We start from the raw sequence: 72,089 nt of genomic DNA, 5'->3' as shown, positions 1-72,089 counted from the left end.
TTATTCTATCTTCTGCAGAGTTTTGCTGATATAACAACCACGATAAAGCATAAGATACACATAGCATGCAGTGGTTCGGGTACTGTCTCTAAAATTGATGGCCAGGTGCTTGGTGTTGGATTTTTCACCACATATGGACCAGTCAACTTCCTACTCATTTTAACAGAATGGGTTATTTGCTGAAACCATAACTTTCTAGCTGCCCATGGGTCTGTCATTTGTAACACTGAAGAATCAAATCCACATGCTTTCCATTTTGCTTCTGTAATGCATGTTAATGGTCAGTAATTTCTTCAGATGTCCAGTCAAAATCAAAAAACTCTTTCTGCCCTTCTGAACTGATTTTCTGAGTTGTTACTAAACTATTTGCATCAATGTCTTCCATTGGGTTTTTAGTTTCAGAAGTCACTTTACTCATATTCACTTCATGCTCTATATTTATCACAGGCTTCTGTGTTATGTTTACTTCCTTCTGCAATGGAAAGGACATTACTTCAGGAGTCTGGGTTACTTTTACAACATTCATAGGTGATATTGCTATTCTTTCATTTACAACAGTTGTGACAGATTCAGATGTACTAGAAGCAGAAGTTATCATTGGCAGTGTAGTAACATTCATCTCCTTTAATGGCTAATCTAAAGTAGTAACCTGATTTGTTGCATTATCAAAAGAATCGAACAATCATCTCTAACTTTGAACCACCTAAAGGCATTAAACAAAAGATACTTTCTCTGGTCCCGAGGAAAATAATCCACTTCAGGTCTTGGTAACACCACATCCTCACCTCGACTATTTTTCCACTTAGGAGGACTCGTATTCCGTGTATTAAATTTTCCACATTTACTGGGAAGATGAACTGTTTTACATCATTTAACTTTAATTACAGCTCCGGTTTCCTCCCACAGTAAAAAAAAACAAAAACAAAAAACACGTTGGTAGGTGGATTGGTGACTCAAGTGTCCGTAGGTATGAGTGAATGTGTATCTGTGTGTCTGTGTTGCCCTGTGAAGGACTGGCGCCCCCTCCAGGGTGTATTCCTGCCTTGATGATAGGCTCTGGACCCACTGCGACCCTGAACTGGATAAGCGGTTACAGATAATGAATGAATGAATGAAAACTTTAATTACAATCTTCAAAGGTGATGATGTTGTTGAAATTAACAACTAGTGTAGTTAGATGTTATCCATTTACCCCCTCAGTAACTTTCAACACTGGAAAATTTAAATTCTCTAAAGTTTCATTCGCTTTAGTCCTCGTACCGTTTACATCTAACCTTTTTTCGAACTGGCCTTTCTTGATCCAAGTCTCTGAACTGTTTTGAAATGGCATTACTGCGTTCTGGAATAGGACCTGCTGTTTCTGGGACATATTGAAATTCGATGTCTCCAAACTTTGTCTTGTTTACAAATTGCTGTGTCATTTCTGGCATCATCAGAAATATACACAGAGTCATAAGCATCAACCACACCTTGTCTCCAGCCTGCACTGTATTCTTCCTTTGTTCATTCAGCCTCTCCTGCTCCTCCTCTTTTCTTTGCTTTTCGGAAACCTATGTGGATATTCTTTTATGTAAATTAGCTAACTGTGAAACATATGCCCGCATGTCATCCTCTAAAAGGACTAAGCTTGGACCCTTGTACGCAAACACAGTGTTGGCATTCGTCTGCCTGTCATCAACTCATGAGGAGTCAAGTGTACATCACATAGCTCACTTGAGCGACACACCATTAATGCTAATGGAAATCCAATTTAAAACCGTGTGCTGACAGATTTTAACAATCCGATTTTTCAAGACACCATTCATTTTTTCACAAATCCCTTGACTTTGCGGATGGTACACAGCACCCAGACACTGTTTAATTCCTAATTTTTGAAAAATTAATTTCACTGTTTTATCCACAAACTCTTTCCCATTATCTGAGGATATTCGATCTGGAAGTCCCCACCTGCTTATGACTTCTCTACACAAAAACTTGGCAACAGATTCAGCATCTTACACTTAGTTTAAGGCATGACCTTCACAAGGCCTTCAATTTGTGGTTTGATCCCTTTGATTGCTTCTTCATTCAAAGGATCCTTAAAGTATTTCACTGTACAGTGAAATGGATACTCTGGAAACTTTGCATCAGGCATGTTTGCTTCAATAAACCTCTCCCACAGCTTTGCTGGTTCCAAAGATTCTTTGCCAATATTTCCAATCCAAAATACAGAAGAAGCTTCAGTCTCTGTTTTTTTCATCATTGATCAATCATATCACTTGGCAGCCGTCTGGTGTACATTTTATTGTACAATTCAGTCTGCAAAAAGCATCTCTTCCCAAAAGTACAATAGGTGTATGTTCTGATGCCAGTATGGGTATTGTAGTCTTCAGATGTTTATAGCAGAGCTCAATTGGTTCCGTGAGAGGAATCAGCTGTTTTACTCCCTCAAACCCGATTGTCCAAATCATCTGACCAGACCTGGGGAGATGTATAGCATCTTCAGGGCAAATACAGGTGAAAGCAGCTCCACTATCTGCCATCGTTGTCAATGGTCAATCATTTATTTTCACCTCTATTGTTGGATCTCTCTCCGGCCCTATTGCTAAAATTACCATCGATGTAAAGATCAGACAATGAAAGCATGCCCTTTCTGGCCCAAATAGCAAAGGTTTTATCCAATATTGATGGGAGAAACCTATGATTGTTTATAATTGGGGCTGCCTGTGACAGACCTCTCAGGGAATAGGACCTCCTAAATTGATTCCAGATTTTAATTGAGCATATGACAACAGGGTTTGAGCTAAAAGCAGTGATAGGTTGTGTAAATGGCAATTCAGAACACAATAATGCAGCTAGAGAAGTAGAATCAACAGACGATTTCTCTAAGGTCATCCACACAGGGGCAGTACCTTCATTCATCAACCAATAAAACAATGCCCTTATATTTGCTGCCCAATAGTAAAACAAAAAGTTCGGGAGTGCTAGACCCCCTGAACTCTGACCTCTTTGGAGTATTTTCCTTTTTATTCGGGGTGTTTTATTGTTCCAGATAAAGGTCAATATTAAGTTATTTAATTTGAGAAAACGATTTAGTTAAGAAAATCGGAACAGACTGAAATATATACAAAAATTTTGGTAGAACAGTCATCTAAAGTGTATTAATTCGGCCAATCAAGGAAATAGGTAAGGGGGCCCATCGCACCATATCTTGTTTAAGCTGAGATAATAAAGATTGATAATTAGCGATGTATAGATCATTGTAATCATGTGTGATCCAAATTCCAAGGTATCTAAACTTTTTAAGGCAAAGTTTAAATGGAAAGGAGGCCAAAGACATACTTTTCCCAGCGTCTATAGGCATTAGCTCACTTTTCTGGAAGTTTATTTTATAACCAGAGATCTTACCAAACTCTGTTAGTAGGATCATTAATTTTGGTATACTTGAGTGGGGATCAGAAATATATAATAACATATCATCAGCATAAATCGAGACTTTCTGCTCCAACCCCTCCAACCCAGCACAAACGATTCCCTTAATGTCTACATTTTGCCTTTTAGATATAGTAAGTGGTTCCATTGCGAAAATGAGTGGGGATAAAGGGCACCCCTGTCTTGTACCGCGATGAAGTTCAAAATATAGGACAGATTATTATTAGATCGCACTGCAGCCATTGGGATCTTATATAAAATCTTTACCCATGATATGAATTTAGGGCCCAACCCAAACCGTCCCAGTGCGTCAAAGAGATAGTTCCATTCCACCCGGTTGAAGGCCTTCTCCGCATCAAGTAATAGCACTATATCAGACATACCAGGCGTCTAATGTTAAAAAAAAGAGAAACGATTTTTGCTAAAGCCTGTTTGATCCTGAGATATAATAGTGGGAAGGACCCATTCTAAACGGTGAGCTAGTACTTTGGCGAGAATTTTGCATCTGAATTTAATAAAGAAATGGGGCGATATGAACTACAATCCATAGGATTTTTATCCTTCTTTAGAATAAAAAAATAACTGCCTGACACATGGTTAAAGGTAGGGACTGTTCTGAGAATGATTCTTCAAAGACTGATAATAATAACGGAGAAAGTAGTTCTGAGAATTTTTTTAAAAACTCTGTAGGGTAATCATAAGGCCCCAGAGATTTACCACTCTGCATAGATTGTGTTGCTAATGTTATTTCTTCTACTGAAAAGTCTTCCTCCAATTCACCAGCTGTCTCTAAATCTTAAGAAGGGATATGATTGATTGATTGATTGAAAGGAATAATCTAATTTCTGATGTAATGAAATTAGTAAAAATTTCATCTGATAAGAGTAATGGGTTAAGCCTCCAAGGACGGTAATTGAGCTGTGTGTTAGGAATACACATTTGCATAAACAAGGGGCCATGGTCTGAGATAACTATGGCTTGGTAATCACATTTAGTGTTGAAGGGCAGAAGGCCCTTATCCACAAAAAAATAATCAATACGAGAGTATGTTCCATGGATTGGAGAAAAGAAGGAATATCCTCTGGCAGTGGGATTACGAAACCGCCATTTATCTGCTACTCCGTAGAGTTCCAGAAATGACTGGAGAGTGTGAGCTGATTTAGATAAGGAGCCCTGCTTTAATGAACTGCGGTCCAAGACAGGAGATAGTACATAGTTAATGTCACCCCTGAGAATAAGATGGTGAGTTGACATGTTTGGTAAGGAAGAGAGAATATCTGAGAAAAACGTAGGATTGTCCCCATTTGGCGCATATATATTGGCCAATATTGCTGGAGATGTATATAGTTGCCCCACTACAATTATATATCGCCCTATTGAATCAGCCTCTACACTTGAGACTGTGAATGGTATATCTTTACTAATCAGTATAGCTGCCCCCCTAGCTTTTGAGTGGAAATTAGAATGGAACATGTACCCAGCCCAACCCCTTCTTAGCCGAAAATTATCTGTTGTACGTAAATGGGTCTCCTGTAAAAATACAATGTCTGCATTGAGCTGTTTTAAATGTGCCATTTAACAGGGTGGTTAAGTGATTTAACATTCCAACTTACAAAATTAACCAAAAAGCTGCCTGACCTACTAGAAATATTGATCTGAGCCATTTAGGTACAATAGAATGAGAAATTGCAGCACAGAAAATTTATAGCATGGCAACAACTGAGGAAATACAGAATTAACAAAAAAGAAATACAAATAAAATCTAACAGCTGGCAAGAGGAAATAAATAAAACAAGAAATTTAATGGGTTTATAAAAACCAGTAACCGTAATAAGATGCCTGGTATACCCCAACCCCTCACCCCCTGCAGAACACAGGTGAACACAGAATCCCCTCTAAAAACAACTACACATTTAGTGTTGTCAGGGAACTTAAAGAGCCAGTTGCTAGAACCCCAGCCGAGCAATAAAAAAGTGTGCGCAGTATAAAAAAAAAGTGTGTGCAGTATTAAAAGTGTGCGCAGTATAACAGACAGAATTAGTCTGGACAAAAAGCACTGTGTCAGAGAAATATAATCACCTATACAAAAAAGAAAAAGAAAAGAAAAAAAAAAAATTATATATATATATATATATATAAATTAAATATAGAAAGGGCAGTGGTACTGTCCATACGGCTATTATATAAGACTATAGTATTCTCAGTAACTGAACAGGCACTACAGCCAGGATTAGGATATATGCCCAAACTAAGTGCAGCTCAAGAGCCCACTGAATTCAGACTCCTATCCCTCAATCTCTACTGACAAAATTATATATTCCTTTACATAACTCATCGCTTCATTCGCATCCGTGAATACCTTTTCTTTTCCCTTATGCGTGATACGAAGTCGACCTAGGAACAGAATGCTGTACCAGACACCTTGGCAATTGCGAAGCAGTCTCCTGACCTCCGTGAACGCAGCCCTGGCCTTGGCCACAGTGGCGGTATAGTTCGGGAAGATTGCAATTGGGTTACCATTAAGCCAAAGTGGAGTGCGGGTGCGTGCACGACTTAGCACCTCAACACAATCATGATAATAGTGCAGTCTGGCTATAATGGCTCGCGGCTTCCCATCTGATCTTTTTGGAGCCAGACTTCTGTGTGACCAATCCACAAGCACATCTCTATCCAACTGCAGAACATCCCGCAGCAACTTTGAGATGGATGCTGTAGAGCACGAGCCGTCCGTCTCGACCACCCCAAGAATTCTGATATTACATCGCCTCATTCTCCTCTCCATATCTACACATTTCTCCCATAGCTCTCAAACCCCCCACCGCTGTTTGCAAGGCAGTAACCTCATCTGACCATGTTGACAATCCACCTTCCACATCTTTCAGCTTTACCTTCACCTGGTGTATAAAAGGCCCTTGAAATTAGAAAAGCCCTCTCTGCATTGGTCAGCATAAATGACAACGGCAGCCTATTGGGAGCCTCGGCTGCAAGTAGCAGCGCCATTTTGCAACAGTATGCAGTGAACAAAGGGACTGTGTAGACGTTTGATTTGGTTCCTAAAAGTTTGAACTTTTAAAAGAGTTGCTCTTGCTGGTTCAGTGTGGGTTTATTTTCTTCATTTGAGTCTGTGACACAAAGTAAGCTATTATGTTCATTCTTTGAGAATAGCTTAATTCTAATTGTAGGCTAGGTCTGTAGAAATGTAGTTTCAGTATCGATTTGTATTTCCTTTAATATTCATAGGTTTGGTAATATTTTCTGGTATATTTTACAATATTGAGCTGTTCCACGTTAGTATTGATGGTGTAACTTGGTGGAAATGCACTAAATCTGTGTTCTTAATCGATTTCTTTGGTGTATAATTAGTTACTGCTCAGAGACTGCTGCTATTCTTTTTCTGTCCACATGGGATATAATCCCATTGTTTAAGCTGTGTAACCGTTAATGTGATGATATAGCTAGTGCTCTGTTATGATATTAATGAGTGTTGCGTGTATTAGCCTTCTTTATCTCACCATTTATGTGTCTATGTATGTGTATATATACTTCTACTACTAGTTAATACTGTACCTGTCTGTTGTTCATTTCAGACTCAATTACTTTTCATCATTCTTCTGTACCTTTATCCACCAAGTTTACTGCTTAATATTCTCTGATTCAACTACAATGTCAAATCAGTCCACTTAATACAACAACATCCAGAATATCATCTTATGTCTCCGTGTCTTTGATGTCTTGACCGACACACAGGAGTGTTTGCTGCTAAAATCTTAGTCTCAGCGCATTCAATAATAAAGCTTCATTACATTTGGTCCTTCGAGCCGGATAGCAGCTCTTATTCCTGGTTTGATGGAGTACGACATGGAGAATACTGAGGGAGCCAGACCAAAGCGTCAGACTCGACCACCAGTGAGGATGAGAGATTATGAAACTGATTATCAGGGCTATGTAGCCAGGGATGCACACCCAAGGTACTTACCCACACTTGGTCATGAGGAAGCGTTTCCTGACCTGAGGAAGGAACCAGTTCACATGACTTCCCAATCGTCCCTCACTCTTTCTGAAGGCTATGTCGGGGATGCTGCTCTTTATGAGACACACCAACTAGCCTCGCCACTGTCTAGGATGAGAGAAGGTATTCGTACCATTCCGGATTACACCCCTTCTCCTCAGAGGAGCCAGTACACCTCATCCCACTTTCAGGAGGAACTAAAGGTGATCCGGTTAGAGACTTCCAAGCTGCTCTCTTCTCAACAAGCCTTCGAAGCTCAACTAAATGAGATGAAGGAGGTCCGTACTGAGCTCAAGGAACTGATTGCAGTAGCTCACTCATTACGTTCGAACAGCAAAGCCCCTTATACTCCAGTGCCAGAAAGAACTGATTATGTACTACCACCTGAGCACAACACGGACCACAAAGCCTGCCTCTACTCCAAGGCCCAGAGTATGGGCAAGACCCAGTTAGATGATGATGAGGAGGAGTGACCGGAACCTCCGCCCTGGCCAGGACCAGAGGAAGAGATGGAGGCACATATGGGAAGCATGACGCTGGAAGATCATAAAGCCGATACATCCAACCAAGAATCTCCCCATGGATTGAATTTCCTCTCCTCCCAACCACCTGCTCCACTGCACTGGCAAAAGCCGCTGTATGCATCCATTCCAGCCAAACAGTCCCAGCCCCAGGTGTTTAGCACATCTGCCCCTTGTAGATGGCTGGATCATGCCATGCCATATCCTAATACATGTCCTCTGCCCACTGTCTACCAGTCATTAGCTCCATCCAGTGCCTCACGGCATCCACTGCCACCGACAGCAGCCGTAAAGTTAGAGCCATGCACCCCACCTTCACTACATGCTAGGGCCAGACCACCTGTGTCAGAACAAGTATACAGAGGTCCTAAACCTAACATCCCGAAATTCATCCACCCAGATCCTAGTGAGTTTGCTAGGCTCAGGATAGCTCTCGGGAATATGTTGCCTCCTGACAGCACAGAACTCTTCAAGTACCAAATCTTGGTGGATCACTTGAAATTAGAGGAAGCAAGGTTGATGGCTGATGCCTACCTGAATTCAACTACCCCTTATACTGACACAATGGAAGCTCTCTATGAGAAGTTTGGACAGCCCCATCAGCTCGCTTTGAAGAAGATAACTAGTGTTCTGGAGTCCCCCGATGTTAGGCGCGGGGACTCTGTGGTATTTCAGAGGTTCGCACTACAGGTACAGTCACTGGTGGGATTGTTAAAGACATTAGGCCCACCATGAGAGATTGAGTTAAAATGTGGGTCACATGTGGCTCGTCTCCTGAACAAACTCCCCCAAGAACAGAGATCTGAGTTCCGACGTCAGATGTTCAGCCAATCTGGGACCGCTTACACCTTACATGACCTCTCAAACTGGTTGCGCTATGAGTCATGGTGCCAGAGTTTTGATGACCAGGGCCCGTTTAGAGCAGCAAAAGAGAAACAGAGCATGAGGCCTGGAAACCAGCAAGGGAAACATACCGTAACCATCCTGCATGGAGTAGGGTCGCCTTCAGAGCCTGGTAAGCTGCTCTGTAAAGAGAGCGGATTGAAGAACAGAGCAAAAGGTAAAGCCTATTGCCCGTTCTGCGACAGCACTGATCATTACCTTAGTCTTTGTAGTGCAGTAGCCAAGCTCTCAAGAGAACAGCTCAAGGACTGGATACAGGTCAATAAACGCTGTTGGCGTTGTGCTAGAACACATCAGGCAGCCCAGTGTAATTTAAAGAAGCCCTGTAACCTGTGTCAGAGGAGGCACCTTACCGTTCTACATGATGTGAACACTAGAACACAGAAGGATGATGGGACTCTGCATGCTAAGGGTGAAAGCTGCCTCACTAATTCATCTTCCGAGACCCTCTACCTAGACAAACCGGTGGTTGGAAGCCGGGTCATGCTAAAAGTTGTCCCAGTGCTGGTCCATCATGGAAATCGGACCTTAGATACCTTTGCTATCCTGGATGATGGATCTGAAAAGACAATGTTATTACCTGCAGCTGCCAAAGTCTTAGGCTTATGCGGTATTCCAGAAGCACTCCCGCTACGCACTGTACGGCAAGATATCCAGGTGCTCCAGGGTTCCACTGTGTCATTCCGTGTCTCTCCATTATGCAACCCACGGAGAAGTCATCTGATAGAGAATGTGTTCACAGCTGACAGGATCAACCTAGCACCTCACTCCTACCCATTAGACCTACTACAGAAGAAATATAGGCATTTGAAGGGTCTTCCTATCCATCCTTTGAAGGATGCTAAGCCCATGCTGCTCATTGGATCAGACCAGCCCCATCTCATTACTCCGATTGAGCCAGTTAGACTTGGTCCACCAGATGGACCTGCTGCAGTGCATACTAGACTTGGGTGGACTCTGCAGGGTCCATTTAAGTTCATGGGGCGGCCAGTTGCTTCACAGCAGTGTCTACTGAATTCAGTGGTTCCCCCAATGGATGAGATATTCAGACATGTTCAGAGGCTATGGCAAGTTGACCTGGTTCCTTGTCGGACAGAAAAGGAGGCGACCCGTTCAAAGCAGGATAGGGAGGCCCTAACACTGCTTGAAACTAAGACTATTCGTACAGAGGTGGAAGGAATCTTAAGATATGCCACACCATTATTGCGGCAGAAAACTTAGCCACTGCTGCAAGCTCCAAAGGAGTCTGTAATGCCTAACTTGCGCAGCACAGAGAAGCGTCTGCTGAAAGACCCAGTGCGGGCTGAAGCATACATAAAGGAAATGGAGAAGCTCATCCAGTCTGGCGCTGTCCGGGAGATCACTTCAGAGTCCAGCCCTAAAGGTGACTGTTGGTATATTCCCCATTATTTAGTCAGTCAGAATGGGAAGAACCGCTTGGTTTTCAACTGTTCCCATCAATATCTGGGTAAGAACCTAAATCAGTATCTGCTGCCAGGACCTGCCCTTGGGGTGTCATTGTTGGGAGTACTGGTGAGGTTTCGAGAACACCCCATAGCAATAAGCGGGGATATAAAGGGGATGTTTCATCAAGTACGACTTCTCTCTGATGATCGCTCCCTGCTGAGGTTCCTGTGGCGGGATTTAAAGGTGGAAGAGCCCCCGAAAACCTTTGAATGGCAGGTGTTACCCTTCGGTATCACCTGTAGCCCTTGTTGCGCTACATTTGCTCTGCAGCACCATGTTACTGCCCACAGTGTGCCAGAGGACGATGTCAGGTTCTCAGTGGAAAAATGTTTCTATGTTGATAACTGCCTGCAGAGTCTGCGCACACAAGAAGAAGCCAAACTGTTGGTGGATAAGCTTAGAGAGCTTCTAGCCACAGCTGGATTCGAGCTACGTCAGTGGGCTTGTAACATCCCCAGCGTTCTGCAACATTTACCTCAAGAAGCGCAGTCAGAAAGCCTGGAACTATGGCTCACCCAAGATAAAGCTGACTCCCTTGAGTCTATGTTAGGGCTCAGCTGGCACTGGCAGGCCGACACCTTAGGCTACAAGCATAGACCTGTCATCTATGACGACCCAACCTTGAGGAATATCTACAAGGTTCTAGCCACACAATATGATCCACTGGGGTTCCTCCTACCTTATACCTCTCGGGCTAAGGTAATCATCAGGCAGTTATGGGACAAACAGCGGGGTTGGGATGACCCTAACCTTCCCCAGGATCTGCTGCAGTCATGGCATGACTGGGAGTCAGAACTTCAAACCCTACCACTCATTAGTCTCCCTAGAGCATATGCCCCAATACAAGCACAGAATGTGGACTCTACCCGTGAGGTCCACATCTTCTCTGATGCTTCAGAACATGTGTATGGAGCTGTGGCATATATGAGGACAGTCGATAAAGGAAATGAAGTCTACCTGTCTTTTATTATGTCACGGTCTAGAGTAGCCCCCAAACGGGTGCAGTCCATTCCTCGGTTGGAGCTTTGTGGCAGATGACACAGCAGAGCTGAGGAAGGCAGTTTTTTGCGGCTCTACTGTCGTGTCTGATTCTGCCAGTTTTGATGTCAAGAAACACAGTAAATGGCAGGAGCTCTTAGAATCCGTTGTTAAAGACAAAGCAATTAAGTCTGACTCCACTCCCTCAGCTGAGGATTATCGGTGGGCTGAAATTCTCATTCTGAAACAATCCCAACAGGAGTCATTTCCCGATGACTATGAGAGACTAGCTACAGGGAAACAAGTGTCGTCAGGAAGCCGACTTCTCGCTTTAGCGCCTGAGATTGATCCATCCACTGGACTTATCAGAGTTGGCGGTAGGCTGCGATGAGCTGAAACCCTAGATGAGTGCACAGTACATCCTGTTGTTTTAGACCCCACTCATCTTACTACTCACCTGCTCATAAAAGACTACGACCATCGACTACTCCATCCAGGACCTGAGCGAGTCTTTGCAGAGATACGCCGAGCTTTCTGGATCCTTCGTGGACGCGAAGCTGTCCACCGTCACCAACATACCTGCCCAGAGTGTCAGCGCTGGAGGGCACAGCCGGCCATCCCTAGAATGGCTGACCTACCTGCTGCACGCCTCTGCCTTCACAAACACCCTTTTCATTCCACAGGTATGGACTGTTTCGGACCACTATTGGTTAAAGTCAGAAGACGTCCGGAAAAGCGATGGGGCGTCATTTTTAAGTGTTTAACAACAAGAGCAGTGCACTTGGATCTTCTTAGTAATATGGATGCGGATTCCTTCTTAATGGCTCTGAGGCGGTTCATATCTCGAAGGGGTAAACCAGTTGAGTTGTGGTCAGATCAAGGGACCAATTTCAAAGGAGGAGACAGAGAGCCAAGGGAGGCCTTTGCATATTTAGCCCCTAATCTGAAGAAGCAACTAGCCTGCCAGCAGATAAGTTTTCACTTTAACCCCCCAGCTGCCCCACATTTTGGTGGAGTGTGGGAAAGGGAGATACGCTCAGTCAAGTCTGCACTCTACACTACAGTGGGTGCCCAGACAGTACCTGAGGAAGTCCTATTAACGGTTCTTCTGGAGGTAGAGGCGATCCTGAATTCTAAGCCATTAGGCTATGTTTCAGCTGATATTGCGGATGCTGACCCAGTGACACCCAATAGCTTGCTCATGGGGCGGCCAGATGGATCCTTGCCACAGGTAGTATATCCTGAGTCTGAGTTGCTAAGTCGTAAACGCTGGAGACATTCACAAGTTCTGGCTGACCGATTCTGGGCCCGGTTTATTCGTGATTACCTTCCCAGCTTACAGGTCAGACAGAAGTGGCACTCTTCCCCCACTAAAATATCAGAGGATGCAGTTGTCATGATAGTGGACCCACAGCACCCTCGGGCAATGTGGCCCATTGGACGTGTCACCAGGGTTCATCGCAGTGCAGATGACCAAATCAGGTCAGCAGATGTGAACATCAAAGGGCAAATGTATACGCGACCAGTGGCGCGAATGGTTGTTTTGCCTGCACTTGCAGCAGGAGAAGACTCTATGTGCAATAGTTCAGATGACTCTTAAGCTAGTGATGTGATTGGAGCCTTTTATTGGGAGCAAATGTGTTACACATTTGGGGGCGGCTGTATAAAAGGCCCTTGAAATTAGAAAAGCCCTCTCTGCATTGGTCAGCATAAATGACAACGGCAGCCTATCGGGAGCCTCGGCTGCAAGTAGCAGCGCCATTTTGCAACAGTATGCAGTGAACAAAGGGACTGTGTAGACGTTTGATTTGGTTCCTAAAAGTTTGAACTTTTAAAAGAGTTGCTCTTGCTGGTTCAGTGTGGGTTTATTTTCTTCATTTGAGTCTGTGACACAAAGTAAGCTATTATGTTCATTCTTTGAGAATAGCTTAATTCTAATTGTAGGCTAGGTCTGTAGAAATGTAGTTTCAGTATCGATTTGTATTTCCTTTAATATTCATAGGTTTGGTCATATTTTCTGATATATTTTACAATATTGAGCTGTTCCACGTTAGTATTGATGGTGTAACTTGGTGGAAATGCACTAAATCTGTGTTCTTAATCGATTTCTTTGGTGTATAATTAGTTACTGCTCAGAGACTGTTGCTATTCTTTTTCTGTCCACATGGGATATAATCCCATTGTTTAAGCTGTGTAACCGTTAATGTGATGATATAGCTTGTGCTCTGTTATGATATGAATGAGTGTTGCGTGTATTAGCCTTCTTTATCCCACCATTTATGTGTCTATGTATGTGTATATATACTTCTACTACTAGTTAATATTGTACCTGTCTGTTGTTCATTTCAGACTCAATTACTTTTCATCATTCTTCTGTATCTTTATCTACCAAGTTTACTGCTTAATATTCTCTGATTCAACTACAATGTCAAATCAGTCCACTTAATACAACAACATCCAGAATATCATCTTATGTCTCCGTGTCTTTGATGTCTTGTCCGACACACAGGAGTGTTTGCTGCTAAAATCTTAGTCTCAGCGCATTCAATAATAAAGCTTCATTACAGCTGGTCAACCTCAGAGTGGATTGCCACCATATTTCCAACAATCTCAGATTTTACTCCGTGTAGCTCAACTTTAAGGGAACCAAAAATCTCACTAAGTGCATTTTTCAGTTCTGATTTAATCACCGCCGAGATATCCGCTTTTACTGAGAGGAGAATCTCGGATTTGAGAGCTACCGCGTCCACTACAGGGATTCGGCCGAAGGCAAAGTAAATCCCGCCGAGGGACTTACTTGAGGTCGAGGCGGCGTTAGGCCTAGTACTGAGCGGGCCAGTATACTTATATTTAGGAAGTTTGTAGCCATAAGTCCACACAAACTTTGTCGCCTTACTTAGAGAGCACTTTTAGGAAACTTTAACAACATACCGTAATCCTAAGCGTCCAAAAAATGCTAAATAAAACAAAAGCTCGGCAGGAGCTCAAGTTCAACACGTCCTACTACATAGCGAGCTCTTGTGCGCCCCCGCCCTTTCTTCTGTCCTTGTTTGTATACTGATACAAGTACCTCCATCTTTTTAATTAGATCTGGGTTAAGTGTCCCCTCTACCGGCCATGGTTGGTCTATGTCAGGCCATCGCTTATAAAATTTTATTAAAGGATTATTTTTCTGAACTATATCAACAGGAGTAACCTCTTTTGAAACATTAGTGCCCATTTTTGGCATAATAATGTCTTAATATGTTCCCAGCTTACACTTAAAATATTTCTCTCCCTTTTTCCTCTGTTTATAGGCCACTATATTACCACAATCAACAGAAATTAAACCCAAATTGAATGTGCCTACTTCAGAGAAATCAAACCTTAGAATGCAATACAAATTCACACCACTAAATCTCCCCTTTACTAAGTAATATAATTACTAAGTACACCATAAACTTAGATTAAAAAAGCATTTTCTAACTACCTTGCAAATAAAGAATATACAAATTTATATAAGGCTCAACAAGCACTTCTACTTATGATAATTACCACTAAATATTTGCAGCCCCATTACACCTGCAGCAAATCTTAGATAAAAAAAAAAACCTTTCCCCACACAATAATTTGTCTTCATAAACCTAATTTATAACTCTTAATGGAATTATAATCAAATAAGCATGTTATCTTAAGAAAAGGAACAACCTGTTGCCGAGCTTTCTTTGAAAAAGACGTACTGTATTGTCATGTACAATGTCATGTACTGTAGCACAAATAATGGACTAAATGCAAAGAGATAAAACAAATCTATGAATTTCTAACTATTACTTTTTAATAATAAGACCTATTAATTATTAAACCTAAATGTATTAATGCAGATGTTTGTGAAAGATAGTTTGTGGATAAAAATATAACAGGCCTTTTCTAAAGTCTGCTCTGGGAAACTTCAAACTTCAACCCCTCTTTTTCTTTTATGGCCAACTGCCCACTGTTTGTGGTCCTCCACCGTCTCCGCTTGTCTCACACAGGATAAGGGAAAGAGACAAATAGAAATTTAATACATTGAGCTTAGTTTTTGGTAATTAAACATTCAATATGTTTATTTGTATTTTATTTACCAACACTTTAGTTCATTCATAACAATTTTATCCTTCATTAAATATTGTATGATTATTTTGCATGTCAATCAACTCCAACAAGTGTCTTCATTGGCTTGAGGTCTGAGTAACTCCCCCTTTTGTAAACAGCCCAGAGAAAGAGTCTAAAAGTGATTGATGGCAAACAAAAAAAGTCAATCCTCAATAAAGCATGCTTTAACATCTGGTTTTGCTTTCCCAGTTAAACATAAATATGTCAAATACCATTCTATGGTCACTAGATTTAGTAGTTGCAAATTGTAATTTTAACATATAAAACCATTCCAGTGGTATGTTTGAAACCCCAGAAATCACCACTGCCAAACACTCAGAGTTTTCCAATATTCACACATTGGTAGTACTTTTACAATTATCAGTTGGCGGCTAATTAATTGTTTATATAAAATAAAAGTACTTCACAGAGATCTAAACACCAGAGATTATAAGATTCAAACCCCTTTTTCTGAGCAATAAATGTTAATTTACTAAACTCAAATGAAAATCAATAAAGCTCAACATTCAACCAAACAACACCATTCCAACACAAATATTAATTCGATCCCCTCCAAATTCCACCTTGTGGCAGTTCTCTCCATATAAGGCCATTAGGTAGTTCCACTGGCCAAACACAATTACCCCAAACAATGTTCCTCAATTTTATCAAACTATTGCATTCAAAGAGAACCCAAACAAATTACTGCTCCACCAACTCACTCCCACCCACTATGTTAAATTTATCCTATATTTGCCTTTTATTTTAGATTATTGTATTTTTATATCTCTGCTGTGCTCACATACAACTCCACACAAGGACCACACCAGTTCAAACGCACACAATCTCAGGAGCCCAAACCTCTGCACAGCACTATACATCATATAATTTATACATTCATTCATTCATTATCTGTAACCGCTTATCCAATTCAGGGTCGCGGTGGGTCCAGAGCCTACCTGGAATCATTTGGGCGCAAGGCAGGAATACACCCTGGAGGGGGCGCCAGTCCTTCACAGGGCAACACAGACACACCTACATTCACGGACACTTTTGAGTCACCAATCCACCTGCAATGTGTGTTTTTTGGACTGTGGGAGGAAAGCGGAGCACCCGGAGGAAACCCACGCGGACACGGGGAGAACACACCAACTCCTCACAGACAGTCACCCGGAGCGGGAAACGAACCCACAACCTCCAGGCCCCTGGAACTGTGTGACTGCGACACTACCTGCTGCGCCACCATGCCGCCCATATTTATACATCTATATTTTTAATTTGCCCAAATAACTATTATTTTCTATTTGAACCAAATCAATGTGGCTCCTTTTCTTTTCCAATACTAATTTAATCTTTAATTCCCATGATTACACCTTACAGTTTCCCCAATGTACACTCTTAATTACAGACAGACACTTTTGTCCGTTGTGATTCACCTTTAACGCTAATTATTACACGCAGCTTTATAACTTCTCTCTCCCTTTTCTATTCTTAGCATCTAAAAACATACTTCTGGAGCTCATTTTCTATTGTTTTCTTAATTTACGGTCTCCCAGAAGGTTCATTTAATTTACTTTTTTAATTTAATAAAACGTCTTCTGTTCAAGGCTCATTTTGGAATTATAATTAAACAAAGCTCTCTTATTTAGGGGTTCAGGAAATCATTTACAATAACTGTCCTGGAACGAAGCTTTTACCATTACAAATTTCTTTCCCTATTAATTTCTAAATATCTCATTCTTCATCACATTTCCCCACTTTCTTCACTCTGACACTCTCTGGACAGAAGTGTCCTTTACACCCCTTTTTCTAAACACATACACAGAAAATGTATGGCTCTTTACAGAGCAAGTGAGAGACCAGCTCTGCACACACATTCATGATTTACCAAAAGAAGAGAGGAGGTGGCCATTCCCCACATGCACTTCAGCACTCACAACCATAACTCTTTCCCCTAACCATACACACACAAACACACACACACATAGTTACAGACTGAGAGACAGAGATAGAGGATGAGGAAGGGAGGGTGAGAGACACGCTCACACAAACACACACACATACAGAAGGACACTCCCCTTTTATTTTTTCTTCACTCACCTAGACACATAGACACATCACTTCCAACATTTAACACAATTCCAACGTTTATCCAACATTTTCCACAAAATCACACTTTAACAGCATGCTTTTAATTCCACTGCCGCTCCTTATTTCCTTATTTTTTATTTTTAAATTATGCTATGTTATGAGGTGTAATTATTCAAAGAGAGGCAGCATCATTACAGTGTTCGACAACAGTGTTTCGAGTAGGAAATTAAATCTCAGATCACACCTCCATTTTCTCGTCAAACCTAGTGAATTTTTGAGGATTTACGGCCAGTCTAACCCACCTCTACAGAGAGGGCTTTTAACCAAATAGCGGCTTCTTAATCTCTTGTAACTCACTATTATCTCTTTTCCTTTTTTCTCTTCTATTACTTCTCTTATATTACCTGATTTCTCTTCTATTTCACTGTTAACCTTATATAAATTTTAACCAAATGCCACTGGGCCGCAGGGCTTCTTACTATTTTTAATATATTCCAATTCCACAATAACTCAAAGCTTACTTTCACACAGTGGCCAAATACATCTTAACACATTATGTTACTAATTAAGCAATTCTACACTTATACTTCAACTTTTCCTTTCCTTTTCATTTTTTCCTTCTGTTACATCTGCTTCTTTTCCTTTTACACTTTTACCTCATTATTACCTTTTTCCTTAATTTCTATTTTTCTGTTCTATTTTTCTGTACGTTTACCCAAGTTTAGAACGAAGAAACTCCCCTAGCACCATCAACACAATAGTGTATACACGAATGAGTCTAATACGGTGCAACCGTTCAACTAAACAAATAGCTCAAACAAACAAATTTTGCACTCAAATTTGTGAAAAATCTCACCTTTTATTTGCCGGCTTTAAGCGGGAGTTCGTATGCAGGAGCCGTCTGAAGCTGAAAGGCCACAACTCAATATCCCACCCTCATCGCCATCTTTTTGTTGTTTATTTGCTGTATTGTGAAGACAGATGATGGAAAAGAATCTCCGCAGACATAGTTAAAGGTGTAAATTCATCTTTATTTACAGAAACAGTGTCTTACGGGTTCTTAAGGATCCCGTGAAAGAGGTGTCCGATTCAGTCTCTCTCTCTTCTCCCGGCTTGCACTCCCATCTATATGATCCTTAAACTTTCCAAATATGGTAATATGGAATTTGGTCTACATTTGTATATTCAAGGAACTGAGGGAGAGGAAAAAATGTATATCCTTCTTTGGATCATGTACACAGAACATATGTCTAAACATACAGAATAGTGAATATTTTTAATGCTGCACTTAAGGCCTTATGTTTAAAATATACGTCAGGCGCCAGACACCCTGGAGGTCCCTGGAGCTGTGTGACTGCGACACTGTCATGTTTTTACTATAGTTCATATTAACAATGTAAATTTAACATTGCCCATGTCTGAAACAATGCCCTATTCACTATATATTGCACTATTTTTGATCCTGCCATCTTGTAGTTCTTTCTGAAAACATGCAAAGATTTAAGTGCAATCTAACAAACCCACAATTAATCAGAAAAAAATATACAAATTGTGTAACCTGGCAGATAGTGGATGTAAGTATCTTATACGTCATATTCATTTTGTTCAAATGTAATCTTTTAATACCTTTCACAATGGATGTTTTTGCAAATCATATATATATATATATATATATATATATATATATATATATATATATATATATAATTACAGACTGTAGTCCATCTGTTTCTCTGCATACTCTCCCATCCCAATTTCACCCTGTTCTTAAATGGTCAGGACCCCCACAGAGCAGGTATGATGTGGTGGTGGATCATTCTCTGCGCTGCGTGACACTGACGTGGTGGTGGTGGTGGTGTGTTAGTGTGTGTTGGGCAGGTACAAGTGGCTCAGACACAGAAGTGGTGCTGGAGTTTTTAAACCCTGTGTTCACTCACTGTCCACTCTGTGAGACACCCCTACCTCGTTGGTCCACTTGTAGATGTAAAGTCAGAGACAGTAGCTCATCAGTTGCTGCACATTGTGTGTCGGTGGTCCTCTAGTCCTTCATCAGTGACACGGGAAACTGTCGGCTAGATGTTCTTGGTCAGAGGGCTATTCTCAGTCCAGACACTGATGGGTTTAAAAACTCCAGCAGCACTGCTGTGACTGATCTACTCGTACCAAAATGACACACACCACCACATCAGTGTCACTCCAATGCTGAGAATGATACACTTCTATCTACATTCTATCCAGAGTGATTGAGGCCTGCAGTGAATTGAGTTGGTCTGATCTTCTCTGTCAGTGATTGGACGATTGCAGTTGAAATGGATTGGCTTTCATGGCCGGCTGGTGGAGCTTATCTTATTTCAAAACGCCAAAAGTCAAAAGTCATCAAAAGTCGTTTTTTTAATTAGTTTTGAACCTTGGTATTTTAACGGTGTAAAAATGTATACTTTTACGGCGTAATTAACAGCGCCACGCCGGGAGAAAGGCTGTATTTTTTAGCGTTTTATAAAGTAAACACGTCTTTTTGATCCATATGGGTGGGTCTCCTTTCAGCCTTCGTTAAGGCGCCTGTTCAAATATAAAACTGCTCCAATCATGAGCTTCATTGGCCTCCGCTTCACCGTCAGAGTCTGGTTTGTAAAGTTAGTGTTTACCAGCTCTGGGCCTGAGGTCAGTACCGAGAACACAATACATAACAATGACGGCTAATTACAGCCATGAAAACCGCTTGTATATAACGGTTAGGGAAACAAGGCTGAGAGTAAGTCAACGTTAATATTAACTGTGTTCAGGTTGTAATATGCAGCAACTCAACGTTAGTATCTCGTTATGTGCCAAACTGCACTGAATAAAAACAGTCTATAGCCCCTTTCAGGTATGAATTCATTAGAAATTCAAGAGAAACTCAGCATTATTGGATCCAGAGATGTTCTGGAGCACTCCTTTCACATGCAGCGCACAGTGGGAGCTTTTGTGTGTCAGACACACACTCTCAGCATGAAATGTGCCGTGTGCGTGCGGGTAAACTCCAGAACATTTCTGGATTAACATGTATGCGTGAATGAGCTTATGACAGATTTAAAATGGCTGTCCTCACACATTGGATTGTGCTGGGAACAGCTGGATGAGTCTGGCCACAGTAGGAGCAGATGTGGAGGAACTTACCTGAAAAGCAAACATCCTGTCAAACCATCTTGGGAGCTGGAGATGGTCAGACCTATGGTTCTTTAAGGACGTAGGAGAGTGAGTTTGAAAGAGCAGGTGCTAAATGGTTTTGCAAAGAGGTGAAGTGGATAACAACAAAATTAGCAGGACGGAACAATGCAAACTTGTGAAAATACAGTAGTAAAGTTCCAGGTCCAGGAACCCCAATGAGTAGACGTTCATTGTTGGAGCAGAGAAGGGGCAATGACAAGCATATATCATCCAGGCCCATCAATTGGAGAGCAAGATTCAGGATGGATGACAAATATTTTAAACATCGATTGATTTTTTTATTATGTTTACTTTTTCTTAATTTATATCACATAGGTATTATCTGTAACTGTTTATCCAGTTCTGGGTCGCTGTGTGTCAAATATGGAATCACTGGGTGTAACGCAGCAACACACTCAATAGGGAAAACATTTCTTATTAAAGTAAAAGTATGACTTGAATGTAGGTCAAAAAACAATCATTTGTACCTTAGAACCAGGAAACATGTGTCCTGTGGTTGTAGTGAAGCTTGAAGCATTAATTAAATTCATTACATTTGCCATTCCTTTCCCTTCATTAATTATATGTTTGAGGTATAAATATTTCTAAATTATATATCCTTATAATTTCTTTATTTCCCACCCAGACCATAGTTCTCAAGCAGCAATGGGACGAGGATTCACAGCTCAATACTGAACAGGAGGCTTGTGACAAGGTTATTCGTCATATACGTACTTGCTCAGTTTGCGCTAGACATAATCTTATTCAGTTAAAATTGGTTGCACATTGAGTGTACTGGACAAACCTAACCCTATTCCTGTAAATGCTGTATATTCAAGGGGGCAGCTTTGGCCTTATGGTCAAAGGACCGGGCTTAGTGCCGGAAGGTCATCTGTTTAATCCCCAGGACCGGTGGGAACATCCATGGCTGAAGTGCCCTTGAGCAAGGCATTAAAGCCCCAAATGCTCCCCAGGCGCCGGGGATGGCTGCCCACCACTGTGTGTGTGTGTATTCACTGCCACAGATGGGTTAAATGCAAAAGACACATTTCATTGTACAGTGACAAGTGATTGCACATTTCATTTCATAATTCCGATGGTCTCGCATTTGGCACCCTTCTAGCTAGGAGATTTATTTTATTTCCGTGGAAAAGTTCCTCACCACCTTCATTTGGTGCCTATTCTTCTTGAAAGAGACACACATTTAAAGGCAATACACAACAATATCTTTGTATATCCACTCATTTGTTTGCCTTTTTTAGAGAACAGTTTGATCTTCTAAATTTACCACAATGAATGTAATTGCTTGTGGCAAACAAGTTATTGGACTGCATTCATGACCTCAAAACTTATAGTTAATTAAGGAAAAGGAATTTAAGGCAGGCAAATGTAATGAATTTAATTAATGCTTCAAGCTTCACTACAACCACAGGACACATGTTTCCTGGTTCTAAGGTACAAATGGTTTTTTTTTGACCTACATTCAAGTCATACTTTTACTTTATTAAGAAAAGTTTTGCCTATTGAGTGTGTTGCTGTGTTACACCCAGTGATTCCATTTTGGACACACCGTGACCCAGAACTGGATAAACATCTGAATGAATGAATGTCCAAAACAAAACAAAACAAAAAATGATAATACATTACCTGTTTTTTTAAACTACGATTAACCTAAACATTCTTAAAAGTTTCTGATCTAATAACCTTTTGTTGATTTACTAAGTCAGACATCAAAAGAAGTCAACAACTGCTATGGGGAACAAACCTATGAATAATTGAATTTGAATAATGCTTGAGTAATGTTTCAGCTGGTTTATACATACTGCACATGTGACACTGTGCACCGGAGCCCCAGATTGACATAATAATAAGAATTATTATTATCATTATTTTTTGTATTGTTATTATAATAATATTCACTTAAAATTATTATTAGTATTATAGCTATTATTATTATTATTATTATTATTATTATTATTGTAAGAAAAGTAAGAGACCACACAACATTTTCCTTTTCTGTCAAATCATTAAGAACACATTCTATATCACAGACACAATGCGGAAATCAAGCTTTTTGAAATAAAGTGTGTCTATGAAATTAACATTTGGAGCCATTTCTAGGAGGAAACCGACATATCCTCCATAGCTCCATAGTCACACATCTCCAGGAACCTTTGTTTGAGTCCCGCTCTGAGTGTTTGGTGTGTTCTCTCTGTGTCTGTGTGGGTTTCCTCCGTGTGCTTCAGTTTCCTACCACAGCCTAAAAACACACGGTGGTAGGTGGACTGGCGACTCAAATGGGTCTGTAGATGTGAATGTGTGAGTCTGTGTCACTCTGTGAAGGACTGGCATCCCCTCCAGGGTGAGTTCCTGGGGTGAATGATTGAATTCATATATTTAATTATGAATATATGTGAATTTAATCATGAATAGAAACAGAAACTGGTTCAAACAAGGTGTGGGATGAAAAACATCTGTTTTATCAAAGGTGAAAATTATTTCGTATGCTGGAACAGCAGGTTCATCAAGTTTGATGGCTACATATTTCAGCTGTGTTCCGCTAAACAACATATATATAAAGACAGCGAATCTTAGCCCTATCCTCAGAGGTTGAATAGAGCTGCTTTACACACAGATCTATTAACTGGTAAGTGTTTGTTTCATTTTATTGACTTGTAAACATTCTCCTAATTCAATTTCCTTTGCTGCATTTGTATATTAGATATGCTTATTACATCTAGTATCAAAGCTAATTATCATGTACTTTTCCTTGGGATACATTTTATGGTGAGGTCTGGGTTTCTGAGAAACCCATCAGTTTAATTCCTCGATTCCGAAATATTATTTTGTGTTTATTTAGTTTATTACCGTTAGCTCATGAAACGCAGTGAGCCTTTGAAATTAAAGTGTGCAATGATGTAACTGTCAACTGTTTTCTTTGGTATAGATACTTTGCAAGATGAGTCCTCTGCTTCAGCTCAGTTTGGTCGCTCTACTCTTTGTGGGTAAGTATGTACAACATATCATATGCATACAATATATTAACATTAACATTTTCGAGTCTTATCATTTTAATTCAGTGCATGAGTTTAATCACCAAGGAAAATTCAACTCCTGAACTGCCTTCTAGTTAGCAGCAGTCTGACATTCAGAGGGAAATGTCTGCACACCTTTTATATATTTGTTCATTTATTTTAGTGTGTTAAATAGTGACTGTTACTAAAATGCTCTATATTTCTCTCACTGAAACCTAGAGTTTAGACCTAATAATCCTAATATGGGCACTGTAACACAGGAAATGAGTCTGCGTTTTCAGTAATGACTGCAGGAACCGTTTTTAACACAGGACGTTTCTGGGGGGAAAAATTACACGCAAGGCGAAACGTGCCGTAATAATAAATTAATCTACAGTGCACTCATTATCTCTCTCTCTCAAATTAGTTGGAGTCACCAGGACCTATGGAGAAGGTAAATTATTCTCAACTTAGTTATTATTTTTTGAACATTTTTGAAAGTTATTATAAATAATTATTATAATATTATAAACATTAAAAACATATTCTAAACATAACCAATATGTCACCTTAGGGGCACTTTAGATTTCCACATATTAATGCATTTTAATGTCACTGGTTATAAGACCATCTCTTATTTGTTTAAAATTAAATCTAAAATGTCTCTGCAATAAATGTCTTACATTTGCCTTTCATTAATTTGTCCTGTCTTTTTGATTTTGAGAAGTATTTGTTTCCTGTTTATAAAATAGATATTAAAGGATTTTAATCCTTATAATCATAGAGCAGTGTCCTATTTGGTTGTGTGTGTGTATATATATGTGTGTGTGTGTGTGTGCATGTGTGTGTGCGTGTCTGTGTGTGTGTTTGTGTGTGTGTGTTCGTGCATGTGTGTGTGTGTGTGCGTGTGTGTGTGCGTGCATGTGTGTGTGTGTTTGTGTGTGCCTGTGTTTGTGTGTGCCTGTGTGTGTGCGTGCATGTGTTTGTTTGTTTGTGTGTGTGTGTGTGTGTGTGTGCGTGCATGTGTGTGTGTGTGTGTGTGTGTTTGTGTGTGTGTGTTTGTTATCCTGGAGGGTGTAAATATCCTGCATGTCTTTAAACATTCTAATTTTTCTTTTTAATTTTATTTATTTACTTAAGCAGTTAGGAAACCAGGAATATGTGATTTGTGTATTCTGTGTCATTCTGTCTCCCCCTCTCTTACTTTCTCTTTCTCACATTAGGACAGGGGTCAGATTCTAGAAAAGGTAAATTCACTGATATTTCACATCCAATATCTGAATTGTTTAAATAATATATTGCATATCAGATTCAAAAATATGAAGAATCATGTAGTTTATTTATTATTTCTGTCATTTTCTCTCCATTTTAAGTTGATTCAGGATCATCAGAAGAAAGTAAGATAACAGACTTTTAAACTGAATTACATCATTTCTGTGCACTTCATCTACAAAAACAGGCCTACATTGTCCTCAATGAGTGCTGGAACACTGAGATTACATAGTGCACTAAAGCATTTAGCCCAAACACCAATAAAATAATGTTGAGATTTCATACCTTAAGAAAATCAAATGCTGAAGAGTATCGATATCAGGAAAACACACACTCCCCCAAATTAGAAAAAGTTGGAAATTTTTAGAGAATGAATAGATAAAAAGTAATGTATGATTTATGTCTCAGATTTTGAAATAAAGGTCTGTTTGTGTTTCTTTTATCAGAAATATGTGAGGATCTGAAATGCACTTTGGGTGAAATATGTCAAAAGAAAGATGGACAAGTCGGCTGTGCCTGTGCTTTGCCTGCATTAAGGAAGAACCCTGACACTTTCGGTAAATTCTGTCTTTTAACATTTTTTTTCTTTGAATTATACTTCCCCTGTTTTTAGTGTTAGGGGTTTATGAGAATATCTGTTTACAATACCAGCAGGATGTACTGGAAATGAGTTAAGTGAAATGTAACTTGCACAGATACAGAAATAACATAAAGTTGTAATATATTGGATGAGCCAAAATGTTGCCTCTGTTTAAGTGAATTAATATTTACAACATGGATATGGTGTAATTCTTAAAATGAGGGAGATTTGTTTGTCTCATCTTCCAACACACCAGAATTCAACAAAACTCTAAACTACATATGGGCGGCATGGTGGGGTGGCATGGTGTTGCAGCAGGTAGCGTCACAGTCACACAGCTCCAGGGACCTGGAGGCTGTGGGTTCGAATCCCGCCCCGGGTGACTGTCTGTGAGGAGTTGGTGTGTTCTCCCTGTGTCTGCGTGGGTTTCCTCTTTGTGCTCCGGTTTCTTCCCACAGTCCAAAAACACACGTTGCGGGTGGATTGGTGACTCAAAAAGTGTCCGTGAATGTGTGTGTGTGTCTGTGTTGCCCTGTGAAGGACTGGCGCCCCCTCCAGGGTGTATTCACACCCTGCGCCCAATGATTCAGGGTAGGCTCTGGACCCACCACGACCCTGAATTGGATAAGCGGTGACAGATAATGAATGAATGAATGAATAAACTACATATGAACAGGCGCAGATAATAAATCATGAATTCACTGTGTCCTCCCCTCTGTGCAAACAAAAGAGATATGCACCAGCCTTGTTAGTTGAGATTGTAGTAAATACAGAGGTGTGTAGAGTAGTCAACAATTGTACTCAGAAAAAGTCAAGTAAAAGTAAAAAGTAGTCACCAAATGTATTACTTCAGTAAGAGTAAAAAATACTAAGTCAAAAAATTACTCCAGTACTGAGTAACTGCTGAGTAACCTCTTTGTTTAATAATCAGGACATCAAATAATACACCTGAATGCACAAAAATATAAAACCGCAATGAACAAATTCAGAGCCAAGAATATCTCTTAAACAACTAAGACAATAATAAATGAAATCTTTACAAAGCAACATGAATTCAGTTCAGCAATAACTTAATAACAAAACAATGGACTCAATAAGTAGAGAGTTTTCTCTGCTCTTGTACTGTGCTTCTATTTTATTTTTTATTTTTTTGATTAGTGAAAGTCAAAAGTCTCTAGTGGCTACATTTGATTGGTGAGACTCAGTCATGTGACAGAGCCTCTGTTGGAAGACTCTACAAAACAAAACAAAGAGGACGGTCGATAAAAATAAGTAGCGAGTAGAGAGCAGAATGTAGCTCAATGTAACAGAGTAAAAGTACAGCTTCTTCTTCACAAATATTCTTGAGTAAAAGTGAAATGTATGCTGCATTAAAACTACTCATTAGTATAATTTGTCCAAAATGTTATTCAAGTAAATGTAGTGCTGTTACTACCCACATCTGAGTAAATATATATGTTTTCCCATTTAAAGTTAGTTGTGACTCATTTCTTATCCATAACAAAATACAAACAACTAACAGATGTGCCGTCAGAGCGGTGGCATCAGGGTTTAGAAAGATAATGTGTCCTTATTTCATTATATGTTAAGTACATTTTAATGTTAAATACCCCATAAAATGCCACATGTTAGAGTTTTTATTCCTTTGCCTTGTCATTACTCATTTCTTTTTCTTTTGCTCATTCCGTTTTTCTCAGATGCCATACAGCAATGTGAAAGCCTTTCTGGATCTCTCTCACTGTCCCGCTGTCAGCTCTTTGAAGCTGGATACCCTGCATATACCCTCCACCTGAATGATCTTAAGTGCAAAGGAGACATCTCAACTGGCAGAGTGGTATTCAAATTTAATGTTGAAAAAGAAGACTGTGGCACAGAGCTGAAGGTACAGTATCCTGCTGAAGAATAATATAAATTGTTCTCCTGTGATCCTTTATTGGTGTAGAGTGGTGTTCCTGTTTGTCAGGTAAAGGGCCGTAGTGTTACCTTTTACTCTTTACTGTCTGAGAATGCTAACACATTGTGTTCTTAATAGGTCCAATATCTCTGCAGGAAAATTTATTATGACCTACCAAGGACTGAATATCTCAAAAGCTAATACTCATTCTGTCTACAGACTAACAAGACCCACTTCATCTACGAGAACGCTGTGCAGAAATCCAATAGCCTTGACTCACATGAAGTGATCAGTCGTAAAAGCTGGCTGAACATTGACTTCTCCTGCGTGTATCCACTCATTAAGACCATCTCCATGCCCATGTCCATTGTGGCAAAAGAAAAGTAAGAATACTTCTAGCAGCAGGCTTTTATTTTATGGCAATTTCTTTAAAATTTGACACGTTCTTTAAAATTTGTTCATTTTTCCCCTCAGTGTGGTCAACAAGGTCCTGCCTGGTCTAGAGGCTATATATACGGTCCAGATGTACCCCTGTGGTGATCCTTCATGCAGCAGCCCATACAGCGGTGAACTGATGATTGAAGAAAATAAGCCAGTCTATGTGGGAGTGACTGTGGAAGGAGTCGACAAGGATGTGTTCTCTGCTGTGCTGGACAGATGCTGGGCCACTCCAGACAGTAACAAAGACAACAGTGTGTACTGGGACCTGATTGATAACGGGTAAAAACAACACCGTAGCTTTCCTCCTACAAATGTAACTGCTTCATTTTTATCAGAGTCACGCTGGGTTTGGAACCTCCGGAGATCCATGTGGCCCCAGAAATCAACACACTGTGGACAGGGCTGTAGTCCATCGCAGGGCACATCAGATTTTAATTAATTTTATTAACTTAATCCTTTAATAAATGTCTTTTTATTGAGAGGACTGTAGATTGAAGAGTTTTTCCCCAAAACATGTTTAAGTTAATACAAAATAAAAAAATAAATATCATCGCAAAAAGTCATGAAATTTTCACTTTTGAGTGTCCCTTAAGCAGATTGTCCTGACCCTTAGTATTAATTGTTTACAGTCTGTCGCTCCCTCCTCTATATTAATCTTTAAATCTTCTTTCACTCTCTAGATGTCCCAACCCTCATGATGCCACTGTGCAAGTGTATAATAACGGAGCCTCAACATTCAACCGATTCTCCTTCAACATGTTCACCTTCACGTACAAGTCAAAAAGAGTTTTCCTGCACTGTGAAGTTAAACTGTGCCTACGGAAGAATGGACGCTGCGTTCAGGTGAGCTGGGCTCTAATATTTAGCCAGTAATTGGCCAGTTAGTTTACATCAAAGAGCTTTTTAAAGACATTAATTTTGAAAGCAATTATGTGGTGTTCAGTTCTTACACTGATTTCACAAAGCGATAACCACAGCAGGATACATAAAATAATCCACTTCATTTTATTTCATGTTCTCATTTCTTTTTGCAGCGGTGCGACAATAGTAGTGAGGAAAAGGATGACGATGATTCAAAAAGACACCGCCGATCTATGGATTTCCACGACACAGCTGCCATCAGCATGGGCTTCTGATTTGCTCATTTACAACCTGCACTCTATTAGTGTTATAGTATCATTATTTTAGGTGTTCGATTGTTTACTCTCTTTAATCAAATATGTAATTACTTACTTTTTAATTTAATATTTTTACCATATTTGGTAAATGTATGTTATATCACACTTGCTTTTCTTTCAGTGAAATTTGCAAAGAAAATAAATATCTATCTTCAGCATATTTGCATTTATTCATATTTAAAAACGCTCATGGTTTCTTAAGTAACAAAGTACTAAATGAACTAATACACTTCTTTGATCCTTTTGTATTGAGCTACACAGTCAACAATTTATAACATTTTCATGACATGTCAAAAATCATTATTGCAGACATCTAGATAGACCATAAGGATGAAACATAGAGAGGAACCTAAGCTCAAAAATGGACTCCTACAGTCCAAGGGTAAATGAGTCTCCACAGTGGTTCAGTCATCAAAGCACAAAGCACCAGGACGTTCATTCATTGTCTGTAACCCTTATCCAATTCAGGGTCGCGGTGGGTCCGGAGCTTACCTGGAATCATTGGGCGCAAGGCAGGAATACACCCTGGAGGGGTGACAGTCCTTCACAGGGCAACACAGACACACACACAAGGACACTTTTTGAGTCGCCAATCCACCTACCAACGTGTTTTTGGACCATGGGAGGAAGGAAACCCATGCAGACATGGGTAGAACACAACAAAACCATTGCACTGATTTTTTATTGCACTGAAATTATGCATCTGAATTTTGTTGCTTTTAAATTTAAGTCTTCATATTTCCACCTCTGAATATTTTGCTTTGCAATTATGCATCTGAATATAATTGGTATTGAAGAGAACTCGTGAATTTTCAAGAACACGTTTTCACTGTTATTATTCAAGGTTACTAAATTCAGATAAAAAAAAAATCAAGCTCAAAAAAATTCAAACAATATATTTCGAAGTTGCCCAAATCCAGTAGACGACATTCAGATACCAAAATACGAGTTACAAAAAATATCCGATAAAAAAAAAAAAAAATCAGATACACATCCGGGTCACCAAGGATGAGCAATCGATTTTCTTTTTCATCTTAAATGGTGCAGTATTTCCATTCTGTCGCCGCTAGATGGAGAAATACGAACACAACTTCCATACCGTGGAAAAACTACACGCTTAGCTTCCTTCCGCGGATATTATCTCTTTATTTTCAGTGTCTCAAAAACCTGATAGGCTCGCTAAAGACACAATATAACTATTGATGTCCCGAAGATGAAGATATTTTACTGTGGAATTTTTTTTTGTAATAGCCCTGTGAACATAGCATGTGATATGACAATAGACAGAATGTCTTTTTTTTTTTTTTTCAAGTCTTATTCATTGCTTCCTGTCCAAGTCATCTTTAACCATTCTGAAAAGAAATGCTACAATATTTAATATCTTATGCACATTATCACTGTGATTCTGATTATGGTTGATGTTCTGTTAAAAAAATGTAATAACAGCTAACTGAGCATTGATATTTTGTAAACATTGTTTCTATTCGTTGCACCCAGTTTTTGTGACTTGTGTTTAATTGGTAGATTAACCTTTACGCATGTGTCAAGTGTTTTGAGACTAATCTCAATAGGTAATGTCATGAGGCATATACAATTTCTATACATGTCATTTACAGTTCTCATTTAATCCAGCAGGGTGTGCTGTTTACAAGCTCTACCACTTTGGGGAAATTGACAACAGCGATCTTCTGTTTGGGATAAATTGCATATGTACGAAAGTCCTGAGTCTAATTTCCATTTTTTCCTGCCCGGTATACACACCAAAAACACAAAAAAACAAAACTCTGAGCATCACAAATTTTAGCCGTCAAATGCATACATTTTTTTTCCTACATGTGAGGTGAGGTGAACGGATACAACAGAGTTTTAGGGCCACGGCGTTTAAAAAAAAAAAGATTCCGAGAATAAAGTCAGAATTCTGAGAATATTCTCTGAGTAATTCCCTGCGTATAATGGACCACATCAGGACCACAGTGTGATTAGCGTTTAAATCCTGAATAGGTGCACGAACCCATCGCATGTAGTTTCACAGGATACAATTAATGATCACGAAAATGACAGATCCGGAGCAAGTAGAACTCCGGCGCCCCCACGAGGCTCCATCGCGTTACGGCTCGGACTCGTACAATAAACTACAGCCCAGCTAGCAAAATTGTATCGGGCCAAATCATGCACGCCGAAACAAAAACACTCGACCCGATGCCGGCACGCGGAGTCGGCATTGTCTCGGCCGTGATGTACGGCCGTAGAGTGGGCCAATAGTTCTAGCCCGAGTCTGGGAAACACTCGGCCGAGTGTTGTGGCTGAGGCGCGGCACAAATGACTCGGCCCTGGTCCGGCAAGCCATAACTAAAACGCGATAACCGGACCACGGCCGAGTCTGAGACAAAAGCACGCCATTAATGCCAGACTCGGCCCAGATCTGGCTCATTATCGGTTGTAATAGTTTATTTCTATAGAAAAAAGGGTACATTATTGGCCACTAAACGTACAAGTGTTTAAATGTCCAGTTATGTTCCTTAAAGGTACATTGCATTTTCTTCTCCAGAGGGAGAGATACATGTTTGTAATATTTCATTATAGAAATGTCATAACAAAAAACATAGGAAAGGCCTGGAGATGAAACAGGTTGTATGAAATCAACACATTTTAAAATCTACAATTATAATATAATCATGTTTCCTAATTAAATGTACAAATATGTACAACTGAGGGTACCACCACAATGACAACATCTGACAATGTAATATCAGTAAGTGTGCTTTTCATACAACCTTGAAACAATGTAAACATACAGCAATTGTAATGTATACAAACAGTACATAAATTCATTCATTCATTCATTCATTCATTCATTCTCTGTTACCGTTTATCCAGTTCAGGGTCCCGGTGGGTCCAGAGCCTACCTGGAATCATTGGGCACAAGGCGGGAATACACCCTGCAGGGGGCGCCAGTCAACACAAGACAACACAGACACACAAACATTCACACTTTTGATTCGTCAATCCACCTACCAACGTGTGTTTTTGGACTGTGGGAGGAAACCGGAGCACCCGGAGGAAACCCACGCGGATACGGGGAGAACACACCAACTCCTCACAGACAGTCACCCGGAGCGGGAATCGAACCCCCTGGAACTGTGTGACTGCGACACTACCTGCTGTGCCACCGTGCCGCCCTACATAAAATCAATAAATAGGAAATCCATTTGTAACTGGCATTGAAATTTTTTCAATTGGCAGTGGCATGATTTCCTAAATCCAATTAACATTCAAATACTGTTTTTCAAAGAAACAATTAGTTTTACACCCTATGAACTGCCACTTAAATTCAGACTTTTCTTTAAAAATATGTAATTTATGTATTACGCTAAGGCCATATAACAAAACATTTTTGTGTTAAAATACAAAAATATTTCACCGGTAGGTTTGGAAAACTAAAAATTAAATGGCAGAATGGTACTTTAAAACAGTTTGAGTTTCCTCAAAAGTGTGGAAGTACACATTTGACACTTATTCATGGAATACATCAGTTCCATCAACAGTTTGCAAGACTACAGTTTGCAAGTCACACTTTGTCAATACCTCACTGCCCTCAACAATGATGGAAATATCAGCCGTATCCTCATCTCTGTCAGCCTGGACAACAAAGATCTTCAGGATATGCAGTGTAGTGAAAGAATGCTCAAGTGTAGTCACCTCTGTTGTACTCCTTGTTGAATTCCAGCTCTATAATTAAACATAGAGAGATTATGTACATGTTCTGTTCTCTTCAATATATTTTCTTTAAAAATATTTAATGAAAAACTGTAAACTGCTTATGCATCCAAATTCATAAACTACAGAACTTCAAATGTAAAAGATTATTAGGTTATAGTACAAACGATTATACAAATGATTATCCTCCAACTGGTGCTAAAGATCTCATCTAACTTAAATTAACCTCCTATCTGCTTTTCTCCCTGCCCACCTAGTTTTCTTACTGCAGTCCATCTTTACATCATTACATAAAGAAAATGAATTAGTTCATGTTCATAGTTAATTTTGAAAAATGTAACTAACTTCACAGCTCCAAAAATAACTACTTCACATGCTTTTTTTTCTCTCTCTGAATAAATAGGCTTCTATCGTTTTCAATATAACCTCTTTTAACCCATTAATCACTAGCCTAAAATCACTGCTACTCCCTAACCAAACCGGTTCGGTTACATCGCGGTTTACGTTAGAATGTGTACGAGCGAGAGGGGGGACTGGCAGATATTGAAAATTCATAAATGGAATTAAAAACATAATTCAATACAGTTAATATTAAAAACAGGCCTGACTGGCTAAAAGAACGGTTTGCAACCCTTAAAAAGTCCATAAAGATTTTTTATGTCCTCCATAAAATGGAGGGAATACAGTTTCACTGAAATTAAAATTAAAAATCAAATTGTTACCAGAAAATCTCACTGTTGCATTGAAAAACATGTCCTCAGGTACACAGGGTATAATATTTATGTGTATTTACTGTAAGAATTAGAAGTAATAGGCTTGAAAAAACTCAGATATTAAATTCCATAAAATGGTTAAATCAAACTGTTACCAGACCACTCCACTGCATTCTTGAAGAGCATGTTCTCAGGTACTCAGGGTATAATTTTCATACATTTTTACTGTAGGAATTTGAAGTAATATTATTTGATGGTGTTTAATTTACATATATGGACAATTTTGAGTCCTATTAAAGGGTTAAATCAAACTGTTACCAAACCACTCCACAACAGCCTTGAAGAACATGTTCTAGAGTACGCAGAGAATAATAGTCATACATTTTTACTGTATTAATTTGGAATAATATCATTTCAAACTCATAAATATGCTGTTTAATTTACAAATATTGCAAAATTGTGAGAGCTATTAAAGGGTTAAATCAAACTGTTACCAAACCATTCCACTGCAGCCTTGAAGGACACGTTCTCATGTACCCAGAGAATCATTTTCATACATTTTTACTGTATTAATTTGGAATAATATCATTTCAAACTCATAAAAATGATGTTTAATTTAAATATATGGCAAAATTGTGAGTCCTATTAAAGGGTTAAATCAAACTATTTACCAAGCCATTCCACTGCAGCCTTGAAGAACATGTTTCAAAGTACCCAGAGAATAATTGTCATACATTTTTACTGTAGGAGTTTGGAGTAATATTATTCCAAATCTCCTAACAATTTTGTTTAATTTGCATAAATGGCATAAGTGTGAGTCCTATTAAAGGGTTAAATCAAACTGTTACCAGACCACTCCACTGCAGCCTTAAATAATATGTTCTCAGGTACTCAGAGAATAATATGTATACATTTTTACTGTAGGAATTTGGAGTAAGAGCATTTCAAATTTCAGTAAAAATTGTTTAATTTGCCAATATTGCAAAATTCTGAGAGCTATTAAAGGGTTAAATCAATCTGTTACCAAACCATTCCAATGCAGCCTTGAAGAACATGTTTCAAGGTACCCATAGAATAATTGTCGTACATTTTTACTGTAGGAATTTAGAGTAATATTATTTCAAATCTCATAACAATTTTGTTTAATTTGCATATATGGCAAAATTTCAGTAAAACTTGTTTACTTGTTTACAGCCTTAAAGAACATGTTCTAGAGTACTCAGACTATACTTTTCATACATGTTTACTGTAAGAATGTGGAGTAATAGCATTACGAACTTCATAAGAATAACAACACAATTCCACAAATTGCAGAATGCTGAAGGCCATAAAATGGTTAAATCACACTGTTACCAGACCACTCCACTGCAGCCTTAAAAAACATGTTCTAGAGTACCCAGGGTACAATTGTCAAGCATTTTTACTGTAGGAATTTGGAGTAATAGCATTTCAAAATTCAGTAAAACTTTTTAATTTGCACATATTGCAATATAGTGAATGCTATTAAAGGGTCAAAACGAACTGTTACCAGACTACTCCACTGCAGCCTTGAAGAACATGTTCTAGAGTACCCAGATTATACTTTTCATACATATTTACTGTAGGAATTTGGAGTAATATTATTTTAAAACTCATAAAAATTATGTTTAATTTGCATATATGGCATTTTTGAGTGCTATTAAAGCGTTAAATCATACTGTTACCAGACTATTCCAATGCAGCCTTGAAGAACAAGAGCACCCAGAGAATAATTTTTACTGTAGGAATTTGGAGTAATAGCATTGCAAAATTCATTAAAATATTATGTTTAATTTGTACATATTGCAAAATTGAGTGCTAATAATGGGTTAAATCAAAATGTTACCAGATAATTTACCAGAAACTGTCCACTTCAGTCTTGAAGTACATATTTTCAGTTTCCCTGGGTATAATTCTCAAAGCTTTTTACTCTAGGAAATTGGAGGAATAGTATGGTAAAATTCAGAAAAAAATATAATTTAATTTTATGAATCTCGTAATGTTTAAGACCATAAAAAGTTTATAGTACTAGGTACTAATTTCCAGGGATATGTACTGCATTTACGAAGAACATGGTCTCAGGTAAAAAGTATATGTTTTTTTTGTGTGTGTTCGGAATAGTAATATTTCAAATTTATCGTTTAGTTTTGGTAATGTGGGTAAAAGCAGTTAATGATTATCTCCTGCTAGTAATTCATATTTCCTGAAAATGACAGTTATAATAGAATTTTAAAAATGTTTAAAAATGTTAAATTCAAAAGATTTAACAATAAAAAACAATAAGACAATAACTTTAAACTTTAAAAACTGTTTTCAAGACTACAGACATGATCTCTCGCATCTTTTGAATTTAACATTTGTAGTAGGTACATGCAGTACATATCCCTGGTAATTAGTACCTAGTACTATAAACTTTTTACGGTCTTAAACATTACGAGATTCATAAAATTAAATTATAATTTTTTCTGAATTTTATTTTATTTTGTAATTGCATAGAAAGGAATAAAAGAGTCTCATAAAATGCCATATGTTGACAAATGCGAGTTTCAGAAGAGGAAGGTTAGAAGCTCATGCTGATGGCAGCGGTGTCGTGGAAGTCCAAAGACCTGCATTGTCTTCTCTTTGAGTGTTTATCATCATCATCATTATCAGTGCATGGCTGAGAAAGTAAAAACAGTAACATTTCAATTTCTCATATATCAGCTACTCTGCTGTCAAACACCACAGAGACATGGATCTCATTCTAATAAATGTCTGACAGTTTTGGTCAAATGACCAGTTTTTGTTGATATTCTAAGAGAAAGTAAGTGAACACAATAATAACACAGCATCTAAAATAGAACTACAAGAGAATTCAGCTGCTATTTTCTAATATAGTGAACTTGTGCGCTAAACAGTGCAGGAATGTGTGTTCTGTTTGACACACACGATCTGATCATTATTTAAACAAAAAAAAAAAAACTATGTCATTTGTCAAGGTTGTCTTTCTTTCAGATAACTTTGACCTGAACTTACCAGAGCACACTGTCCTCCATTTCTCAGACACAGGTGAACCTGGCAGTGCAGACTGAATGAGTTGGAAAGACCAGTGAAGGTGAACATCCTGAAGGAGAAGTGGTCAGATAAGGAGACGCCATTCTGCAGAACCTGCACTGTGCCGTCCTGAGGGCAGATGAGGGAAGATGATCAGGGAAGATGAGGGTGAGTGGGGGCAATGTTGTAAATGTAAACACTGCAACATTTTTTACACCTCAGACCTGGGAATTCACAAGAATACATTTGTAATGAGGGCGGCACGGTGGTGCAGCAGGTAGTGTCGCAGTCACACAGCTCCAGGGACCTGGAGGTTGTGGGTTCGTTTCCCGCTCCGGGTGACTGTCTGTAAGGAGTGTGGTGTGTTTTCCCTGTGTCTGCGTGGGTTTCCTCCGGGTGCTCCGGTTTCTTCCCACAGTCCGAAAACACATGTTGCAGGTGGATTTGTGACTCAAAAGTGTCTGTAGGTGTCTGTGTTGCCCTGTGAAGGACTGGTGCCCCTTCCAGGGTGTATTCCTGCCTTGCCCTGCCCAATGATTCCAGGTAGGCTCTGGACCCACCGCGACCCTGAATTGGATAAGCGGTTACAGATAATGAATGAATAAATGAATGAACATTTGTAATGACATTTCCTCTACTTTTACATTACTAAATGTGCCTCATAGATGTATGGCATTGCTGCACACAGATGGGTGACATCTGTTGCTTGTCTAAAGGATCATGTTCAAAACAGAGTTCCAAAGAGACTTTTCTTACTAAATTACTCTAGCTGTCAGTAAAAATGTGTTTTGCTAACTGTATTTTTAAAAGCATTGCATTATTCAGTTGGGGGATTGGTTCTGTTCACACTCAAGCTCTCCTGATAATTTCCCGTGCACCATGGTTACCAGTAAACATTAGGGTACATGTCTGAGCGTGAAAGAGATTTGTGGTGTTGATATTTTTGATCAGTTTAAAGCATTTTCATCTCTGAAAGGAATCTTCAAAGAGTAGATTAGATGATGTTTCAACATGGGATCATGTGATTATGTGTATTTCATAAGCCCTGTCAAACCAACTCAGATACAGAATGTGGATAATGATTACACTGTGTAAAGATTTTCCTCTTACCCATTAGTGACCAGGTCCCAGCGAGCGTTGTAGTAGTAGTAGTAGTACTGTGGGCCCGGAGTGGCCCAGCAACTGTCCAGCACTGCGGTGAACTGCTGAGCGTCAACTCCACTTACATCCACAGATGTATAGATCTGCTGGTTTACTCCAAGAGTGACAGTGCCCCCTAAAGGATTGGTGAATGAAGCATCAGTGTAGGGTGTCAAACTGATCTGGTATGTGCCCTGTCCACTAGGCAGGTTCCTGCTGACAACACTGTAGAAAAAATACACTGAATTAATAATGTTTAACAAGGACACTGTGTCACTGATGCAAAGTACAATAGTACTCTCGTGTAGTGGTCCGTAACTGTGAATATGTGAGAACACATTTTACTGAGCCGCGAGTGAGTGAGTTTCATTCATTCATTCATAAAAGTACATTAATCCATACTTCAAACAGTAATAAGCCTCACTAAAGGGTTAGGTAATGTCACAATTAATTATATTAATAATAGAAACAAGAACTAGCAGTATGTATCATAATTTTATTATTTTATATTTGTATGTATATTAGTAAATTAGTAATATAAATTAGTAAAATAGTAATAATATTAGTAAATTATTATTTAGTTTACTTAGTTGTTTAGTGATGTTTATTTCTGTCTTATTATTTAATACTCTCTTAATTACTGCTAATTAGTGTACCCTTATTGTGAAGTGTTACCAAAAATATTTGAAAATGATTCATAAAATATGACAATTAACTGCAGCAGCAAAAATTGTTACCTGCTTTTGGCCTGGAAGAGAGTGGGCGCGTCAATCGTCTGAATGAGCGAATGCACACAGGAGAAGCTAACATTCAGCCATGTGTCACGACTGATCAGACTCTGCTGATATGGGCCACTGAACATCTGAACGGCGTTCTCGTAGATGAAGTTAGTGGCATTAGTCTAAAAAACACAGATATAGTTTCGGACAATCAGACCAGTCTTTTTTCTACTACCATATCTCTCTAATTACAGAGCCTCTGTTTTACCTGCAAGATTGTGCCACATTCATTGTCGTTAAAACTGAACACCAGTCGGTCGTTCTGTATCTGTCCTTGGCATCTAGGATCGTTCAGGTGGAGAAGTTGTGAAGAAAATCCTGCCTCAAACAGCTGGCAGCGGGACAGAGACACTGACAGATTAGTTCCTCCACACGTCTCAACAGCATCTGAGAGAAAACACAGTCAGACCCAGGGTTTTGAAGGAATGAATGAGGTGTGTGGTATCGACTGTCTTTCAGCACTTTTAACTTTTGTCTATCCCCTTTGGAATCTACAGAAGTAAGAAGAACAGTCAATATATGAACATATATTCCAGGAACCTCCTTTGGTAAAACAATTTAAAATTTAGATTTTAAAAGAACCATTTACCAAAAGTGTCAGGATTGGGGGAGCAGTTCAAAAATGCACAGGCTAGAGAGAGAGAGAGAGAGAGAGAGAGAGAGAGAGAGAGAGAGAGAGAGAGAGAGAGAGAGAGAGAGAGAGAGAGAGAGAGAGAGAGAGAGAGAGAGAGAGAGAGAGAGAGAGAGAGAGAGAGAGAGAGAGAGAGAGAGGATATATATATATATATATATATATATATATATATATATATATTTACACCACACATAATTGTCATTAATAAAAAATGTGTCTCTATGTATTTGTAGTGCCCCTATGTGTAAAAAATTCACAGACTTTCACAGAGCATTAAAAATATAATTACACTTTAAACTTAGTGAAAGGAACTGAACATTTACAGAGGTTAATAAATAACTTAATAAATAAATTTGTGATTTTTATCATCAACACGGAAGGCCCATCGACCAGGCTTGCCGACATTAGTGCTTGTACGAAGGTTGGTGGTACTGGGGACTGAAATGGCATATTGTTGGGTGTTGTCCCAAGTGAAATAACCAGCCTGGAAAGATTATAATCCCAAGCAAAGTATTAAATGCTACTGAAATTGTCTCTCATCTCAGAATGTAATTAAGTATTCTATTGATTTCTCTCACCTTCCAGGCTTCAGGATCATCCGGCATGTTACCATAGTTCAGCAGAACGTAAGACATGTCACTGTCTCCATCCGAGATCAAGACAATCTGGAAAGTCACCCCCTTCAAGAAGAAAATATATGTCACACACTGAACACGTAGACTGTGAGGAGTTGGTGTGTTCTCCCCGTGTCCGCGTGGGTTTCCTCCGGGTGCTCCTGTTTCCTCCCAGAGTCCAAAAACACACGTTGATAGGTGATTTGGCGACTCAAAATTGTCCGTAGGTGTGAATGTGTGTGTGTGTCTGTGTTGTCCTGTGAAGGACAGGCGCCCCCTCCAGGGTGTATTCCTGCCTTGCGCCCAATGATTCCAGGTAGGCTCTGGACCCACCGCGACCCTGAATTGGATATGGGTTACAGATAATGAATGAATGAATGAATGAACACGTAGATGTAGAGAATGAACTGTGTGGATGTGCACTTACCCCCACATCAGGCTCAAACTCCACATTACTCCAAGTGGCAACGAAGACCCAGCCTGCGGTGAAGGCTGTTCCAGGAAAGAGTTGCTGAATTGCAGATGAAGCCTGATTTATAAGAGGTCCGCTTGTGGCTTGCTCATAGGAGATGTTGTTTCTTGTGTAAATGTCAATGTCAGTCCACAGTGCAGCAATGATGTCTGCACTGATGTATGGATAGTAGCCATCATATTCAGGGATGGCTTGAAAAGACACAAAACCATCCATATAGAGCTGAGGGAGACATAAAAAATATATATATATCATTTCCTTTAAGAACTGTATGAATTCTCAGACAGTGCAGCCACTTGTCTTTTTGAGGCGATCTGTAATCATTATATGGTCATCTTTTATTTATTTTTATTTATTTGTAAAGCCAAAATACCTATTAGACTACACCAAACTGTTTACGAGATCCAAAACAGATTTGTCAGTAACATCATAAACTGCAAATGTCTAATTTAACAACCTGTATTTATGGAATTCACACAGCAATTTTGCTTTTAATTTGTGATTAGACTGTCAGCTTTGATTCGATTAAAACAAACCATGGTGCAATTGTATAATTAGTGTGGTTCGTTAGAGTATGTGTGAATGCACCCTTTGAACTCTGATGTGTACCAAACAACCGAACCACGACCAAATATCAGATATTAAAAGGCATCAGACAAAATATAATCATACGTATGCCACAATTGTAAAAGGATCAGTGTGAAATTAAACAAATCAGAACTAAAATTTAACAATGTATCGTGTTCCTGTTTGGTCTGGATCAAGGGAACAGAATTAAAACCCTTAACCTAATTTTAAATGAACACTGAGGGTAATAAGGTCTGTGATCCCTCTGTGATCATTTAACACTAATTGTATTTATTTAACACTTGCAAATATGCTGTGCGAAGCAAAATGATTGTTTGCTGGTGTTTATTATATTGATCTCTAAATATGTATGTTTTTAAGTAAAGAAAATGTAGGTAAGATTATTAAATTACTTCAGTACAAAAGTTTTTCCCAGTTGAAATCCAGAAGCATTTATTCATTTAGTGAGTTAGTTATAGCAGATATAGCAGTTATTGTAATATACTATAGCAAAGTTATTGTCTGTCAGACATTTACAATAAGATGATGTGGTTTTTAATACTTATTTTTTTACATATGCCTTTTTTCTACTTACATATAGTGTTGAGTATTGTCTTGAAGCGTAGGAGAAGGGCTGCTGAAGCTGGATCTGAACATAAGACCCGTCTCCAGAAAGAGCGTTCTGGACAGCCGTAGGTAGCACAGGAAAGAATAGCCCAAACGGTTCTGGAAAACACCCAGCAGCATGCCATCAGTTTTTTAGCACTAGTGTTACACTCTAATCACGGGGATGGTGAAGCATTGTGTTCTGTGCTTTAGTAAATATTACTAACTATCACTGCAATAAAATATCATATCAATTAAAACATTAAGATTAATTTAATTTAGATAAATTGCTATAAATATTAAAACACACACACACACACACACACACAACAACAACAACAACAACAACAACAGCAAAGACCACAAGCTCTAGATTCTGTACCGTTAACTTTAAAAGGCCAGCAACCGAGAACTCCAACATTGGTGGATGAAGGAAGGCTAGTAATAGTGGAGACTGGGAGTTGGAACTGATAGCTGTTGTCTGCTGTTTGATAACCGGCCTAAAAACAATCATTTAAATAAAAGAATCAATAGAGCAAATGCTATTAAAAGAGAATAAACTCCTTAGAGTTTTGGATATGTGGAGATCTTGGAACATTGTGAAAAAATCTAAAATTATATGTATACAGGAACATGCTCCTCTTACCTTCCAGTATTCATAATCAGTAGGAATGGTGACATACTGCAGCAGGGCGTAAGAGCTACTGTCTGCACCAGAGATCAAGACCACTTGGAAAGTGACCGCCTTAAAGAGAACAAAGATGTCAGATGTTGGTCTTGAGGCAGCAGCTCAGTTATAAGGACTGGCACTTACCTCTGTGTCAGGTTCAAATTCCACATTCTGCCAAGTGCCCACGAACACCCAGGTGGCAGAGAAGCTGGTCAAACTGAAGCTCTGTTTAATTACAGTTGTAGCCTGTTGCAAAAGGGGGCCACTTGTAGCTTGCTGGAAGGTAATGTCTCCTCTGGTGTAAGTGTCAATATCAGTCCAGAGTCCAGCGATCATGTTTGCACTTGGTAATTGGTTATATGGATAGTAGCCATCAGCGAAGAGATTATTATTAAAATCAAAAGACAGGAAGCCATCCATGCTCAGCTGAAAAAGAAATAAATAGAAATAATTACTTATAAAATTCTAAATACTGCATGAAAAAAAGTCATCCTTCTAAGCTGCTCTGTAACTAATGTTTCTCTTATTACTTGCTGTTTTCTTGTTAATCTAAAGAATAGCTGCATAGATGCATATAAAATGCACAGGTGAACTACAGTCTAATTGTATAAAAACAGGATGCCCCTGTATGGTCAGTGGAGCTGAGAGAATGGACAATGAGTGTAGAAAAAAGGTAGGTGTTCCTAACTCAATGATTCTTGTCCTATTCAGACAGAATTCATTTTACCTGAGGACATGGGGTAGAGTAATTTTTACCAGAGTATCTCAGTGGTTTTAATTCTTTCCAGTGGCCTTAAGAATCACTTAGTGGAGAGAAATATTTGGTAGCTTTATGTAGGATTTGTTCACAATAGTAGCCTACAGACGAGTTATTAACATGTATCCTACTCATTCAGTTACCATTAAACTATTTATAATCTCAGTTATAATAAATATGTGAAGGATTAATAAGGCTTTTTGCCATCATATCAGCTATCATATATTTTGAAGGACTTGGAAATAAGGTAGTTGTGGGCTGGATATTTCTGGTGGGAGGATTGTGTTAGAACAGTAGTGATAGTCTAAAAACTCCAGTATATCTGCTGTGCCTGATGCACATTATGTAATGGCAGTCCGTGAATCATCTCTGTTATTTTCAACAAGATTTCTTATTCAGTGCGAATCCACCATAAAAGTTACTGACACTGTTCAAATGGTGCTTTTGATAGCTTTTAGGGTTCATGATTGAACCCAAATGTGGTAGTACCGTGTTGGCCATAAGTGCAAAGGAATTACACAGAGATGCGGAGACTTTGGTAATTAACTCGTTTCAACAAGTATTTTTTTCTTATTTTGTTTTGTCTAATTTGTAGTACATTCTCTGTGACTTCACTTCTGGGAGATCCTTGTCGTAAAGGATTCTGAAACCTCCAAGGCTGTGGGTTCAAGTCCCGCTCCAGGCGACTATCTGTGAGGAGTTTGGTGTGTTCTCCCCGTATCTGCAAGGGTTTCCTCCATCTGCTCCTGTTTCATCCCATGGTCCAAAATACACTCTTTGATAGATGGATTGGCGAATCAAAAAAAGCGTCCAAAAAGTGTGAGTGAATGTGTGTGTGTGTGTGTTGCCCTGTGAAGGACTGGCGCCCCCTCCAGGGTGTGTTCCAGCCTAAGACAAACGTGCCTGTGGTTTGCCAAAAGTGGCAGATCATTCTGAGGGGTCACCCCACTACAGCTGTGTATCTGACCAAAGCCCTGGGAAGAAGAGGAATAACGGATGACTTCTGCTGCAACACAATCAAGCCAATGTCTGTGGAAAGCTCCATGATCTGTGCGTCTGGTAAGTCCTCGTCTCACATCATCCCGTCATCATATCCAAGGGGAGAGTAAGGTCATGTGATTTTATTTCATAGCTCAGAGTTTGGTGTTTTTAGCTCAGAGTGTATTTCTGGGATAAATTATAGCTCGCTTTTAGAATTTAGTGTAGTTATCATAGAGAAATTCCTTCATATTTTTAATCATCCCTCCTCCTTCTCATGTGTCTCTGTAGTCCATAATATTATTCGGAGGTATAATCAATTTTAAATAGTTGACGTTACATTTAATAAATCAGCTTTGGTGACTAAACCAGTCCTTGGTTATTTGTGTGTGTATGTTCTTTTAGAGGCTCACATTTGGTCATGTTCAAATTTACGTTAAAAATAATCAAATAAAACTGTGCTATTAGCACTTACTAAATGCTCCTCTTGATTACTCTTACCTTAGCCTTGAATGAGGCTTTGAACTGTGCTGAAAGTTACTGTCACAGAATACATATTACTCTGAAAAGTATTCATTGTTTTACTTACATATAATTGTGAGTAAGATCTTCCAAAGTAGTTAAATGGCTGACTGAGCTGGATCTGTTGGAAATTTCCCTCATAAAGAACAAGGTGATCAGCAGAAGACAGAACAGGAAACAGTATGGTTGGAACTGGAAGAAATATGATAATATAAATAGGTCATTAATTTGGTTGAGTGATTCTTAGTAACAGACCAGTCATATGTAAAGAGCCATCCATAAATCCTGGTCCAGTGAACAAAATTAGCTGGAACTCAAAATGTCCATTTGTTTATACCTAGGCTTATACATTTGATTTTAAAGTAAAAGGTAACAGACTCTTAGTTTTCTGAATGAACTGATTAAACATCCTTAGTATCCATGTCAATAGTGTGGAGCCTTTAATCATAAAATCAGTTTGGAGACAGTGTGAAAGTAAATGTACCCAGAGGTGAACCGGCAACTTGGAAAATCCATCGACCAGGTATTCCAACATTGGAGCTCAAAGGAAGGTTAGTGATGCTGGAGACGTGAACGGTGAAATTTTGATTGTTGTCCTGTGTCTGTAAGCCAGCCTAGAGAGAGAGAGAGAGAGAGAGAGAGAGAGAGAGAGAGAGAGAGAGAGAGAGAGAGAGAGAGAGAGATCATCAAAAATAGTTCAGGTTTCAAGCAGTAACTGAAATGATATGGCTGTGGATGTGATGGACACTTACCCCTGTGTCAGGTTCAAATTCCATGTTCAACCAAGTGCTGACAAAGACCCAGGAAGCAGTGAATCCAGGGTAAATCAAGTCCATTTGGTCTGTAACTGTCTGCAGAAGAGGACCATTTGTGGCTTGCTCATAGGAGATTTCTCCTCTGGTGTACATGTCGAGGTCAGTCCACAGTGGAGCAATGATGTCTTCCTGTATACTTGGGACGTAGGTATCGGGTGAGAGGGGTGTAAAAGACAGGAAACCATCCATACTGAGCTGAGGAAGAAGCAGAGGAAGAATTCAGTTTACCTTCAACATTATGACTGTGTCTCATTTATGAGGCTGTGACCTCGGGACCCACAAACAAGGACTTGTGTGTTTTTTGTAATTGCAATTGTGCAACCTTGATTTCCCATTGTCCACATCCCACATCCCAGGCTACTATGAAAAGAGGTTTAAGGACTTTTGACATATGTACTGGCAGGTAAAAAAAACAAAAACAAGATTACAGCACTTTATTAAGTAATTGACTGGGGCTGAAAGTCAAGAGTAAAATATTCATTGTAAAATGTTTTATTCTGAAACAGGATTGTACGGAGCCCCTAAAGTCTCATGGTGGAAAAATATTATTTAGAGACTTACTCCGTTCCCTCAATTTAGTAATTCGTTCCGTCAATTCAACAATCATTTTCAGACAGACATGAAAACAGGCTATGCGTTAGGACACTTGTTTGATCTCCCCTGTCCATTACTTATTTAAGCATTACAACCACTTTTTATAGACTAAAATATTAGTAGTTCAGGTCGAGGAGGGAGTGAATCTGATGGGACTCCATTTTGTTTTTAACTCTGCGAGTTTGGCGCGGCACATTCAGCTGGAGGCGGGACAGTGGGCTCCTGTTTTTTCGGCAGTTAGCCGCGGCTCATTCTCTCTTTCTCAAGCAAATTATTCAGTAAAATCCAGCTGATCTGCTATTGTCTTTATTTATAAATTACCACATAAAAAAAATAAATAAAACCTAACGGTGCTTTTGTGGACAGAATTGAGCCTCAACCGAGGAAAATGAGATCAGGCAATACATCATATTGTCCACAAGAGGACACCCTAAGATTTAATTTGACACATCATTCAAGGTAAATGGGCATGGTGTGATCATATGACACCTGTGACCACGATTTTTGCAAAAAATACTGGTCAGAAACTAATATTGCCCAATTTTCTCCTGTCCATAACACAATCCATGCAATGTATGTTTGTAATATTTATATAAAGTACACTACACCAACGGAAAAAGGACAGTTCCAGCTTTCAGGTCATCTTCATTCTGTATGTTTATTAAAAGTACTGTACATTTATTTCGTAATCTACGCTTTGCTGCAGACAGTATAGAATTAAGAAAGTAGTTATAAACATATGCCTATGCAAGTTTTACTGTTTCACTGATAGGTGTAATCCTCTACACAGCTTATTTTTAATGGTTTTATACATTTTTAAACATTCATTCTTGAATGACAATAGCAGGTCAGCTGGATTTTACTGAATAATTTGCTTGAGAAAGAGAGAATGAGACACGGCTAACTGCCGAAAAAACAGGAGCCCACTGTCCCGCCTCCAGCTGAATGTGCCGCGCCAAACTCACTCAGTTAAAAACAAAATGGAGTCCCATCAGGTTCACTCCCTCCTCGACCTGAACTATTCAGGATTTAGTCTATAAAATATGGCTGTAGTGTAAATAAGGAATGAACAGGAGCGATCAAACGTGTGTCCTAATGCATAGCCTGTGTCATGTCTCTCTAAACTGAGGGAAAGGTTTATTAAATTGAGGGAACGGATTCCTAAATTTGGGGAATGGATTATTAAATTAAGGGAACGGATTAAGTCTCTAAATAATATTTTTCCACCATGAGAGTATAGGTGCTCCGTAGGATTTTGACACTAAAGTCAAAATATTAAAATTAGCTCAAGGTTTACTGTGATGCTCTTATTATTTATCCAGGGTACAAATATATCTGGAAGGTATTCAGCATCTCGAAACATTCTGTCCAGTCACTTACATAGAGTTGACTGTACTGTCTTTCAAAGTAGGAGAAATTCTGCTGAAGTGGGATCTGTCGATAATTTCCATCCCAAGTAACAGCAGAGTGAACAACACCAGGCCCAAACTGAAGGAGTGGTGCAGGCAGCGCTGGAAGAAAATTGTTAAAAGTTATCATCGAACACACAACTTCAGAGACCTCTGCTAATAATGTTTTTTTTTTTTATTAAGTTTGTCAAGTTTTCTCTCAAGGTTTTCTCTTTGTTCAGTGTAGCGTTTTCTAACAAAGGACATTCTCAATACATTCTTTAAATTAAGAGCTCACAAAGTGAAGGAAAGTTCAAATAAGCTATCTAGCTGTTATAATGTCATATAATGTTAGCTAGCTGACCTTGTCCTTGTGTCTTTTCCACCCCACCTGAAGGAGAGAGAGAGAGAGAGAGAGAGAGAATTGTGTTGTAATGTTTTGAGTCACTTCTGCACCATCTCTGATATTAAAAAAGAAAAGCAGTATAGAAATATAATAAAACTGAATGTATAACTTCACATGACATTTAACCCCTCTATTTAGTAAAGGTCAGCACATGGACTCACTCAAACAGAGCAGAACGACCAAACACAGCGGAAGTGGAAAATCCATTGTGAAATGAGAACCTACAACACAGGAAAACATCAATGATGAACACACACACACTTAGCATGAGCTAAATGTAATGATCAGAACCTGCTGTTTGTGTTCATTCCATGGCATGGATAAATGTATGAATTTTTTTTAATAATTACTGAAAGATGATGTGAAAGAAATCATAAGTAATAAACAATATGCTTTTTTTCACAGTACTAACTGTAAATTTTATTAAAACTTTTAAAAAAGTCTGTTTATACGCAGTGTTGATGAATTTGGCTGAAACATCAATTTTACTCATTTTACATTTTACATCCATTTTAGGTTTTATGGATCAGGCACATGATTTCATGAAAAATATAAAACAATCTTAAGAAAATAGAACTTTTTCTCTAGATTAATTGACTTTATACAAATTTCAAAATGTGGTTTTGAATTTAAATATATTTATTGATATTAATAAAAAAAAATAATAAAAAAAAAACATATATATACTGAGATTAATGAAAAACAGATTAACTGAAAGTCTTACCAGATTACAGGTTACCAGTGCTGTGTGTAGAGCAGCTGTCTGCAGGCCACCTGATGAGAAGAGCGTAATTTTGGGTTATATACACTCTGATACAATAGCTAATGTATGCAGGTATTTACCAAGAGGAACCTGTTAAACATGGGTAAAAAATACTTTCAGTTTTGATTAAAACAGCCAAGCTTTTACCCGAATCAAGCTTGATTTTAATAATGAAGTTTGTCCTGTTCTTTTCTTTGTTTCACTCTAGTAGTTTAGCTGGAGGCACAGATTTTCTTGATAATAAATCAGCATAGCACAAAAAGTAAGGAAATGTGTGTCTGGTAGATTATTTCTTTGTTGTAACAATGCTTCTTGGCAATAATTCTTATACCATTGGCAAGCTTGTTCATTTCCCTTTTAAATTTAGCCACATTTGTAAGGAACATGCATTTGTGGGATGAGCAGTAGAGCTGTGAGTTGCGCCCGTGAAAAATTCGCCAAATCCTCTCTGCCAATGCCAAACAGCTTAGTTTAGTGATAACAAAAGTGACACATTAAAATAATTCGTATTTATATAGTTTTTTATATATTTAAAAAAGTTATGAATTAATTGCAGTTACACTGTAAAACATGTAGAGCTTTATTGATGTTAGTTGCTATAGAAATAACAATAATTATTATTTTCATTATTATTTCATTTATATTAATTTTTTTAGAAGATAGGCAAACTGCTCTCTAAAATATGTATTTATAAATTATAATATTATATTCCTTGTACATCTGTTTGTCTTGTCTGATAAGCCTGTACTCACTGGCCACTTTATCAGAAACATTGACCTAGAGCTCCTAAGATTTCCCTGTCACAAATTTGATCATTGTTGATGCCTCGGTTATCTAAGGCCAGATTAGGACAGCAGGCAGATTGTTGTAGCAGGATGTATAGAATGAGGACTGGAATTGCCTTGCAGAATTGCCACAGACTTCCCAGAATGAGTGGTGTTTTAGAGCACATCAATAAAAAATTCTTCCATATGTCCATCACACGTGTTGTGGACACCAATGCCCCTCTTACCAAGAGAGCTGTTGGGTTTTGCATCTGTTTACATTCTTACCATCCCGAGTTGGAAAACGTTGCTCATTTATTTACTTTTAAATCACTAGGTTATGACTAGAACAGAAAAAAATAATAATAATTTAATACTACAGATTTAACACTTGAGGGGCTGCAAGAAGCTGGACTGCTCAAATAAATGTTCAAAGCCTGGGCCTGTTGTAACTGTCAGAGTTTTATCAGTCATGAATCCTAGGGCTGACAATATCGAGGAAAATAAGGTCTAACGCTACTGATTTATTTTGTCACAGTTATACGCCATGAAAGAAATTATCATCATAAATACTCAGGTTTGTGACTAACCAACACCCCAGACTAACAATTTTTGCAAGGATATCTGAAGTTAGAATATGTTTAGAAGGTTTTACATTCATAAATATTAAAAACAAAACAAAACAAACAAAAAAAAAACAGGCGCATTAGAGTATTTTGGTCAACTTCAAGAAAATATCAAATATCAGTTATCATTTAAACCTCAAGCGAGGTACATTTTTGAGTAGCTAAGGATGTTTAGAAAGGAACACAACATTTTGAATATGGCTATGTTACATATTTACTGTTTAAACTGGCACTGACAACAAAAAAACAAAACAAAACAATGACCAAATCCAAAATATCTAGGGTGCATGGAGTTAATTAAATTAAGGCTCATGTTCTTTTATATTTGTTGTACTTCTGACATCTCTATCTCACGACAGCAAAGAAATAGCTAAGATGTTTTGCTGTCATAAATTGGCTTCACTTACTGTTACTTAAATTTCAAGTTTGTTGAAATTCTCTGGCCTCTTCCCAAAAATGCACAAAAAGAATGTAGCGTGTGATTTCCTTGTAAGCAACAAGTAAAGGCTTAGATACACAGACTGTAATTTTAATGAATTAAATGATTGAAAGCAAACTCCTCACAGGCAGTCACCCAGAACAGGGCTCGAACCCACAACCCCAGGTCCCTGGAGTGTGTGACATTGTAATATTGTTGTTATTATTATTATTATTATTGTTGCTGTGGTCAAATGACTGTTGCTCCCTGAAATTGGAATCAGGAGTAGCAAACTTCAGACTCATTGTTTTACTGCAATAAAGCAATATACTTAAGAAAATAAAACTGTTGAAACTATAGCAATGATGTGTCTTCTGCATTTTCCAAATAAGTTTTAAATGATTTCTAAAGAACTTCATTGACTTTTTTTACTTTAAGTAAATTTAGGTGAATGCATCACATTGTAGTGTCGGTCCCAAAGCCCTTATAAATAAGGAGGGAAAAACCTGTAGGTCCATATCTTTATTTTTGTTATTGCTGCTGTGGTCAAATGACTTTTGCTATGTGCTTCTGGTGAGACATCATAGACTCTTTCTCCTCATCCTCCACTCACTGACTCATTGTCTTACTGCCATAAAGCAATATACTGAAAAAAAAACCTTTTGTAATTATAGCAGTGATTTTTCTACTGTATTTTCCAAATAAGTTTTAAATATTTTTTAAATTCACCTCTGTTTCTGGAGAAGAGGATGTAATGCACCTTTAGGGAACAAAACTGGACCACCACAGTTGCACAAGGTTAATTTACACTCTTTGTACATTTATTGATCAATAATGTTCATTCGTTCATTGTCTGCAACCCTTATCCACTTCAGGTTCACGGTGGGTCTGGAGCCTACCCAGAATCATTGGGCACAAAACGGGAATACATCCTGGAGGGGGCACACACACACAGACACACTCACTTTTGAGTCACCAAACCACCCACCAACATGTGTTTTTGGACCGTGAGAGGAAACCGGAGCACCCACAGGAAACCCACGCAGATATTTCCTCACCATTTACTAGCTCTCCAGTCTGTTTTCGTCCTCAAACCAGTCTAATGTACTTTTAGACCATGGAGAGAACGCAAATGTTGAACTGAAATGAGGGTATTGCTCTATTCCTGCTCCATAGGTGGGTAATATTGACTTATGTTTGTGGTTTCGGATCACTTAAGGTTGAAATATCTCAGCTAACTACATTACCGAATGTGCTACAAAACTAAACAACTCAATTTACAAATGAGTTTCTGTGGTCATTCAAACTGTGAATAAAAACTTACAAAGAAGTTAAACTTAATCCACGTACAAACAACAGTCATTCTTTTAACCTTTAAAGGCGCATAGCTTCGGAATGTTAACAACCAGAGAGCAGTTCCCCACAGTCCTAGACATTCCCTTTAAGGGCTACCAAAAAAGATATTCAGAGAGCAAATTAAAAATATTTATGAGGCAGACAAATATAATGAGGCAGACAGAACGCAGTATATTACTGAAGTCATAAAAGTGTATAGATTTTTTGAATAAATACTTTGACATCACGTTACGGCACACTCATTTATTTTGATTTTTTGTATTTTTTTTTTCCAAAAGGCACATTTGTACATATATTTGGTTTGTTTACCAAAGACTTCAAATCAAAAGAATCAAATCATTATTTGAAGTGTTCTTTGTGTGTGTGTGTGTGTGTGTGTGTGTGTGTGTGTGTGTTGTTTGTTGTTAATCGAACTTTATTTTTTTAATTTTAAGTAATATGTCAATTATAATAATTATATAATAATTGAGAGTTAATTAAATCAATAACCATAGATGCCTCTAAATAGGACATGGTATTCCAACTATGAAATGAAGGTTTTGTGCTGATTACAATAGATGTAATCACCTGGAAAATGCAGAAGACATACAAGAAGGACCTGCTGTGCTGCAGAACAAATGCTTTCACATTTAATAATGTGATAAACATTTCTCAACATCTATATTCACATGCATATCTTAATAAGTGTAGGCTGAATACATTGGCTTATTTGCTGCCCTTTGTTTTAATTTGACTGTTATTTTAGTTACAGATTTAGAATTTTAGAAATAGAAAACTTGAACTTTGAAGGATCATAGTAAGGAGACAGATTTAAGCATAGTGAAATGCAAACGTAACAATGTCAATATTGTCATATATATTTTATTTACATGTTGCTATTAATTTCATGAAACAGTTTGGGATCAAGGAGGTTGAACTTTCTCTTTATATCCTCAACCCTCAAGTTCAATGAGCAATAATGAATAAAATACAGTTTTAAAATAAAGTTTAGTGTTGCAATGTGTCCAAAACCTATTCAGAATCACAGGGCGCAGGGCAAGAACACACCCTGGGCGGTTACAGACATTTGTCATTCATTCATTCATTGTCTGTAACAGCTCATCCAATTCAGGGTCGCGGAGAGTTCGGAGCCTACCCAGGATCATTGGGTGCAAGGCAGGAACACACCATGGAGGGGACCGGTTACTGAGTTTCTTATCTCTTATCTATTACAGGTGTTAGAGCAAATACTGTGGCCATTGAGTTATAAACGCAGAGAGAGTTAATAATTTTTCTATTTTACAAGCACAAGTGCTTTGAGTAGATTACATAAACTACGCTGTCAGGCTTCTTTTTCTCATTCTACCACTGCCAGCTAGCTGAACATTGAAAAATGTGTGAATTTTATGTTTATGCTTATTAATTACATACCTAATTAGGAAGGCCAGACAACATCTATACCAGAAAATAGCAAGATTATTTGCCTAAAGAAACCAAAAAATACAAAACACAATAAAAATTGTTGTCAACAATTAATACACAAACTATAAAAGCATTGTTGTTTACTAAATAGTGATGCAAAGATGTTAAAAAAGCTGACACTGACTTGCTTGAATATAAAAAGCTTTATTACAAAGAAAGGACAGCATCAGATCAAACACCATGGATTGCTTGAGAGAGGTTTTGAAGCCAATATGAAATTCCTCTGCCTGTCCATCCTAAATTCACCACTTATATAATTTTATTTATTTTTTTTAAAGTTACACTCCAGTTTTTGTTATAATTGTTTATTTATTTTACATTTGAGGCTCATTGTATGTATGAGACCAGTGATTTATTTGTGTTTAGATTTTTTATAAATACTAAATTTATTTCTATCTGATATTACATAAGAATCCCTAGAGTGGGATCTATCCGAATAAAATACCCAGAAAATAATTTTATCATTTGGTGTACATCTTTTTTCCGGTGACAAATCTAAACATTCTAAACCAAAGAACACAGACAAAAAACATATGGATCTTAAGACACTACATATTTCTCTGCCTTACTTTATTACAAATTTTTCTTTTCTTTTTGCACCACACATTTATACATACATATCAGATATAGACAAAAAGATATAGATTTAGCTATATGTATTTTCATCTCTCTGAAGAGTTTGTTGATATGTCACAAATAGATACATAGATATGTGTGTGAGAGAGAAAGAGATTAATCATTCTATATCTAGATTTATTTATATTTGGCTGCAGGCCAGCTAACACGTTCCCACCACTTTGGCTAACGTTATTTAAAGGTTATCCTAATGTTAGAAGCAAACGTTCCTACAGTAACGTCAATGGAACATTCCATAAACGTTATTAGACCTTGATAAAAGTTCTCCCATTGTTAGTCTGAAGCATTCCATGTGAACCTTACATGAACGTTCTTTAACGTTTTCTTACATACGTGTTTTACATCAATGTTTGAGATAAGGTACACATTGAAAGATGTGGATCCATTGATTGTGTTCAATTACATACATTTTTTTCTAATTTAATTCAATAATATATTTAAAATAATCTATTACTTTTTATCTTTTACTTTTTTCTAAATTTTCCCAACAGAAATGTAATAAAAACTGCTATTAGGAGAAATAACACATTTTCCACCGGGCAGCCCATTTTGTATACTGTTGCCAAGGTTACAGAGATTTGGCCGTTAGAGGAACCAGTTTTATCAGGATGATGCCAGTTTTGTCTGGTTCTTTCTAGACAGACCCTCTACAGGCAAGAAAAGAAGTGAGGAATAAAATAATGTTTTTGATGTTATTACTTGTTTTATAAGATTTGTGCGAGGTTTGTAGATCATTGTATAAATACATCCCATGGATGTAGTACATTTAAGCTAGCTAATTGATTTTAGTTTAAGAGAGCAAACATAAGTTAACTGCCATTTACCGTTAGCTAACATAAGCTATCTCGCTATCTAACGCACAAGGGAGACATTTTATGGAATCAGATTTGTGCCAAAAAGAATCGCACAAAAAAATTCATCTCAAACGTGTTGTAGAAAATAATTTTATTATTTTGTGATAGTGGACAAATATCCTTAAATGATGATTAGTTAAAATTAGAAAGTATAATTACATATTCATTGTATGAAACCTTGTATCCTCTATGCACTCATATGTTGACTCACTGATATACTCACCTTTTTAAATTCCTAAACGTTTAACATTGAACAGAGGTGCACTTAGGCCATACCAAGCTCACATAAATTACAAGTGTTAGCCAAAAGGGGGAGTTGAACTGTAGGGCATCTCAGTGACCTTAAGTCCATTAGTGACTCCTCTGAATCTTGTTGATGGGAGAGGAGTGTGGGAAGAAAAGGTATATTGTCAAGCCTACCTAAGAATTAAGGTTTTGGGGTCACGGTGCATGTGAAACTTGCACGCCTCCCTGAGGAGGAAGGTTCTATTTTGGAACTTTTTGATATTTTCTAAATTTTAATTACTTTGGGAACGGTCCAAAAAGAACATTTTTATCTTTAAACGTAAAAATTATAATTTCCAAACAAAATATCCAGCTCTGACTTTTGTGCTCCATGGTTTTAGTGCGTGAGCTCTGAGTTCTGCGCGTGCTCTCTGACTTTTGTGCGCCTGATCCCCGAGTTTTGTAAGCAGTTTGAGAAGCCTCTCGCTGCAGCCTGTAGGAAGGCGGAGTTGGACATCCAACCCCGCCCACATCCAACCACGTCAGAAGCCACGCCCGTGCCCAGTGACTTCTGTGTCCCAAATCGTGCTCTAGTCACTATATAGTACACTATTTTAAGGTAGTGTCCGAAATTGTTCCCTACCCTCGTAAATTCGAACACAGCTCACCCTAGTGCCCAAAAAACTCTCAAACAGAATTTTTTAACGTAAAAAGTAACAGCGCACGTTATGTCGGTGAGTAAAAACATTTAGTTTGTAAGTATAATTACAAAGCTCGTTGTTGTCAGTGTTTTTGCTAGATACACGAACACGTTATAAATTCGTTATTTCAGTATGTACTAGTAGGGTCGTAGATAAATACACGAATATTCAGCTGCGGCACGCGTGTTGTATGTGGTTGATTTAGCCAAATAATTAACAGAGTTACTTAATTACACACAGAAAAAACTCGCTGATAATATTGCCTCCGAGTAAGGAACAACACTTTTGACTTAAAGAAAAGCTCACAAATGTAGTTACTATGAACATTCATATCACAGATAAACTGTAATCTCCTTTTATGTTTTATTGTTTTATTGTTTTATTTTTTTCAGCATCCAGCCCACGTTCAGGCCACTTTTGACCCTTCAATGTTCAATGTTCTCAGCTGTATCTATGGTATGTTTCAGTATGCACTCTACATGGCCCTTGATTGGCCTTTTGACTTCAGGCAGGTGATTACTTCAGATTATGACTTTTTTTGAGGATACATTTCCAGTAAGGCTTTAAACTGCATTCTAAACTTTGTCATTTGTCTGTTAGAGTGACATCCCACAGGTGGTGGTGCTGGTTACTTTAGGGAGCATGTCACCTGCAGGGTATATACACATCTGTTACTGAAACAAAAATATTTACATACACATGCAGCTTTCTCTTCAGACACATTATACATTGTACTGTGATGGTGTGCATTTTGGAGAGACCACTTGTTAAAGTCGTTGTATTGAGTTATTTACATTGTTTTTGTTTGATTGGTTTATTGCAAACAACTTAATGTTTGTAAATGTAGCTGATAAACCTAATTTTCAATTATCATTTAAATTCATTTAAATATTTATATTAATTTCAGTCTGGATTTCACCTTGTTTTTTTTCTGTTAACAGTAAAGGAGACAGAATGTTTACAGTCTCCACTGACCAGGTGTTTATTATGTGTCTGTTCTTGAAGCTGAACTGGGCATTTCAACTTTCATTATGCTTAATGTCCCATAGTCTTCACAAATGAGAAAACTGGGGTTTGTTTTAAAACATTAATTGGAATGTAGGTTCTGTAGTAAATTTATATTTAGCTTCTTTGTTTCACTAAATTTAAATAAACTGTAAAACAATGTCTGCACTCTTCTATAACGTCTTTAACAGATGCCCTCATGGTCCTGGAGTAGATTCTATTAGAGATTGTCCTGGAAGAGGGGGACCAAGCTTTTTTAAAGCTGTCACTTGTGTGTCCCCTCTTCCGGGACACCGTTGGAAGACGGTCATTCCGGGACCAAGCACATTTTCAGTGGTTTGACAGTAAGTATAAAGTGCATTATTGTGTTTCAGTAAACTTTATTTTAAGATGTTTGTATTCCTTATAAGAAGAGGCGGTAATCTGATTATTAATTCTCAAATTCGACACGTACAGCTGTTGTGACTTGGAAACTCTACAGCACTGAATACAAACAACAGTTTCACACAGTGTATGGACTGGAGTGCTGCCTGTACTGTAGAGAGATATATAAAGACTGTTTACTGGGTTTGTGAACTGTGTATGAAGTTTGAGAACTGTTTCTTTTGCCAGTGGTTGCAAAAAAGTTGACAAATAAATGTTTTATGATCAGAAGATTTTGTTGGAATTTTGGAGTCAAAAGCAGTGTTGCTGGCTTTGATAATAATAATAATAATAATAAATACAATTTAATTATACAGCATTTTTCAAGGACTCAAAGCATTGTGCATGCGTTACAATACAGAGTACAAACAACATCAAAAGACAGACAAGATAAGGAAATAAAATAAGAGAACATATTAAAAGTATGCTTCTGTTTATTATTTGTTGTCCTCAGGCTGCTTTGGGCATGGGAGACATGGGGAACTTGTGGGGTATTACAGTGAGGACATGCATCCTGGGTTCTAGAGCCCATTCTGCCAACAGGTTTATGAAGATTTGGGTGTGTGAGTGAGCCAATGTTTGTGTGGGGTGTGTGTGTGTATAGATATAGATATAAAATGTTGTAAAAGCTTGAAAATAAAAAAATAAAACTACTGTGCCAGTTTTTCCTTGTCTTTAATACAGACTCCACACCCGTGACTTAACCACATTTTAGAGTTCTACAGGCCAGTGCCAATAAGGATATTCTATTTGACTATATTTCAAGCGACCGCGACTGTAGGGAGTTGTGAATGGAGCGCAGCGAGACATTCTTGAGCAGTTTTGGCACAAAGCTCTCGCGTGGGCGGGACTTCTCAGTTGTGCCTTCCCATTGGCTAATGAGTTTTTGAGTGACAACTCGGTGTCCACGGCATTCGTTGCAACTCAGTAGTGGAGAGACAGGAAAGATTTCAACGTTAAAGAGTTAGTAATTTTACAAAAACACGAATTCTCTTTGTACTTTACAGTTTTAAAACTATGAAATATCTGCAAACTCCGACAATAAATGTAGATATTGAGGTAATGTTCTGTCTAAATCAAAACATTAAATATTTTACTGTGAAAACAAACCTGTTTGTCTGTCGTTACCAGATACTGATCTGAGGTAAATGCACACCGATGTCTGTTTACTCAGGATGAAACAGAATAAATGAGCATTTATTTATTTGTAAATTATTATTCATGAGTGCTTGAGCCTCTGTTCAGAATCCTATCGTGTACTAACGTAGTGGGTCTTCGCTTTTCCATAATCACTGTTAGACGGTTTAAATGCCCAAATTGTATTTTGAAGATCACAGTTAATCTGTTTTTAACAAATGCCTTATGTGCATTTTGTTACAGGAGGTCTCAGAGAAAAGAGAAACATCACAGACAAGGGTGTTCCTGCTCCTTTAATGAATACAAATTTAATAAAGTTGTATCAAACTTCTGCAAATTCCACGGTCATTTTTGGATTTTGAGAGGAAATGTGAATGATTAATAAATCATTAATCATTATTAACAATAATGAATTAATAATAATAACAAGGATTATTAATACTAATATTTATAAACAAGAATTGTTGTGAAAAATAATTTTATTACTTTGTATTAGTGGACAAATATCATTGAATGATGATTAGTTAAAATTAGAAAGTATAATTACATATTCATTGTATGAAACCTTGTATTCATATGAATGATTAACCAGTATTTTAACCATGCATTTAAACAGTTTAGAATCTGCACACTAACTGACATGCTGACTCAGTGTTTACACCTTTCTAATTTCTTAGATCTTTAACAGATCTGCACTCAGGCTTTTAGCATAAATTACAACTGTTAGCCAAAAGGGGGAGTTGAACTTTAGGGCACCTCAGTGACCTTAAAGTCCATTACTGACCCCTCATAATCTTGGTGACAGAAAAGGAATGTGGGTAATAAAACCTACAGAGTCAGAAGGGCAGGATGAGTGTTTTGGGGTCATAGGTGCATGGGAAACATGCACGCAGAAACCTGAGTACTAACATGTCTAATTATGCATATTAATATATGTTAATCAGCCAGAAACGCCTTGTTAGCAGGGTATACGTCATATCAGGTATAAAAACTGTGGAGTCAGATGGGCAGGTCAGAACTTTGCGTGGAAGGGCACTAGGTTGCGTTTCTTATGTATTAGTTCTCCTGGTACCAGTATTGAAATAAATACTTTGGTTTGCTTTGAACTTCACTCGACTGGTTTTTGTGAAACTTCCGGAACGAGCACGCCTCCCTCAGGAGAGAGGGTGTATTTTGGATCTTTTGGAGATCTTCTAAATTTTAATTACTTTGGGAACGGTCCAAAAAGAACATTTAATTCTTCAATTGGTGACCCCGGACGTGCGGAAGTGTGAGAACAAGACCGACTTCGGACTCCTTTCCACTCGCGGCCGCAATTTATTGAGGTGGGTGAGCAGACCCTGTTTTATTCAAATTCTGCATATTGGAATTTCTAAATCAGAGTGGTGCGGAGGTCTGAAGGCGGTCTGGAGTGAGGTAATGAGCAAATCAATTTATTTTAAATATGTTTTTATAATTTTTTATTGGTTTATACATTTGGGGTTGCTTGGTTATGGTATTTATTATGGTTTCGATGGAAGTTGTGCCCATCATGGTTTTTTATAATGGAATTTAAAATGGTATAGATGGATGATTGGTGCCCATCTGAGACAGAGTGGTGGCGTCCTCAGCTCGGAGCCTGACGAGGTTTCGTGTTAATTGCCTGGTCTAAGGGTTAGTCCGTGAGAGTTCGTCTCCTCTAAAGTATATTAATATTAGCGGATGTCGTGCCCGCGAGCGGAAGTTGTCCCCGCGTATTTATTGATTAAAAGAGCGGATGTTGTTCCCGCCACAATTTGTTGTATATTTTAATGAAATTTGATTGTGTATTCATGTTTTATGTCTGGTCTGAGAGGCTGTGTTATTTTTTGGGGCTATTTGCATGACTGTTGTGTATGTCTCTGCTCGCTAGAGGGCGATAGAGGAGTGTCTTGCTGTGTATGTGTATGTGTGTGTGTGTGTCAGCTGAAAGAATTTTTTTTTTTGGGAGAGAATGGAGAAAGTGGGGGACTGATCAACCCCCTTTTCTTCTGCGGTTGTTTTTGAGTGTGTGTGTGTGGAAAACCCTCCATGTGCTGTAAAGAGCCATAAATTTTATGTGAGTGTGTTTAGAGAAAAGGGGGGAAAGGACATCTCTGTTTTTAGAGTGTCAGTGAGAGAGTGTGTTTAATGAGAACGGAAAATGTCATAAAGAGAGATTTAGAAATTAATAGGGAAAGAAATTTGTAATGGTATAAATTATGAGCTTCGTTCAAGGACAGTTATTTAAAGAATATGAACCTCAATAAAATGAGGGGTTTGTTTATTTATGACAATGAGCCTGAACGGAAGACGTTTTAAAGTAAAATATATAAAGTAAAATAAATGAGCTTTCTTGGAGACTATACATTAAGAAAATATAGACAATGAGCTCCAGAAAGACGTTTTTAGAGGTTGAGAATAGGAGAAAGGAGAGCAAGGTGTAAAGCTGAGTAATTAATAGGGTACATCGGGGAAACTGTAAGGTTTAAACATGGGAATTAAAGGGAAAATTGTTAATTGAACACTTGCTCTAATTTTGAATCTGGTTTCTTTGATATTGTTAATTTAGATTTGTGGTAGATAAAATATATTTGGTATTTTGTTTACTGCTTATTGTTCTAAGAATCTTATTTTTCCGGTTTAGTTAGTATTTTTAACTATGGTAGTTCGTCTAAAAAATTATTTTCTGTCACGGTTTGAATTTTTCGTTAATCATAACATATTTTGTAACCTGCTTGCTATTTCTCTAGTTCATAAAATTTTGCTTTCACTTGCTATAATATATCTTGTGATTTCTTGTGGCCTGTTGAGTGTGGCTGGAACCTTGTTTTCGTTTTTAAAATATAGTCGTTGGTTTAATTCTGTGTTGTGAGATACTAGTCCTGCTTTTCTTGCTTTTTCTATTTACTATAAATTGTATTTCGTATATTGGCGTGGTATTTGCTTCTGCCTAACAAGCTTTTTCGGTCCGTGGGTCGGTTTCATACTTCATGTAAATTAGGCTTGACTTGCTTTTATCTTCAATACTGTGTTTGAAGACAAACTTATGTTTTATATCAACCTGTGAAATTCTTCACAGGGTTGAGGAGGTTCTGCTTTTCTTGGCTGAGTTTGTAAACTTGACTTTAAAACTTTGGACTTTTTATTTTATATAAACTAAGGCGGACTGTGCTGAGAGCAGCGGCGGCTGCGTGGGCGATTTGCGTGGGTGCTGGGGAAACTGTTTTAATTCACTCTGAATTGCAATGAAACCTAGCGGTGATAATTGATTTGCAATTAAAGGGTGAACTAGAACGAAGACCATTTCAGGTAAGGTCCAATTTTTTAATCAGCTTCTTACAGACATTATGGCTACTCCTAGAGACTTACATAATGAATTAAACGCCATTTACGGCGTGGGGAACTGGGAATGGAAACCGTTTGTGCAACAAATTGACATAATAACTGAGGGATTAAAACTGGGACAAATACATTTGAAAAAGCGGGATGTTGTGCACAAAAGTGTGCTCCAGAGATTTGAAATATGGGCCGAATTACACACGGGGGAGAAAACTTCTTTAATCACCGGTATTAATCAGTTAAAAAGAGAGTTGGAGGAAATATTATGTCAGGCTGAAGCAGAGGTTAGTAAGGCTAGCCTTTTTCAGAGACCTAAGGCAAACGCAAGTTTAAAAATAGCTAAAACGGACATTGCGGAGCTTCAAAATTTTAAAATGGCGTTCCTCAGTCTCATTCCGCAGCTCGTGCTATTGAAGACACCAGGTCAGTCACCTTCGGACGCTCTATCACTCACTGCCGTAAACACGGAAGTGGACATTGAGTATATGAAACACAAGGGGGAGGAGCCTACAGCTCCTACAGCTCCGCCTCCCCCATATAACATAGGTCACGTCACACCAGTTGATAATGTCCCACCAGTTGATAATATCCTCCCTGTTTTCAGTGTTGATTCCGGCAAAGTGAGCGTACAGACAGACACAAGAGGTCGGGATTTTGCTTGTGAGCAGCCAGCTCAAAGTGACACATATACAAAAGCACACATACACGACCCATTCCAATTGCGAAAGCCACATGAGTCAATATTAAATACACATATGGATATTAATACTGACCGTTATGACATTATTGATGACACGGGAAAGCATGTAGAACAGGATAATCTGCGTCTTGTCGATAAACAAACACTAACAACTCCATTTAAGAACTCGATGCCACGTAAAAATAAACAAAACATCAGGATTAAAGCAGATTTAGAGGACCATGTCACAACGGCTGACTATGATCAGGATGACGGACATATAGCAGATGATGAGGACAGTGCGAATGAACGTCGTGGTGGTAGACGGATTACTGATTTGAACAAAACATTGCGTGCCATGGAAAAACTTATACTAGCAGAACAGAGACAATTGGACTTAAAACAACAGTCTTTAGAATGCGACATGCACACCTCAGACAAAACGGACATTTTGAGACGTAGCACCGGACCTCGACACCCGCCTGACAGATATAAGACTGACACTAACGTTGACACTATGTTTCCATTAGTGGCCACTAGCACAGGAACATATAAATATGTATCATTATCACTGACTGATGCACAAACTTTGGTCGATCAGCTTCTGCCTTTATGTAGTGGAGCGGCTGCCTGGATTAGAAAGCTGGACAGTCTGACAGGTGGCGTGACTTTAGCACTTGGGGATTTTAGAAATATTATTAAAAGATCAACTTCCATGGAAGCAGCTGAAATAGAGAGACAGGCTCAGACATCTACTAAACCTAACTATGATCTTTTCTATATGAACAATTATAAGGAAAAATTTGATAATAAAGACAAGGAGAGACTTAAGTTACAAAGAGACCTACTGACTGTTCAACTAGCAGAAGCCAGGAAATCTGTAAATGATAATAAAAAGCAAACAAAGTCTGACACCATGATGCCTATGACTGCACTGCCACATATGCAATCACAAGAAATATTTATGAACAAAAATACATACATGCCTACTCAATCTGGGCCACCACAAAACCCACCGTATAATTATGGACCAAGTCCATATTTCTCATATCGGCCCTACTCATGGGGCAGGGGGCGTGGTAATGGTGGGAGGAGGGGCAGGGCCCGCCGTCGGACAGCGGCATGTCTAAGATGTGGAGCTTTGGACCACTGGGCAGCACAATGTAGGGCACCACTGTCTACTGACACCAGCTATCCACAACAGGCACCACAACCACAGGCGGCACCAAAACCGGAGCCATCACATCTTCCTGCTGGCCAATACAGCATGGAGCCGTGGGGTGGACATTGACGGGGCCAAGAAGAGCACCAGGACAGCAGGGCCAGGGCAGAACCATGCTGTCATTAACTGTGGGGGCCTCCGAAATTGTTTTTCTGGTGGACACGGGAGCCACATGGTCAGCCATCAACACAGTATTACCTGCACATCTGATGAGCGAACACACTGTGCAAGTAAGGGGCTTTTCGGGGAAATCTATATCACTGCCAAAAACAAGACATTTGCCAGTCAGTACTGGTACACAGACTGTGTCACATTCATTTTTAATTCCACCACAAGCACCCTTGAACATTTGTGGTAGAGACTTGTTGACTATTTTATGCCAACCAGATGGGATCACATTTACGTGGTTGGACGGACTCAAAACTGTGGCAGTGGTGGGGTACACTGACGGTATGTACCTGATGAGACCTCAACAGGATGAGTCGATAGACATTTCCTGGGCTTTAGTGACTGAACAGACGGACCCGTCACCACGACTCATTGCCTTGTTCCACCACTGGTCGACTTGGATTACAGCCATGGCACCCTACGTTCCTCCGCCCGACCCATTCCATGTCACTCTGTTTTATGATGTAGGGGGAGATTTAACTTATTATGAATATTTTCAAACAGAATTAGAAGGCATACAGTGGTCGGTTAATACCACAGGGATTTATGTGGGTCTTGAAGGGGTGGCATGTCCTGTTTCACTAACACCACAACAACATTGTTGGTATAAACTGTCTGACACGGCGGCACCACACATTTCACTAGCTGTCGATCAGAGACACAAGGCCAAGCAGTTGGGCCCTATGGTAAAAAGAGCAAATGAGGCCACGGATTGGGTCAGGACACAGCTGCTTGGTCTCATGTTTTCGCAGTTCACACAGACATATCAAATCACTGATAACTCACCAATCTTAGTCACATTGCACCATTAATTGCTGCCTAGACACCATGGTTGTGAGGACTGTGATTATCTACAGATGGAGTCGGAACAGGCGTTTATAGACGTTAAACAAGCCTTATCCGTTGCAGTTGACTTGGCCAGACCTGACTATTCATTACCTTTTTACATGGATGTTTCTGAAACAGACACTGTGATAAATGGTGTACTGTTTCAGAAAAAGGGGGATGGTAGAGCAGTACTAATGTATTTAAGTGTCCCATTGGACCTTATAGAGAGGAGACAATCAAAGTGCACAAGACATGTAGCAGGACTGACTAAATTAGTTCAGAAAACAGCACATTTAGTAGCAGGATATCCATTGCGCATTCTAACCACACATGGAGTAGTAGCGTACATAAACTCACAGATGTTCACACTCACTACATTGAGACAGAGACACATTTACAAAGCATTGACTGCACCCAACATCACCTACACACGAAGGAGTTAATATGGCAGATGGGATGTTGGAAGGTCCACCACATGAATGCGAGGAACAGGTGGAAAGGCAAGGAAAAGTAAGACCAGACTTACAAGCCACACCCATTCCAGGGTCATGGAATTTATGGACGGATGGGTGTGGGTACAGGGCAGATACAGGTGAAGTCAGAGCAGGATACGCAGTAGTTCAGGAAGCGAAGGGGGAAACACAAGAGTTTCAGACAGTTATTGCAGACGAAGTGAAACAAAACCCATCGGCGCAGAAGGCAGAACTGCTAGCAGTAATTTCAGCATTAGAAGTGGCACATATAGGAAAACAACAAAACACTGGAAAATCTAAAACAATGGTGGCACCCATACATGTCAGCATTAGTGGTTGATTACATCACTAAATGTCAGATTTGTAACACTCAGAATGTAACAAAAGCATTTAAACTAGCTCCAGGAAGGTTTCCATTGCCAGATTCTCATGGATATGAGATTCAAATGGATTACACAGATATGATTGACCCCATTAGGAGATATAGATATCTCCTGGTCGTTGTAGATAGATTCTCGGGGTGGGTAGAGGCACTCCCCACTCTGAGGGAAGATGTAAAATCAGTCTGTAAGTTTCTGATTAATTGTTGGATTACGGACCATGGGTTTCCTAGGAAAATTTTTTTTTATTTTTTATTTTTTATATTTTTTCAGATAACGGGAGTCATTACATGAGCAAAACACTGCAGTGGGTGGAGCAGTCGTTGGGGCTGCGCCATAGCTATGGTTGTGTGTATCATCCTGCCTCACAAGGTCAGGTGGAGAGGATGAATTAAAATTTGAAATCTAAATTAGCAAAAATCAAACTGGCCACGGGCATGAATTGGCTTGATGCCCTTCCAATTGTTTTAATTAGTGTCCGTAGTTCAGTGAACAGAAATACAGGGTTAAATCCTTTTGAATTAGGGAGGGGCATCCCTTTTTAAGGCCCCTCCAGCGCGCTTGCGTCCCCCCAGAAACTACCTCAAGCAGAGTACCGACAGCTATATGAAGAACTAAAAGCTGTTTGTAAAGATTTCTCTATACAGGTGCAGGAAAGGAGAGAAAGAGAAGAAACAGAGGAGAAGGATCCAGAAGTCACAGTCTCACCCTGGGTCCTCCTGAAGGTTATCAAGCGGAAGTGGTACGAACCTCGCTGGACAGGACCCTACCAGGTGACAGAGAGAACCAGTTGTGCAGTCCGGCTGAAGGGTAAAGGCTTATAGTGGTACCACCTCACACAGTGCAGAGCCGCACCGACACCTAACATCAAACATTCACTGAAGGAAAACAACACCTCAGAAGAGGCTGATCAAGCAGCCTCAACCAACATAGGGGCAGAATAATCCCCTGAGGCAGGGGCACGACAAGGAAAGTCTATCCTTGCCCCCAGCGCAGATCCCTACCAACGGATGAAGAATACACTTTAACACATACACATATAGGGCTCATTGTAATCTCTTAGTCCAGAGAGTGAGTGGTAGGACAGAGGTGTCCACTCCTAACAGGAGTGGTGTAATTGCCCGCTACCACCACAATCTGCCATCACGCTCTACCTAAGTAACTCGCCAAACCGGGGGTGACCTAGGCAGACCAATTTAACATTAATTGCTTACCATTTATCTAAATGTATTGACCTGTCAGTTGGACAGGTCAAAAGGGGGAATTGTTGTGAAAAATAATTTTATTACTTTGTATTAGTGGACAAATATCATTGAATGATGATTAGTTAAAATTAGAAAGTATAATTACATATTCATTGTATGAAACCTTGTATTCATATGAATGATTAACCAGTATTTTAACCATGCATTTAAACAGTTTAGAATCTGCACACTAACTGACATGCTGACTCAGTGTTTACACCTTTCTAATTTCTTAGATCTTTAACAGATCTGCACTCAGGCTTTTAGCATAAATTACAACTGTTAGCCAAAAGGGGGAGTTGAACTTTAGGGCACCTCAGTGACCTTAAAGTCCATTACTGACCCCTCATAATCTTGGTGACAGAAAAGGAATGTGGGTAATAAAACCTACAGAGTCAGAAGGGCAGGATGAGTGTTTTGGGGTCATAGGTGCATGGGAAACATGCACGCAGAAACCTGAGTACTAACATGTCTAATTATGCATATTAATATATGTTAATCAGCCAGAAACGCCTTGTTAGCAGGGTATACGTCATATCAGGTATAAAAACTGTGGAGTCAGATGGGCAGGTCAGAACTTTGCGTGGAAGGGCACTAGGTTGCGTTTCTTATGTATTAGTTCTCCTGGTACCAGTATTGAAATAAATACTTTGGTTTGCTTTGAACTTCACTCGACTGGTTTTTGTGAAACTTCCGGAACGAGCACGCCTCCCTCAGGAGAGAGGGTGTATTTTGGATCTTTTGGAGATCTTCTAAATTTTAATTACTTTGGGAACGGTCCAAAAAGAACATTTAATTCTTCAGAAGTCAAAATGTTCTAACACTATACAGTTCAAGCAAAAGAACTATCTGTTTAAATATTATGAAAGAGAAAATTATATCAGGGCTATTCAGCGCGTAAATGCGTTATATTCTGCAAAAGCGGAATCTCAAAGCCGAATACACACGCTTCCTGCACTCAGAGTCATGAACAACGTTCAGGGCACTGAGTTGTCACTCAAAACTCATTAGCCAATGGGAAGGCACCACTGAGAAGTCCCGCCCACGAGAGAGCTTTGTGCCAAAACTTCTCCAACTGCTCGCAAAACTCAGGGATCAGGCGCACAAAACTCAGAGAGCATGCGCACAAAACTCAGAGAGCACGCGCAGAACTCAGAGCTCACGCACTAAAACCATTGAGCACAAAGGTCAGAGCTGGATATTTTGTTTGAAAATTATAAGATTTACATTTGAGATTAATTTTTTTGGCACAAATCTGATTCCATAAAATTTGCCCTGAACGAGGACTTCCAGGCTGCATCCCGCCCACTAAGTTTCAACCAATGAGATAAGAGCTTCACGAAAATGCACCGCCTTCAGCATCAACCAATGAGATTAGATTTATCATGAAACGGGGCTGAAATTCAAGATAATTTCATTGCGTTTCAACTGCTGCCTCGTTTCCGCTGGTTTGAAGCTTTTTTTTCGGTGAGTGTGCAGCTACATTACTTACACACACTTAAGATTATCTGCAATATAAGATGTTATTTTTCGCGATGTAACTAGACTGCAGCTATCCAAAACATACACAGTTAGCTTGCTAGAATCTAATGGCAAGTTAGCTAAATATTCTTAAAGTATTAATGCAGTGTTTTTTAAATACTGAGAGGGGAAACTTGATTTGTTACAATGGGTCACTGTATTGCATTTCATTTTTGCCTTGATATATCAACATACACGTGTCTAAAATTGAATATGTGCTAGCCTCAAAAAGTAAGACAAAGTAAATAAACTAAGAATGATCTTATATTGAGGAAAATTTGTAAAATGTAAAATTCCATTATCTTCAGAAGCTGATAGGAATGACTTGCCAGTGATTGTGACAACCTACCAGGCTGATTAGAAAACCAGGGATTATTTTACTATATATCCCAAGCTCAAAGGAAAACTTAGCTCCCCCCAGACTGATTAGAAAACCAATCATTGTTTGACTAAACCTCCCATGCTGATAGTATCAAATCAAATCAAATCAAATTTATTTATATAGCGCTTTTCACAACTGATGTTGTCACAAAGCAGCTTCACAGAATTCCAGTAAGACAAGATTTGACATGAAATGTAAAGACAAATGTAAAACCCTCAAGTGAGCAAGCCAGGGGCGACAGTGGCAAGGAAAAACTCCCCCAGCTGAGGAAGAAACCTTGGGAGGAACCAAGGCTCACAAGGGGTGACCCATCCTCCTCTGGTCAATCTACTGGTGATGATAGTTAGTAGTCCATGAGAACTTCAGTGTAGGGACAGCTTCAAGGCACTTGGTGGTTGCTGGAGCGTGGGCAGCTGGTCTGAAGCGTGGAGGAGGATCTCGACAGTCATCCATCAGTGTCCAGACAGACAGGTGGGCAGTCGTTTACTCGGAAAGATGTAAAGGGATGGAATTAGTTTTGAACTGTTTTGTGTTTGTAAAGTAGAAAATATGAAAATTTCCAGAGTGTGGCTAATGACTCCGGCAGATCTGACTATGACAGCATTAACTAAAAGGAGAGAACCAGAAGGACACACAGACACGGGAGCATCCTGAAACACTGGCATCCCTCCGCTCCACCGTCAACAAACCTGAGTGATCGCGAGAAGCGGTGGGACGACAGCACCAGCGTCTCAGTATACTATAATTCCCTGTGTCCATGGACCCCCCGGATCTGCCGCCTTTATCTATGGGGGAGCATTAGCTACCAAATGATAAACTAAACAAATGAGTTTTTAGCCTACATTTGAAGATTGCGACTGTGTCTGAGTCCCGAACATTTTTTGGAAGATCATTCCAGAGTTGGGGGGCTTTATAAGAAAAGGCTCTTCCCCCAGCTGAGGCCTTCTGAATTCTGGGAACATTTAAAAATCCAGTATTCTGTGATCTGAGTGAACGTGGAGGCTCATAATAGGAAATTGTATCTTGAAGATATTCAGGAGCAAGCCCATGTAGAGCTTTATATGTTAATAACAAAATTTTGTAGTCAATGCGGAATTTAACAGGCAGCCAATGAAGTGATGATAAAACTGGGCTGATATGTTCAAATTTTCTAGTTTTAGTGAGGACCCTAGCTGCAGCATTTTGAACTAGTTGAAGTTTTCTTAAATTGCTGCTGGTGCATCCTGACAGTAGTGCGTTACAGTAGTCAAGCCTTGAAGTAATAAAGGCATGTACTAATGTTTCTGCGTCCTGGAGGGATAAGGCATTTCTAATCTTAGCAATATTGCGAAGATGTAAAAAAGCTGTCCTAGTGATACTACCTATGTGTTGATCAAATGATAAATCCGGGTCAATTATGACACCAAGATTTTTTGCTGCTGAACCAGGTTTAACTGGAAAGTTAGCTAGATCTAAAATTAAATCTGATAATTTATTTCTTGTCACTTTTGGACCCAAAAGCAGGACCTCTGTTTTGTTGCTGTTTAGAAGGAGGAAGTTACGCAACATCCAGCCTTTCACGTCTTTTACACAGTCCTCTATTTTCTTTAATCTGTGTTTGTCATCGGGCTTGGCTGAAATATACAATTGTGTGTCGTCTGCGTAACAGTGAAAGTTAATGTCATGGTTTCTTATAACTGTGCCTAGCGGTAACATGTATAATGTAAATAATAATGGTCCTAAAATAGAGCCTTGTGGAATTCCAAATCTTACTTTAGAATAATTTGAATTTAGATTGTTTACTTTTACGAATTGATAACGTTCCGTTAAGTAAGATTTGAACCATAATAGGGCTGTCCCTGTGATTCCAACCATGTTTTCTAACCTTTCTATGAGAATATTGTGGTCTATTGTATCGAAGGCTGCGCTTAGGTCAAGAAGCACCAACAGGGATACGTGGCCTTGATCAGAGGCAAGAAGAAGATCATTTGTTATCTTGACTAGAGCTGTCTCTGTACTATGATGTTGCCTGAATCCAGATTGGAATTTTTCATATATATGATTCTTATGTAGATATGAACTAAGTTGTTGGGCCACAGCTCTTTCTAAGATCTTAGACAGAAATGGCAAATTAGAAATAGGCCTGTAATTAGACAGTGTACTAGCATCAAGATTTGGTTTCTTGATCATAGGTTTAATAACTGCTAGTTTAAAAGCTTTGGGTACATGGCCCAGACTAAGCGATGAGTTTACTATAGTTAAAAGAGGATCAATAATAGCTGGTAGTACTTCTTTGAGCAACTTTGTGGGAATTGCGTCAAGTGTGCAAGTTGTACAGTTTGCGGAGGTGATAATCTTCTCTAGTTCTAATTGTGGGAGTGGGTAAAAGGTTTCAAGTCTTTCTTTTACAGTTATATTATGTTTTATTTCATTCACATCAGGTGGCAGCCAGGATGGATTTGATCCTGTGGCTAGAGTTTGTTGTCTAATATTCTCAATTTTATTATTAAAAAAGTCCATAAAATCTTTACTGGTGAGAGTTGCTGGAATTAGTTGTTCAGAACCTGCTTGATTTTTTGTAATTCTAGAAAACACACTAAACAGTGCTCTCGGATTATTTTTATTATTGGAGATCAGCGAGGCCAGATATGCTGAGCGAGCTTTAGTGAGGGCATTTCTATACTCTATAAGGCTGTCCTTCCAGGCAGAATGAAACACTTCAAGCTTGGTTGATCGCCATTTCCGCTCTAGTTTTCGTAATGTTTGTTTTAAAGTACGGGTCTTATCGTTATACCATGGTGCGAGCTTTTTCTGTCTTATACTTTTATGTTTAAGTGGTGCTACTTTTTCTAAAGTAGATCGACAGGTATTTTCTAGGTAGTCAGTTAGTACATCTAGGTCCATTGGGTCTGATGGAGTTGGAACTGGGGTCGATAGTTCTGGTAGGTTTTCTATAAATTGTAGGGCGGTAGATGGTTTTATTATATGCCTTGTAGAATAGCGAGGGTTCTTACATATATTATGGATAAAACGTAGCTCATATGAAATAAAGTAATGATCGGAGATTGCTGAGGATTGCGGTAAGATATTAATTTTGTCAATAAATAGTAAAACTCGGCTCCTCCCAGGCTAATTCGAAAACCAGTGTTTGTCTCACTAAACCTCCCAGGCTGATGGGAAAACTCGGCTCCTTCCAGACTGATCAGAAAACCAGTGATTATTTTGACTGAACCACCCAGGCTGATAGGAACATTCTGCTACTCCCAGGCTGATTAGAAAACCAGTGTTTGTTTGACTAAACCTCCCAGGCTGATTAGAAACGCAGTGATTGTTTCATCATAACTCCCAGGCTGATAGGAACATTCTGCTACTCCCAGGCTGATTAGAAAACCAGTGTTTGTTTAACTAAACCTCCTCAGGCTGATTAGAAACGCAGTGATTGTTTCATTATACCTCCCAGGCTGATGGGAACATTCAGCTCCTCCCAGGCTGATTAGAAAACCAGTGTTTGTTTGACTAAACCTCCCAGGCTGATAGGAAAACTCAGCTTCTTCCAGGCTGATTAGAAAACCAGTGATTATTCCACTATAACTCCCAGGCTGATAGGAACATTCAGCTGCTCCCAGGCTGATTAGAAAACCAGTGATTGTTTCATTATGCCTCCCAGGCTGATAGGAAAACCCAGCTCCTTCCAGGCTGATTAGAAAACCATTGTTTGTTTGACTAAACCTCCAAGGCTGATAGGAAAACTCGGCTCCTTCCAGGCTGATTAGAAAACCAGTGTTTGTCTGACTAAACCTCCCAGGCTGATAGGAAAACTCCGCTCCTCACAGACTGATCAGAAAACCAGTGATTTTTTTGACTAAAACTCCCAGGCTCATAGGAAAACTCAGCTTCTTCCAGGCTGATTAGAAAACCAGTGATTATTCCACTATAACTCCCAGGCTGATAGGAACATTCAGCTGCTCCCAGGCTGATTAGAAAACCAGTGATTGTTTCATTATGCCTCCCAGGCTGATAGGAAAAC

At 38.8% G+C, this 72,089-nt stretch overlaps 2 protein-coding genes across 2 annotated transcripts; one reads left to right on the top strand and one right to left on the bottom strand.

The window, feature by feature from the left end:
• The first annotated feature begins 23,635 nt into the window (after window positions 1–23,635).
• On the top strand, window positions 23,636–29,065 carry LOC136690785 (uromodulin-like). Its single transcript, XM_066662767.1, has 7 exons — window positions 23,636–23,681; window positions 25,409–25,519; window positions 27,240–27,424; window positions 27,656–27,819; window positions 27,911–28,156; window positions 28,558–28,720; window positions 28,912–29,065. Exons 1-7 carry the CDS (start codon window positions 23,636–23,638, stop codon window positions 29,011–29,013), a joined length of 1,017 nt encoding a protein of 338 aa, XP_066518864.1. The 3' UTR covers window positions 29,014–29,065.
• Window positions 29,066–39,429: 10,364 nt separating this feature from the next.
• On the bottom strand, window positions 39,430–62,989 carry LOC136691401 (sushi, nidogen and EGF-like domain-containing protein 1). Its single transcript, XM_066663961.1, has 6 exons — window positions 62,926–62,989; window positions 44,343–44,467; window positions 42,163–42,444; window positions 42,063–42,093; window positions 39,668–39,732; window positions 39,430–39,573 (listed from the first exon to the last, which is right to left on the bottom strand). The coding sequence occupies exons 1-6, from the start codon at window positions 62,987–62,989 to the stop codon at window positions 39,430–39,432; spliced, it is 711 nt and encodes a 236-aa protein (XP_066520058.1).
• Window positions 62,990–72,089: the final 9,100 nt, after the last annotated feature.

Source organism: Hoplias malabaricus, chromosome 3 (genome assembly GCF_029633855.1).
Source record: "Hoplias malabaricus isolate fHopMal1 chromosome 3, fHopMal1.hap1, whole genome shotgun sequence".
Classification (NCBI taxonomy): domain Eukaryota; kingdom Metazoa; phylum Chordata; class Actinopteri; order Characiformes; family Erythrinidae; genus Hoplias; species Hoplias malabaricus.
Note: the sequence above shows the minus strand (reverse complement) of the source record. Positions and strands in the feature narration are given on the sequence as shown.

Coding starts and splice junctions, on each gene's coding strand:
- LOC136690785 (XM_066662767.1), top strand. CDS start 23,636: ATGAGTCCTCTGCTTCAGCTCAGTTTGGTCGCTCTACTCTTTGTGG. Junction 23,682..25,408: donor GGTCGCTCTACTCTTTGTGG/GTAAGTATGTAC, acceptor TTCTTTTATCAG/AAATATGTGAGGATCTGAAA. Junction 28,721..28,911: donor AGAATGGACGCTGCGTTCAG/GTGAGCTGGGCT, acceptor TTCTTTTTGCAG/CGGTGCGACAATAGTAGTGA.
- LOC136691401 (XM_066663961.1), bottom strand. CDS start 62,989: ATGCCGCTGTCCGACGGCGGGCCCTGCCCCTCCTCCCACCATTACCAC. Junction 39,733..42,062: donor CCAAGTGGTCTTGATCTCTG/GTGCAGACAGTA, acceptor TCTCGGATGGAG/ACAGTGACATGTCTTACGTT. Junction 39,574..39,667: donor ATGATCCTGAAGCCTGGAAG/GTGAGAGAAATC, acceptor TAATCTTTCCAG/GCTGGTTATTTCACTTGGGA.